The sequence below is a fragment of the Molothrus aeneus genome, chromosome 2 (genome assembly GCF_037042795.1).
Source record: "Molothrus aeneus isolate 106 chromosome 2, BPBGC_Maene_1.0, whole genome shotgun sequence".
NCBI classification, from domain to species: Eukaryota; Metazoa; Chordata; class Aves; order Passeriformes; family Icteridae; genus Molothrus; species Molothrus aeneus.
Window position 1 is genome coordinate 42718971 of NC_089647.1, and position 72089 is coordinate 42791059.

The following is a 72089-nucleotide window of genomic DNA, read 5'->3' on the forward strand; positions in this document are numbered from 1 at the left end:
AAGAAGTCAAAGAAGCCCATCAGCTGAGCCTTCCCCAGCTCTTTTTCTTTTTCTCTGAAGAAGAAATACCCAGTTATTCCAGCATCTAGTAGTTCTGGATTTTCCTTGGATAACTTGACAAGATGGAGACGTTCTTCTCGGCTGTCTCGACCTCTGAATAAAGCCCGCTCGGTTTTGTTTTCCCAGAAGGGTCCTATGAGCAGTGAGTGATAAGACAAAAGCAAACAGCAGTGAAATGTTTAGGATCCGTTCAAGGCAAATAAGGAATTTGCTTTGACAGTGGTATTACACTTGGAGACATGGTAGGAACAAGCATGGTTTCCCATAACCACTTATTAATCACAGGGTTAAACTCCCAATTCTGGTTTGAATTTTGGGATGAGAAACTCATACAAGGAAAATTGGAGAATTTCTTTTCCAGTCAACAATTTTGTATTTCAATAACTTCAACTATCTTGAAAGCTACCTAAGGGATTATAATAAAATACGTAAGGAAAATGCTAATAATTAAAGCAATTCTCCATCCATAAAGTCTGCCACAATAACCTAATTTCTTTAGTAAAATCCACTTCTGTTACCCAGCAGTTTAGGAGCTCATTGAAGAACCACTTAATGATGCCTTAAAAAAGAAAATAAATGGCTATGTTGTGTCCTCTAAATACTTAGCAAGAGTCTGAAAGATGTAATCTCTGCTTACTGCATTAATTATGCCCTTCCTCACCTTTCTGCTAAAAATTTCCCTTAAGGATCTAATAAATGCTGTAGTCTCTTACTGTCTCCTAATTGGAAAAGCAGCTGTACTAAATCAGTAAACACACAATGCCTCTAACTGATCATTTAGTTGAAATATTTAATTTAAAAACTAATAAAGAGGAACTGAGAACTAATTAAATAAAAAGAAGTAACTTTCCACTCCAGTTTTACTCCTTAGGTACTGCTTATGCCATTTGTTTGATCCCTAAGAATTCTTTAATTCCCTGAGGGGGAAGAAGACACCTGTCAGTAAAGCTGACTCCTCTTTCAAAGCCAGAAAAGCAATTCAAGAGATCTTACTTTTAGGTATTTCTTCATATAGACAATGTTTTCTAATTTGAGAGAGGCTGCAGCATAGTATCAGCTTACTTCTTTCAGGATTCAAATTAAGTTTTTGTAAATAGAACACTGGGCCACAAGACAGTCAGGAAAAGGGCTAGTGTTTGATTAGTGTTTGAGTCCTTTACTGAGGAAAAAGGCCTTTTAATTTCATTTAGTTTTCCTTTGCCAGGTCACAGTAGGCATCTTCTGGATACCTCTAATGTAAAATTCACATTTATTGCAAACTGGACTTCTTAAATTTTGGTTCTAAATTATACACCTGCTTAGTGGCAGTGTTGAGAAGTGTTTGCAATCTGTGAAGACTAAGCTGCTTGTACTCAGAGATGTCCCAGGGCACTTGTAACTGAAGACTTCAACACATTTGAATGCAACTTGCTTCTCTGATGGAAATCACAAATTTCTTTTTAAACCCTCAGTCTCTAACTGACCTGTATGTCCTTGAATGGAAAGGAGATCATTGGTGACGCCACGCAGGGTTTCCAGAGTTGAGTGGGTTACATCATATGTTGGCAGGATGATATCTCTGGAATCCACAGAGCCACACCAGGAGATGACAGGTACAGGCCCAGGTGTATCATTAACCTTCCTGTGCTCAACTGGCCAGTCTCCAACATTGAGATAAAACTCCACGTCAGGAAGACGAACCTAGATGTGTACCCAAGAAAGGATAATAACACAGAGAAGCTGTCACTCTTACATCTGTTCCTCAGTTCTCTCATGTCACGCACTCAGTGCACCTACTGGATAGTTCATAGATTTAGCTGGGCTTAATGCACGAATTCCAAGCTTTTTCCCTGCAAGGAAGTTTGAAAGGAACACCCAGAGGCCAGTAGACAGCTCCCAGTTGGGCCTTAGCCCTTGGAGCTTTCCAAGCATTTCCATTACTGCCAGGAGCAGCCCCCACACATTACTCCTAACACCCAGTGTTGTCTTGATGGAATGTCAAATCTTACTTTAGATTTTTTTTTATCTTTACTTTACATTTGAAGATACAACAACAATTGCAGTACTGCCATATTTAAATATGTTTAGCCTGGATAAGAGATGACTGAGAAGGGATCTTGTCAATGCTCACAAATGTCTTAAGGGCAGCTGTCAAGAGGATGGGGCCAGACTCTTTCCAATGGTGCTCAGCAACATGACAAGGGGGAGACAAGCATATACTTAAACACAGGAAGTGCCATCTGAATAAGAGGGAAAACTTCCTTATTGTGAGGAAGATGGGGCCATGCAACAGACTGCCCAGACAGGCTGTGGATATTCAAAACCCACCCTGGAGATGATCTTGTGCAACCAGATCTGGGTGAACCTGCTTCAGCAGGGGAGTTGGACTAGATGTTCTCCAGAGGTCCCTTCCCACCCCAACCACTCTGTGGTTCTGTGATATTGCCTTAATATGTGACATGATCCAAAGCAGTACCTTCCTGGCCAGTGACAGGAACATTTCATCGGAGAACATCTTGAAGTCTGTGTACTTCCCTAGGGAGCGCCGGTAGATGTGATTATCCAGGATAGTGTAATGGACAATAGCACCTCCTGTTTGGCTGAACTTGGCTGGGATTTCCTTGAGCATTCGCTGCAGGTCAATGGTGGGAAATGAAGTGAAGTCTTTTGTAATCTGAGGCTCTTGGGATGGACAGGACATCATGTCCTGCCAGACCTCAGGGTCTTCTACAGGACAGTCACAGTATTCATGATAAACTGGTTCTGTGGAAAACAAAGCACCCAGGGTCTGTATTCGTGATTCTACAGCACACATAATTTATACATTACAGTGGCTTGGCATTTTTATACCATGCTTTCTACAGTTTTCTTAGGAAATCATCCTTCCTATAACTTCTGGAATTTTGCAGTGTAACTGAAAAAACAGCAACATTCTTCTCTTTTCAGAAATACAAGACTTTGTGTTATCAGGGTGAAATTATTCTGCTAAATGAAAGTCCATTTCTGTGAACCTGCCAAGCACATGGGGGACTCAGAACTGTTTGAGCTGTCCACAGCTACCACAGCCCACATACTGCAGTTTGAAATATACCCTAATTCAGAACTTTGACACATTACATTATAACAAAAAATACCCTTACCTTTCAAAATATAAGGTGATTGAGCCACATGCTGATCACCATAAAGTATCTCAATTTTCAAGCCTTTTGTGACACTTCCATACATCCGATAACGCATAAGGAATGTACCATCATTTCTATCCAAAGGCCAAGGTGTGTAAATTCTGGTGACTTCTTTTGGAGAAAGTGCTTTAATTACCACTTTAAACTGTGTTCTTCCTGGCAAGAGGAAAATAAAACCAGACAAAATCACTTTAAGCTTTTAGAATTACATCTGGTAAATAAAGGTAAGGAGCAAACTCCACTGAATTAAGACCATGGAATTTAATTTATTTTTCAGTACAATTTTTTAATTATACCAAGTTGGCAAAACTAGTTTCCAGTGATGAAATATCACCCTACCAAATATTCTTAGTCGTTGCACACCTCTAAATAGAAAACCTGCAGGTGTAGATAGAAAGTTAAATATTTGATTATAAGACAGAAGGAAAAGCTAACAGTATTTTGAAGCTAAGATTAGGTTTTATTCTAAGTTTTCAAATTAGTGCTCTGAGGACCAATAATTTCCTCTAGAGTAAGAAAGACAGGAAACCAAGTTAAAGTAACAGGAGAAAAGAATACTTGCCAGCTTGTGGAAAGGCAGTTGCAGCATGCAGGAGTCACATACAAATTGTTCAGCTTTGGGCTGCTGCTGACTGTCTTGCACATTTAAAGTCCCAGCTACTGAAAAGCAGTGACAAGAGAATGATAGTAGAGATGTTCCCTGGACATCTGTCTGACCTGTGCTTAAAGATCACCAGCATTTCATCATTAATGCACTAAGATATGGAATAATTTATGGACAATATGAGTATGCATAAACATAAATCTGTTATAGTCTTTAGTTCTATCACAAGTGGTCATTGCCAACTTTATTAATTAAAAAAAAAAGAGGGGGACAAATTATTCACGAAGTGTGACAGTCTAAGCATTGTGAACCAAACAAATACAATGAATGCTACCACCAAGTCACATACAGAAATAAATGAAACTGAAAAAATCCAGAAAAAATCAAGATCTAACTAAAATCTGAATATGTCCCAACAGCACTAAATGGTTGAGATGTCAAAGTTATATTTTGCATCCACAGAAAAATACACTGATGTGGTAAGTACCAGTCTTTTAATGATTAATCATGTCTTCCTTAGATCACTGGGTCTTGAAATTGGATTCAAGTCAAATACTGTGCAAGAATATTCAGATTAAATGACTCTCCAAAAGGAATGAATATCTCTGCCTCTAAAGGTCACTGCAAGTCACAAACTTGCTTCAAAGTAGCTGACTTCAACCAAGTACCCTCTCCCTATGACTATCACCTAGTATTATTTATATGAAGAAGCATTCAAATCCAGAGTATGTCATGAGGTTCACATAGAAAACTGTTTCCTGTTGGTATCACGTCTTTGTCTCCTTGTACCCATTTTATTAAACAGCATTTTTACTGGGTATAGTGATTTCCCACTGAAGAAAAGTAAGTTTTCAGCTGTCATAAAAATAAGTGAATATTGTGAAATCAAAAGTCAAATATTACTGAATTTTAGATCCTTGTCCTCACCTACAGGAAGTAACTAAGTGGGTCTTTTCCCCTGCTGGTTATGTACGTCCTGCCCGAGACATGAGGAGCCCTTGATCTGCCCAGAGGATATGTTAGGTTTAGTTGGTGGCACTTCAGACATAGGAATCATTTGATAAGGGAAGTGACTGATAACAAAGCTCTCTAGGAAAAAGCTAACTCCAGTGAAAGTGAAGGGGAAGAAAAATGAGACTGAGTATCTCATGTAAGTACACATAATTCATTGGAGGAAACAGACTTCTTGTTTGTCATTTACAACATTGATTGTGTAATGGGGCCAAAGCCTCCATGGTATACTTAATCATGACATCTTTTTGCTGATTTTTATTTTTTATTTGGAGGAAGTTACCATGGTGCTTTCACTCATGGTTTTTTTTTTTTTTGTTTCTCACAATCCAAAGGAATTATAAAAGAAAAATGTGTCCTTGTTGAATTTGCACCAGCAGTACTTCTCTGTTGCCCTGAAAACATGTCTGGGACAGCATTTTAAGTACAAAATAATTTCCCAGTACTAAAGAGAGACTAAAATATAGACACAGTCAAAATAGGATACTTTAAGAAATGCAGATAATGACACCTGCTTTACGCATTTTTTTTTCTTGCAGCTTGCAAAAGAGGTATGCCATGCCAACAAGTGGTAAAATGGAGGGAAAGAAGGAAAAGGTAAGAAGACACAAAAAAACCTAGTTACCCTATTTCTGACATGGATGCTGAAGAGAAATTAGAAGATCTGAAAAGAAGATTTTTTTTGATTCAACTGTTTTACTGGAATTGTTGCTGGTTACTTTCACAGATGGAAATCACAAAATTGACGGACTCACTAAAGGGACACACAAATGATTAGCCTGTACTTTCAGAGAGCTGCAAGAGCATATATCCAGTAACAAACAAATACAGGTCTTGTGTGTGAGCATCACAAAAGCCCAGGGATCAAAGACCCAAATGGAGGTCCTGCAGTGCCCAGGTAAGAAGGTGAGTGAACTGAAATGTACAACTCTGTTTGGCAGCACTGGAACGAGAGCTGGAAGAAGCATGCCCTGCTCTTTGAAAGCATTTGGTGAAACCTGCAAGAATACCTGGGAGGCCTTGAAAAATATTTATTAGCACAGTATCATCTAAACAACAGATAACCTGAACAGATGATCAAAGATCATCTGAACAACAGTTAACAGCTGATTTTATCATGGTCAATAGTATAAAAAGACATGGTTAGCTGTTGTTAAACCAAGGATAAAACCCAGCAGAAAAGAAGGATAAGGCTTATCCAAGTAGCCAAAGGAAAAAAATCTATGCAGTTTACACTAAAAGAAAGTTCTGTATTTTCAGCAGGGATTTTCTTAATCTTTGAAATAATTTTCCTAGGGAAAGAATGAATTCTGCATCATTCAACATCCTCCTACAAGGCAGGTCAAACAGTTACAGCCTCTGGGCTGAAATTCCAGTGTAATGTGCAAGGGTGCATATCAATTCTGGTGAACAGACTAGATTTTCAGAAAACAATTCTGGATTTAAAATCTACTTATTATGCTATACAAGTTTTATAATGGATCCCAGTAAGTCCTGACCCACTTGACCGAAATTCTAATGCACACAAAAACCAATTTAATAGATTTGGACACATTTCACAAATGTGATGCCTTAACTGTAGCTCTGCTGCTCTGATCACAGTGTTCCTGTTTTGCAATGGGGGTGATAATGTCAATTTTTTGCTATCTCAACAGGTATATTTTGAGATGTTTTTAGTTTATGTTGGAGAGTGGTGCCTGAATGTATATTGTTAATTGTAATTCTTAATGACATTTTACAGATTTGAACATTTTAAATCATTAGAGAACAGAAGTTTATACCCAGGGTCTCTACGAATACTTTAAACAGTGCTCATGCATTGAATATAATCAACTCTACCACTAATTTTTTTAAGGATCCTTGGCACCCTCCTAAACAGTTCTTGGCATGGGACAGCAGTTAGCACAGGCCAAGGCAGCAGCTCTTCTCTGCTGGCAGCACTCATGCTCTGTCTTTGACTGGAGGCCACAGCAGGTCATGGGATGAATGGAGATCACTCCAAGCCAGACGGCATTGGGACTTGGAAACTATCCTGGGACACTGAATTTATTAACATAAATATGAACACACACAAACACATTGCGTGTTTCAAAACTAGTTTCTCAGTACCCATGTCCTCCCAGTTTATCTTGGAGGACCTACACCAGCATGAGAATCCAACTGAACTTCACACCTTTTCACCTTTAGTGACCTCTTGTTTGAACCCAGGGCTCTCCCTGTGCAGCTGCTATCAGCCTCTACCCCACTGGCAGTGAGCGTGCAGCTGCATTCTGGACTGCAATTACAAAACTGTGCTGACATCCAGCACCAAGCTGCAACAGCAGATGGAGATAGCCCAGACCTGAAATATCTGAAGTATCCACACTCCTGTCAGACTAAAGACATCCCCTGTATAATATATGGCTACTCCTTAATTCTGCAAGCAGGAGCTTTCTAACTGACAAGACATGAAGTGGCCGTGCATACTTGGTAGCTGCCCTCTCAGTACCATCTCTGTGAACAGTAAATAATACACAGTAAATTAAATAGCTTCTACCCCATGTAAATTAGCGACACAGGATTTCCTCTGGGGCTATCTCAGGGTTATCTTCTATCTATGGAATCTGTGACACCAAAGTAATTTTTATTCCAAATTTAAACTATTAATATAGAGTGTGTGGAGTTGACTTGCAGCAGCAAACAGCTGACTGCCATCATACCACTGGCCTGCAAGAACCAGCCCAATTCCCACCCTCAGGAGAAGTGTCGTGGGATGGTTTGTACTTGTGCTGAGTAAACAAAAATGAAAATTACTCCTTAACGGAACAGCAGAAGGATAACAGAGCCCAGAGGGCTCTGCTGACTGAGACACAAATTTTAAGCAACTGGTGTGTGTGCAGCATTAAAAGTAATTACGTTACCACTTCCCAGCTGTGCACTGGGAATCTACGGCCACTAACTCCAGGAAGACAGGTTCTTTCTGAGCTTACGGTTTTTTGCAGTAAATTCCAAACTGTTTAGAGCAGACTACTGGCGAGAGCAGCGGAGGCACTGGGCAGCACCAGAAGAAAGGAGGGCTCGGACCATGTGCTCTCTTGCCATCCTGGCTGTCCCGGGCGCTGCGGGACCGGGCGCGGGGGGCAGCCCGGGCACAGCCACCGCACGTAACGGGGGAGGGAGGGAAGGAAGGAAGGAAGCAAGGAGGAGGGGAAGAGGGCAAGGGCTGAGCACCTCCAGCCAGGTTCTGCAGCGAAACCGCGGCCCGGGGTAGGGTCTCCATTCCTGCCCCTGCCCGCCCCGGAGCACACGAACGGTACCTGGCGGGGAGCGGGAGAAGTTCCGTCCGGCCGCGCTGACCGCCTGGATGTAGAAGTACCGCACGGGCACGGTGAGCCCCGCTTCCAGCCCGGGGCCCCACGCCAGGCTGCGCTCGGCGCTGACGGGGTCCACGGGGTCCACCGACTCCGCCGGTTGCAGCAGCGGCCCCGCGGCGCCCAGCAGCAGCAGCGGCAGCAGCCCGCAACCCCCCATGGCCCCGCCGGCCCCCACCGCGCCCGCTCGGAGGGGTCCGGGGCCTCCTCGGGCCCTGCGCGGCGCCCGCCCGCTCCCCGCCCCGCGGGGCGGCCCGACGGCGCCGGGGCCGGGCAGAGCCTGAGGGAGGCGAGCAGAGGGCCGGGCTTTCTCCGGGCGGCTGATTCCGCCTTTCCCGGTTCTCCTCCTCCTCCGGGCTGTCCCGCGATGTCCCCAGGGAGGTCGGGGGGTAAGAGCCCAGCCCAGCCCAGCCCAGCCCGTGTGCGCCGGACCGCCGGCGGGAGCGAGCCCTGCCCGCGGGGCTCAGGCACAGGAGCGGGTTCGGAGCCGTGCAGTTCCCCGGAGCCGCGGGAAATACAGCACTGTGAGAGTGCTGGGAGAGCGGGGAGCGGGCTCGGGGCCGCTGGTCTGCGGCTGCCTGTCCCGAGGGCGCTTTGCGGGCCGCGCTGAGGAAGCAGGTGATCGGGGGTGTGTCGGCCCCCTCAAAGAACACGCTACCTGTGGTTTAGGACACAACTCAGCCGGCAGCTGAACAGCTGGCCTGGAATTTAGAGGGGAAAAAATCGTCTTTAAAGCTTATTGTTACTGCCTTGTGTCAGCTGATGTAGAGGGATTGCTGTAAAAGGAAAAAAAGCCCAAAAAAACGGACATAATTTGAAATTCCTCACTGTTTTTAGGATTTCCCATAGCAATTGCATTTAAAACAAAGGACAGAGCATGGACCCTGTTAAGATGTGCTGACACATGGTCCCTGCCACTGTGCTCAGCTCCCAGTTCCAGAGAGGAGGCTCAGACATGCACCCATGCCCAGGTGCTCCTGAGGTCTGTGGGTGAGATGCTGCTGGTGGCCCTGATCAGTGCTGTGATGCTCGGTGAGGGGGAAAAAGGGATCACAGTATCATCCTCTAGAAAATGTAACAACAAAATAATTTCATGGATTTAAAATGTTAGGTTACAAGTAAAGAGGGTAAAACTCCCATGATTTGTCTCCTAAGGCTGTTTTATCGTTTTTACCATTTGCTGCTATTAGGAAGTATTTCAAGGTATGAGTAGATGGGAGGGCTTACAAGGCTGTAGGAGAATTAAATCAAGCTTCTGGCCAAGCCTGGATTTTCACATGCAAAGCAATGAGAGCACAAATGAATTCTGCCTGGTTTTGAATAACATGAACTTCAAGTATCTGTGCATGCAGACCATGAAAAACAGGTTCCTTGAAGGGGGAATTATCAAGTCTCGTTTCCTCCTTGCTTTTGTCTTTAGTCTCTTCAATTCCCTCACTTCAGATAGCCACAGATCTCCACTGTCATACCATGTCTGATACTCCCAACAGGTGAGAGAAAACTTGTGTAGTGTTGCAGGGTACAGGGCAGGGCTGAGGTCAGGTGGGAACATCAATCTGCAGATCAGGATCAGTCCCTGTGAGGGGCATTGGGGTCAGACACCACTTTGGGATAGCTGCCTGTCCTGGGGTTGTCAGCCTGCAGATAGGGCCAGGCTCAGCAGGGAGAGTAGAGGAGAGATGGAGACCAATGACGTATGCCATCAGTGGGACAGGGACTGATGGCCCCAGGCTGGCCTGAAATGGTGTCTATGGGCAGGGAGAGCAGGAGGAGTCCTGAGGAGATGGGGGGATCAGGGCCTAATGGTGCTCTTGGGTCCCTGTCCCTGGGAAGGCGCCACCCCTGTTCTGGTATGGGCTGGGAGCAGCTGCTGGGAGCGGCTCTGAAGGAATGGCCCTGGGGATCCTGGTGGGCATGGAGGGACATGGGCCATCAATGGCAGTAACAGTGGCCAACAGCAGCCTGGGCTGGAGGAACAAGGGCAGAGCCAGAGGTCGAGGGGAGTCATTATCCACCTCCACTCCGTACTTGTTAGACCACATCTAGATCCTGCATCCAGCCTTGCGCTTCCCAGTACAAGACATCAATAAACTGGATCAAATCCAGGGGAAGCCACTGAGATGGCAGAGCTGGAGCACCAGCCCTGTGAGGAGAAACTGGGGCAGCTGGACTTGTTAAGCCTGTTAAGAGATACCTTCGATGAGGGGTTGGACCTCACAGGAGCCCCCAGGAAGATCATGATATGGTGCAGGGCAGAAGGATGAAAGACAACTGGCATGAGTTGAAATAAGTGATGGTCACCCTGTAACATCTCCATGTTATAGGCTGAGGCACAGGTTGCCCAGAGAAACTGTCCAGTCTCTATTTTCTGAGATTTTCAAGCCTGAAATGGATGAAGCCTTAAAAAGCCAGCCCTGACCTCGAAGCCAATCTGCCTTGAGCAGGAGGCTGGACCATAGACCTCCTGAGGTCACACCCACCCTGACATATCCTTTGATGAAACCATGACATTTCTGTCCCTGTTGCAGTGTGATGTATTACCTTTTCTATTACCTTTTCTCAGTATCCTGGTTCTTTACCCAGGTGTACCAATAACCCCTCCCTTCGCCTCCCTTGCCCCTGCTAAGTGCTGTCCGTCAATCTTAACATTCCAGCAAGGGCATGGTCTGATTGGCAGAGTTCAAAAGATGCCTCTCAGCCCTGGGCACATTGGGCTATCCAGGTGTCATTTTTCCCCTGAGACTTCCCCTCCCTTACCTGGTTGGTGGGACCCCTACCCCTTCCCTTCCCCTCTCCCCGGAGTTAAAAGACACAGCAACCATGTGGTTTTTTGTTCTGTTGGAGCTGTTGCTGCGTTCAGAGGCCTGTGTGCCAGGAATAAAGCTCTGGATTGAAACCCTCCAGCAGGACCCGTCTCCTTTTTCCTTCACTTCACCTAAAGCCTTTCCACCAGAGGTAAACCTGAGCTCCTGCGTGCCCGGACTTGTCCCAAGCGCCCAGCTGCAACATCCAGCCAGCCAAAGGTGTCTCTGAGGTGAGACCACCACAGCTGCTGCCCTTGGTCAAGCAGCAAGGGTCAGACAAGCCCAGGCATGTCCCATCTGGCAATATTGGGATCTAACTCCAATATGTCCCTTCTTTCAAATGTCATCAAGATGGCAGAATGCTCAAAGATCATCTAGGTACATACATGACCTACTGGGTAGACAGAGGTCTAGACAGAAAAACCACCTTAGTTCATAAACTGTGCTTCCTTCTGAAGCCAGGCTGAAGGACTGCTCAGGTACCACAAGTACTGGCTGTAGTAATTAAGGCTGAAAGACTGTGATTAGTCTCACACATTTACACGCACGTGGCAGCCAGGTTTCACTCAGGCCTAATTGCAGCTGAAGGCATCTTCACGTGGAGCTCATCACCTTGTAAAACTACTCATCAAACACTACCCTTGGCCCCTATGTGGAGTACAGGCACCTCAAGGCAAGTTGCAGGCATATGCCTCTCAAAGGGTTTAATATACCTACAGTAAAGATTCTACCATGGATGGAAAACTATTTTGTGTGCTGGAGACTCATCAGCTGGCAGGACAAGAGAAGGCAGCACATCCTGCCTGAGCCCAGCAGCTGATGTGACTGCTGGCTACAGCTGCGAGATGGACCAAGGCTGCCTGCCCTTCTCAATCCATGGCTTTGTTGGCCATCAGCACCCTGATGATGTTGGCAACCCTATTAAGATGCTGGATTTTTTTTTAAATAATCTACTGCATTCACAGCATGTGAAAAAGAAATACAGTACCAATACATTTTTTCATGTAAATGAAGAATTTATTTCAAACAAATAGTTTTAAATGTGAAAATACTGTAAATTATCAATATTTATAGAATATATTTTTGCCAAAGAAAATCTTGGAAGAGTGGAAGTGTCAAAATTTGGCTCTGCTAAACTGAATGGAGATGATTGCTATTCAAAAGGTATCTCTCCCTATGTTTTCATGCAGTTGACTGTTAGAATACTGTTGTTCAGTGTAAATTTTAGTTTACAGATCCTCAACAGGCTGCAGTCTTCCACAACTAATTTACAATCAAAAGCAGTTTTTACTTGCTTACATTAAATCAAGCCACCTGATTTCCTGTCATACACAGCATAGGAAATGAAAAAAAATTATGTCTGCAAGGTGAGCACTTAATCCAACTACTGTTGAATGGTTAGAAAATATTTACAAATAAAATTCTAAACCACATCTAGTCAAGAAAAACTGTATGACCATTTACTTCCTTTGTATACATTTCTTTTACTATTCTTTACATTATGTAGGCTAGTGTCCCAAATTTTTGGATTAATTTATTTTGCAGAAATGTACAACAACAGAAATTCCACACAGATACTCAGCTGGTTATATTGTCTTACTCTATAGAATCCTGTACACACAGAGAATAGAGACATTTACAGAAAAACATAATCTCTCCTTAGAATACCACTTTTTACAAGACTGCAATTATACAGTAGTCATCTCCTTCCAGCATTGCCTATGTCAGCAGATTCTTTTATCCTGGTGAAAAGGCATGTGGTAGAGATCAGTTCTGTCTATAAATATACAGTTTATGTTAGTCCGTCTATGTACAACAAAAGACAAATTACTCCAGCAAAAAGTAATGCTACTTATATCAGTACAGATTTGAACTACAGACCCACTTCTTTAACGAAGCTTACAGTATGAAAAAATAAGGATACCTCTTACCTACTGTAATATTTTCATCTTTTAGTTTCTTGTGGAGTAGTCAGCGATACAAGCATTGCTTGTTTTGTGTCAAATATATTATTTTAAAATACCAGTATACTGTCCTTCAAGTTAGAAAAATATAATTATGTTCTACAGAAATTTTATTGGATTAAAAAGCATATAAAAATAAGGACCATAATTTCAGACCATATATGAAATTAGAAATAAAGTAGAAGAAAATGTATAATTATTTTAAAATATATCTTCTGGCTCAGTGAGCCACTTCTGATTTTTCATAAAAAGAGAACAAAGCTTAGTTAGAAATTTTATGGCCAGGGACAAGTTTTGGCTACTGAGTAATACTACTACATTGTTGTTGTGGGTGAAGAAGGACCAATGGAACATGTTTACACCCATTCAGTTTAGAGGATAAAGAGTACTGTGGTCACAGCAGGAACAGCTGAAAAATACCAAAAGGGTATTGTAGTTTGACAAAGAGCAAAGAGCCTTTCTTACTGGTTTTATTTACTTTGCCTGTAAGAAGCCACCAGTCTGATAGGTGCAGTGGTGCCCCAGCCAAGTGCCCTCTCAGGCTGCCCTAGGTGCTGCTGCCCTGAAGGAGCCCAGTGGCTGCAGGTGCCTCATCCTGAGACCAGCCAAGCAGAGGCAGCTACAGAACTCTAGGACCTCACAAACTGTTTTGGTTATTTTCTCACTGCTAGGACAACTAAAGATTCAACCTATGAGGTTAATACAGGAAACCAACAGGATAAATCTTTTTATATTTTGAATTGTTAAAAGTGTATGTCTTTTAATCCAAGTTAACCTGTTTCTAAGACCAGAAATCTGGCCAGTCATGTCAACTGTAACCAAAGCTGTGCTGGTTATGAATCTTCCATGTCTGGAAAGCAGGTTTCCATGCTCAGCTTTCTTTCTTTTGGTCAGTTTCTCAGTGCTGTGCCCTGTGTTGAGCTCTTTCTCCTACACTAGAAGTATTTCTGCAACTCACATTGCTCACTGCTCTTGCAATGCTGGAAAGTCCTGGTGTGGAATCTGCCTCAACAGCATAGCAGAACAAATGCCACCAGGGACATTGTTGCTATGCTTCCCAGGAATGCAGAAAAAGAACATTCATGCAGAATATGCTGTAAAGATTTAAGAGGTTTCATTTTGTGAGGATATTGGTTCAGTGGGAAGGATTAACCTTATCATGCTTGCTAATGAGGAAGATTGGAGAAACAACAAATCATCAGTAAAATAACTTCTTGGTTTTCTGTTAAGTTCTGTAAGAAAAAGCAGCTCAAGCTAGAATTTATCCATTCCAGCACTGTGTAGCTGGCAGGAACCTAACTACTGCTTTCTGACTCAGAGGAAAGCCATCCCCAGACTTACAGTGCCCAAAGCTCAACAGCTGTTTACCTTCTCTTATTTGGGGAAGGGATTTTTTAACATTGTTTTTCCCTGCTAAGGGAGACAGGAAAGGTGAATCCATACATTTAATACAAAAGTCAAATGCTCAGCTAATATACCATACTAACTCCCTTGAAACTAAGGAAGCTGTACCAATTTATAGCAGCACAAGAACGGGCTCTGCGTATTTGACATGTTTTTGCCAGCCCAGAAACTACCATGCTATTGTGCCCTCTTAGTACCACCGTCCCTTCATAGCTCTGATTCTTTATCTATCTCATCTAGGTAATATTCATCATCAGTGGTGGTATCACTGTCTGAGTCTGAGTAAGCAGCTGGGTCTTCCCCGTAGGTATCAGTCAGCTCTCGGGGGGACGAGGCAGCTGATGACATTTTGCTCCCAGCAGAACTTGAGCTCAGAAGCTCAGCCCTGTTTATAGAAGAGCTCTCTGTATCTCTGAAAGCACCAGGGTTATTCAGAAGACATGGTCTCCATAATCGCCCTTCTGTGAGTGACCTCTTGATATTTTCCAGGAAAGCCAGTTGTTGCTCTTTGCCAAATATACCAAATTCCACAGACGGATACATTAAATTTCTGGTGCTGTAACATTTCTCATCGTCTGATGCCCAGTTTTCATTCTCATCACAAGACAACAGCTCTGAGTAAGATTTAAATCTCTTGCCGTGTATGCCATCTTTGGGTAGAATATTGCTTCCTGAGGCAGAGATCTCAAGGGAATCTCGAGCACAAATGCCCTCGGAGAGGTGACGCTCACGCTGACTTTTTGCACGGCTCTTGCACAACTGATAGCTATTGAGGTTAGCGTTTTCTAAGCCAGCAGGCTGAGAGGTATTTTGATGCTGACCAAGCACTGTCTGGGAAGTCAGGTTTTGCTCTGGACATGTGTCTGCCTGCAAGCAGCTATTTTCATAGGTGTTGGAGTTTTTGTCAGTTAAAAGTGGCGAGGGAGGAGCACAGGTATGACTGCTAGCTCTTCCTTTCTCTTCATCCAGTGGGTATGAGGTAGTAGCACTGGGAGAGATGGGCTGGCTTTTGCTTTCTAACCCGAGATCAAGCACTTGGGAATTCTTATTTCTTGTGGTTACTGATTTATCTGGAAATAGGGTTGTGAGTCTTGGCCTATTTTCCACTTTCGCTGCAGTTTTTTGAGGACTGATGGCTTCCTTCTGGGTATATGAACTTGTAAATGGCCCCCTTTTGCTGTTAACAAGCAAAGAGGGATCATTCTGATCTTCAGTCTTCTTATTATCAGCTGTTCTTGGTCTTGGAGTATTCTTGTCAGAGTTCAGACTGTGATTCTGATTTTCATTGTCCAACTCCAGGAATGGCTGGTGGGAATCCATTGAAATCAATGAGTCAAGGGACATGTTGACCTCTAAAGAAGTAGCACTTCCATCATTCTGTGAAAAAATGTTACTTATGTGTGGTTTGGGGGGTAGATTTTTACTTGAAAATTTACGACTTGTTTTGTAAACAGCTGCTAATTTATTTTTAATTGAAGGTCTATTTTTCCTTTTCTCTATATCTTTGACTTTGTCTCTTGTGCAGTCAGAGAGAAGCTTGTTCTCCTCTTCTGCACTCTGTGTTATGTTCTGATTTTGTGTAACCCTGGGGACTTTAATGTTCAGGTTGCCCTCAATATGCCTCTCTGATTCCTGAAAACCACTGTAAACTTTACCCATATGAGAAGTCTGTGAGTTTTGCTCTTTTTTAATTTTTGAATTCTTTACTTCATCTGTGCTAGCCACTTTGTCTAGCTGAAGAAATGGATCAGCACTGGAAGCTGTGCTTACCTCAGATGCTTTTCTTGGAGACTCTGGAAGCACTTTGCTACAAAAGTTTGAACCATTCTCTTTTCTTCTTGAACTTTCAGCCCTTAATTGCAGTCCACTAAATTTATTATTACACAGAGGGGTGGTTCGGTGTAGGACATCTACTCTCTGTTTAACTTGGGCACTATCCCTGTACATACCTACCACAGGAGTAAGTGGCACATCAGCATGCTCTGTGTTACCACTCCTTCCAAGGGAACTCTTCTCCCTGGAGCGAATGAATAAACTGTTCAGATTTTTCTTGTTCATTTTTGGGGGCTGCGAACAAGTTTCAGAGCTTCCCTTCTTTACAATATTTTTATTTGTTGAATTAGAATATAAAGGCTTCTCTAAATGTCTGGCTGGCTTGGGAGGGGTTGATAAAGTGGACATTAGTGGTGTGGCTCTTCGTAAAATTTCCTTCTTTTCTTTTACATGTATTTCTGCCTTCTGGCTGCTTGAAGCATCAGAAATGGCCTTACCTGACTTAGTCACTATTGCAGTGGATTGTGGGCCACCAAAAGAAATTTCTTTTGTCACCACATCAGAAAGTACATTTTCTGCTAATGGAAGACATGCTGAATTATCTTTCTTGTTAGGTACCACACTCACTGACTTCTCAGAGCTAGGGGATAAATGAGAATTCTCTTCTTCACTATCAATAGCAGTTCTTAAATTCTGAGGTGTGACCAGAACTGAAGATACTTGGTCGGAAGAATATGAAGGCACCTCTTTTTCTGAAGTAGTAGGGAAAAAAACATTTGCTAAACTCACATGACCTTCATTTTTCTTGTTTTGTATTCTTGGTGACTGAGCAGTTTCTTTGGGACAAGGTAAATCTGCATCCTCTGAATTATCTCTAAAGAGACTACAGAATGTTTTTGAATGCCTCCGTGGTAGTGTGTAATAAATTGAAACTAGTTCATGATACTTGACATGATCTTCATCAACACAAACTGTAAATGTGCTTGTGGTTTTATATTTCTGCAAAAAATTTCCCCCTTCCTTATAATCTGAAAACACAGAGGATTCTCTTCTACTTAGATGTTTACATCTGTCTGTCAGATCAACTGATGTACTGCTACTTACTGAATCATTACTATTTTTGGTTAAAGGAGTGTGGTAATCTTTTTTAGTTGTGGCAGCATTTAGTGATGCTGATGTTAGAAAGGAACATTTTGGATCTAAACAAGACACATCTCCTTGATTAGAATAACAGGTGTCAGCTCTATGCAGAGTTTCAGACCTTAAACAATCATATGTTGCTCTGCTTTCTCTAGGTAAAGAGATGGGCGTCTCTGACATAATACTACCAGCAATGCTAGCTGATTTTCTAGGCAAAGTGTAATAAATAACAAGGGGGTCAGAAGATTTGGAGCTGTTTCTGCCAGGGGAGCCAGTAATGCTACAGCTACTGCTATATCTTGGCGAGCTGTCTTGCTTGTGAAACCTTCTGATACAAGGTGAAGTACTCCTCATTTTTTCAGTTCCTTTTTCAAGGCAAAAATAACTTAAACTATTTTCAGAGGTATTGGGTTCTCCATCAAAGCCACGCATATAAATACTTCCAGAATTTCCATTTCGTGGGGAACTAGTAGTGAATTGTCCATTATAGTCCTTAGTAACTAAAGTGCTTGCATTTTGCAGTGTTTTCTGTGAAATCTCTTTGCTAACACTTGTCCTACTCACTTCAGCTGTTGTCCCCCCTTCTGCTTGAGATTCAGTAACAGTGCTATTTACTGAAGAGCTAGTTAGTGTTCCTAAGCATTTAGCATTGTCTTTATGAGAAAGTGCTTGGGAAGAGTTTTGTGAGAAACTAGATGAGAGCTCAGGAGGACAGGACAACATGCCTTGACAGTTTGCTAATTTTTCAGTGGATAGAGCAGAAGTAACATTCAGTAATGAGGAGTGTCTCTTTGGAGTAGCTTTGTTAAGGGCTTCTGCACTCCAACTATCCTGTTTGCTGCTCTCTCTTTGTGCTGCATAATGCAGATGATGTTCCCATTCTTTCTGACATGGAAGAAAAGGTTCCTTCCTGCTCCCATCAGCTGGCAAAATACAGGGAGGCTGACTGAACGCACTATTGGGTGGGCAATCATTTTCCTTCATTTCTACATTTCTTTTATCACCATTTGATGTATACATTTTTGCAGTATCTCCTCTGGCAGTGGCTTGGGCTTGTCTCTTTGATGTCATTGTGCTATAGAGAGATACATCTCTTTGCCACATGGCAGAAGCAGGGCTGTTAGGGGAAAAACTCCGTGCGTTGATGTAGCTTGTATCTGCTTGTTGAGGAACTGACTGTAACAGCGTGTCTTCATCTGCCTGTTTCATACCTTCAGCCTTTTCCAGGTGTGTAAAGTCTGCCTTTGTACTCCTTTGGGTAACAACAACTGAATTCCTGTTCAGTCTTGTAGGTTCTGGTTGGTTCTTTGAACTGGGAAAGACTGACTCATCCGTTCTGATACCAGATGAAGAAACAGAAGAGGTACAACTTAGCCAAGGCTGACAGCCCTCAGTGAATTCTGAAAAATTTCTGTTTGCACTTCTTGTCATCCTTTTGATACTTGTATTTTCTGGAGAGTACATGTGAAAATCATTCTGCAGGCGCTGTGAACCAAACTTGGCATTCTTTTTATGTGCCCACTGCTGGTCATTTAAATTAGCCATAAATGCTTCAAAGCTGGCATCAGGGGAAATAAACACATCATCGCTGTAACACTGAGGAATATCAGCCCAAGAAGGATAGCTGTCTTTTCTTCCATAAGAATTTTTCTGGTTTGCATACAGCTTCCCATGAGAAGAGATGTCTCTATAGAAGGATCTAGAGAGATTATTTTCTGATTTGTATACAGGATAGTTTTCCCAGTTATCAAAGGGCAATGGAGAAGGAGCTTTGTCAGGGCAACTAACTCTGCTAAAGCAATTACTGCTTGAAATGGATCTGTAGTGGTGTTTTGGGTGGTAACTTGGGTATTTCTTAGTTTCTTGTAAAGACCTGGGATATCTACCATGGTCTGTAGCATGAAATTCCATCAGTGATTGAGTTCTAAACATTGTTTCTGGAGCTTGTTCTGAAGAGTCTGGTGTGTTGTTCCATACAATGGAAGACAGAGGAATTCTCTTTGGGTTCTGTCGACCAAACCTTGGTACAAAACCATTCTTGCTCTCCCTTGCCAATGGATGCTGCAAACTAGATGCTGAGAGCTGATCAGAAGATACTGATGATGGACATCTCCGAAGGGAACACACAGAGTAACTTCTGCCAGCTGTATCCCTGTTCATACAAGCCTTGTGCCTAAACCCGCTGTTGTGCGTTACGGAAGGGGGATATAAGCTCCCCTCGGAAGACCGCCCGAAGGACACTGCGGACAGCCTCCTGCGGTGCAGACGGGGATTCCCATCCACTGCATCACCATAACTGCAATCCTCTTGAAAGGCTGTTTGGTGCCAGTTTATATATGCACTCTGTAACTTCCTTGGTCTGATGAAAATCTTGTGTTCATCTTTGGCCCTTAGTGTTCTCATTCCATCTGGGAAAAATGTGCTAGGCATGTCACTCCAGTCATTTCTCTGCTGCCCCCTGCTAACAGTCTGCCTCTTTGAAGTAGGGAATGCGCTACTACTTTGGACATTGGATGCACTGCTTGTAGAAATGATCCTGTCCAAAGGGTCTTGGGCTTGTTCCTGGGCCAGTTGGTCATCCAGATCACTTAAAACTGCACAGGGAAAAAAAAAAAGATACTTGGTTTTGTTTTCTTTAATAATCTTCTGACTGCTTATGTTAAAATGTTTCACGTGCTACATTAATAATCAGAACTGGCTTTAAAAGGAGTCAGCTTCTCAGCATTCAAAACCCTTCCCAAACCACATATTCTTCCTCCATAGGACTTTTCAGCAGTCACCCATTATGACTACAAGAAAAAAAATGTTCTCCTCCGTGACTGCTCTTTATGTAAATGTTAGTCTTTATGCTATTTAAAAGAAGAACAAAACAATTTGAAGTCTGAGTTCTCACTCACTGTATTTGTGTGTGTGTGTGTGTGTGTGTGTGTGTGTAAACTTTCCAAATATAGTCTGTAAGCAAAAAAATCCCTGAAAAGAATTCACTAGGCAAACACGGACCTTTCTGTGTGTTCACAAAGCACAGTTATGACATAACTATAAGAAAACAGAATCCTGCAAACCATCAAACAAGCATATTCAGCAGTCTGGCATGTCCACTGTTTATTTCATTCATAAAATAAGTTCTCTTCTGAATTGTATGAGCACTGAAAATGGCATTTTCTGGATAAGAAAGGGTAATTAAATAGTTAGGAAGCTGTGATTCAATCTAGCAACAAATATGTATTTACATAAGCATATATAGGCAACCTCATGAAATGGAATTAAACACTATGTAGCTCAATTAACCAAGATATTCAGTCAGAAGACTGATAGCAATGTATTAAAACTAATTTTATTGTCAAAAGCAATTATTCCTTTGCTAATTGTATTCTGCTATTTTTAAAATATTACGCATAATATACAATGGATATGATTGTTTTGTTACAGAATTTCCTAATCCACTTAAATACATAAGACTGAGTGATCAGTCACTACAGACCTGTGCTAACACTACAAAAGCATTAAGAAAGCATTGATAAATATGTATAGTTGGAATAAAATGTGATCCAAACGTACTAAAATTCTCCATTTTTCCTAAGTTTCTCTTCAGCACACAAAATAGAAGACTCCTGAGAAATCCAGCTTAGAACAAGAAAAAAGATGAGTTGTTTCTGAGTCTTCCATTGGGAGGACATGAGCCAAGCTGAAAAAGAACCTGCAACTCTTGACTGGGGGTATAAAAAGGCTCCCAGAAAACTAACTGAATGCCATAATGCCTCTTGATTCTGTGGTTTGTGGCTTTACAGTTTATAAAACCAGGCCAAATAATTCATCATGATCCAAATTATTCATGCAGGAAACGGATAGAATTCTCACGTAATCATGTCTGCAGCTAAAGGGTGCAGTGCGGGCTCCCAGCAGAAACAGCAGAGAGAACTGTGCACAGTTACATGGGATTCTTCTGAACTGTATCAGTATGAGATGAAATGCACTCTTAGAGTGATTGATCACTGACATCTCCTGAAATCAGTGTTGGAGTAGACATTCTGCTGTCAGACAAAGACAACAAAAAATAGCCACTCTGCTATAAATGAGCCATTTTTTACAGCCGTGCTTTTGCAGAAAATTCTCCCAAACCACAGTAACTTCTGGTAACAATACTATCAAACAATACCGAAATAAGGACACACTTACCACTGAAAATCTCCTTCTCTAGCTGTTCATTCCATTCCAGTGTACTTTTCTCCACTGTTTCATTTTGGTTTGTATCAAAAGATTGACCACTTGTTTCAGTTGACATTGGGGAATTACACATTTCAGCCTGTTAAAAATTGTAAAGTAACCTGGTTTCAGTTCATGTGGGTTCAAATCACATTTCACATATCACATCACAACCCGTGTCACAAATTCCAGAGGTGAGCAAGCTCTGTCACTCCATTAAATAATGTATTATTAAAATACACAACTGAGGGTTGTAAAATTGCATGCAGTTTATAGAGTTCTACACATATAATAAGGAGAATTACTCATCTTGTCCTCATCCTGTAGCATTTTTTGGATAGTTTACTTAATTTATCCTAATGCATCCTTATTGCATTGTATCTCTCAATTTAGTTTTCCACAATCACATCTTCCTTGATCAGTGTATTTTAAAATTCACCCACTGACCTCCCAACAGATATTTAATAATTTAACACTACAGTCCATTTTCTTATAGAAAGACAGCACTTGGTGATAAAAGTGGGGAAAATGTCATCCTATTCCCCATCTGTTTTTTGATTACATGTTAAACTGAGAGGTTCTATCCCACCCAATTTAGTTTCACTAAACTCACAGTCTCAGATGGTGGAAGTGCAGACAATTGTTTAACTGCTGAATTATTTTAGCTGAAACTCTTCCTTCTTTTTTCAAAAAAAAACCACCCTACTACTTTTTTTTTGTTTGCCATATTCATAATATTTTACTCATCTAGCTATAATATAGCTTTATATAATATGTTTCTATAACAGACAAGATTCCCTGATAAGATCTTTGCTCAGTCATATATTAATATAGATTTCTCTTTGTTTTTGAAATATGAGAGAAGGGAGGTGGCCAGTTTACATCCTCTGTGCCTTTGATTATACACTGTATACCTTCTTAGTCCCCTCTGTGGTTATGTCACCCAATTGAAGATGAGGAAAAACATGTCAGTAATACAGGGTAATGAAATAATTAAGATAGAAAACATAATCCTTGGAAGAAAATCTGATATTTCAACAGCATGCACTTAAATTACATCAGAAATAAATCTGTTTTATCCTTAAAATGAGCTTGTGCTTATAAAATGGAACATCCATCCATCCATCCATCCATCCATCCATCCATCCATCCATCCATCCATCCATCCATCCATTCATAAAAAAAAATGTTCCTACTTCAAAATTTACATTTACATGGTAACTCTGTGCATGGAAACGTTGCACAAGAGGTTCTAGATTACTGCCTGCCCAGGCCAGCTACTCTTTTTCATCCTTGTACAAATGAAATGAAACAAAGTAAATATACTAGATTATGATTTAGTGTGAGTTTTGATCTATTTACAGGTTGGTTACAGTTGCCAAGACATGTGAAGGTCCTGACCTAGGAAAATATCCATGCAATTATTATGAAAGAACTGAAATCTGGCAGAGCTAGATGTAGGGCCTAGCTAGGAAAGCTTTGGATTTTAACAGACATGCTCAGTCTACTACATGCAACAAGTTCACAACAAAGACATTTTACTCAGCATTTAAAACAAGAACTGTAAGAATACTATTTAAACACGTTAAAGCAACAGCCTAGAGCAAGGAGACTAGTTTTTGAAAAATCTGTATTTAAACATTGCAGACAAGAAATTGATAAACTACTTACCGTTGCCATTTCTTCCACTTTTGAGGGTGGGCTAGCAGAACTGTCATATCTGTAGGCAGAGGGATTTAAATGTTGGTTTTGAAAAGGAACTTGCTGCAATTTCATCATGTAGGAAATATCCAGCAGCTTCTCATTTTAACAGCTATTGAGAAGCATCTGAAAAAAACTTGCTCTATGAAGAATTCATCCTTACCTCCCCCCTGCCAATATCCTGCAAAAATAAAGTGCTCGGAAAATGTACCATTCAGTTTGGCCTTGTCAGCTTGCAAACTTCATAACTGCACAGCCAAGAATGAACTCAACATACTGACATCTCAGTGTCTGCAACAGAATTGCTTCAATCCAGCATTATGGTAAGATGGTATTTGTTCTTTTTCCAAACAGCTATAATTTAATAAGTACTAGTCATAGCCTAAGTTATATACTTGTTAAGTTCTGACTGGTTTGCATCTGCAGTTCTATTGTTTTTCTCTTCCATTTCACCCTACTCAGATGCAGAGCTGTGCTCTGTTCCTGCAAAGGAGGAGAGTCAGACAGCAGATTGGCTTTGTGTGAACTTTGGAACTCGCTGCTATTCATCCAAAACTGTTTTGGGTGAATTTTTATTTTTTTATTTTTATTTGAATATATGAATTTTTATTTACCAATTTTTAAGACATGGTAGAAGGCTCATCTGCTTTCCTAAGCTATTTAAGGCTGCAAGAGCTTGGCAGAGAACTGGCTCGAGCATCCGTGAGTAATGCAGTGGTTAGAACAAGCCGAGAAGCCCTGAACATAAAAAGTACTCTGTCTGATGGGGTGACTTGCAGACAAATACAAAATAAATGAGAGAAACAAGAACAGGACTAGACATCACCGAGTCTATTCAAGTCGGCAGATCCTTGTTTTACGACTAAGCAAACCCAGTCCCTTCAAAAGCCCCGAAGGAAATGTTGCTCAGCCTGTGCTGATTGCCAATTCTTCCTTGTCTCAGAAACTGTTTTTTTCCCAGGAAGTTAATTCTTGGGAGAAAATGAAGTAGAGAAAGATGGTTCTGCTCAGTCCTGTTTGTCTCAAAGTCTTTTTGAATCACCTTGTTCTTAGGCTCTTAAAGCCTCCCTGTGCTCAGGTAGACTACTTTATTGTGCTTCAACAGCAAGTATAAACCGGCTTGTTGGCAAGTTCTTTGTGGCCCAGCCTTTCCTCCTGAAGTGCTTTGTCATTTGTTTGCAATGTGCTTGCAGGCAGGGAAGAACAGTTGAAAGGTGCAATTTGTTTTTGCTTCTGTAATTGTGAACTGTAAAACCAGGATTCCTCTCTGACATGGGGTCCAACTGAAACCAAACAAGCCTGTTGACTTCAGCGGGCTTAGGATTTGGCTAGACAGTCTGAATCTGAAATTCCTAATTTTTCCTCGTAGCTCTGAATAAAAACAGCCATTAAACCGGGGGTTACCTCCCCCTTTGAATGAAGTTTACAGAACCAGAACCCAGAAATCTATGTAGCTTTTCCTTTAAACTTAAATAAAGTTGTGTTTTAATGCTTCTAAAACAAATTAAGAACGAAACTTAGGTTTCAGAGCTTTTACAATGATTTCCTGCAAATTAAGTTCAGTAAAATCCTGTGGCATAGCAAGTTACGTTAGTTTTACTTATATGCATAACAAAAATGCAAAAGCTTTGTTAGAAGCTTTCTTCTTCAGCTTTACTGTGCAAAGCCACTCTTTGGCAAAGCCTAAGAGCACAAAGTTCTCCCCACTTGATGTTGTATTAATTGCTCCTTGCAATGAACGTACATGAAGTAGACATGTTAGAAATGTCAGTTAGAAATGTCTTCTGATAGTCTAGGCAAAATTTAAATTTTCATTTGCACCTCTGGCACTATTCTAAATTCATCTGTGTCTTTATTGTCACTATTCTCTCAGAAATAACTGGTCATTGCATCCTGCTTTGTTTTTCTCCCTGCTAACTTACACTGACGAGGTTATTTTAATATTTTTCCTATGCCAATCTCTCAATTTCCCAAACTGCCTTATTAGTTTCTATGAACTGTCTTAAATTTTCCAGCATTTCAAAATTAAAGTTTTTCTTACTTTCAGAGAAATATTGCCTAATTTTAGGAAACAGTAATTCAGTTTCTTTTTTGGTTAACAACACTGAACAATGTTTACATTATTTTGCACACAATGCATATACACATATACTTGTAAATATTGTCTATTATTCATAAACAGGAAAGAAGCTAAATTGATGTTCAAGTTCAGAAATATTTGCCATCTGGAAAATACTCCTCTGTATAGAACATGAGAAAATATATTTTCTACTTTTCCACTTCCATATATATGTATCATTTTAATGACAATCAAATGTAAGATTAAAAGTAAGAGATGACTATCACAACTGGTAACAATAATAAAAATCCATGAATTAAAATCTGCCGTGAAATAGTGTTTCCACAGAGGCAAGGCACCTGTCTTCCCCAGGCTACCACCAAGCTCTCTAATGTCAGTATAATCCATTTTCTTCAAGACTATTCTTATCAGTACTAAGAAGTAACTAAAAACCAAACACATAAATCACATATGCTGAAAACACAATTAAACAGCATTTTTATCCGGGATGAATCACACTTATACATATAGAAAGAATAAAGAATGAATTCAAGAACTGACACCTTTGAACCAAAAGTGATCAAACTGCCTTCAGACTACAGTTACAAACCTTTTATTAGCATCTTCTGTATGTCCATGTGAGTGCACTCCTTCCTGCAGCATCCATAACTTATTATCAGAGTAGAACACCACCACAGCTGCCAAAACTCCCTCTCCAGAACTGAAAGGACCCTCTAACCAGCCATTAATGTTCAGCCATTGAAAAGCTTCTGCCAGTTAGGCTTACTTACAGGATTTACAGTGCTGCGTCCTACAGTGTTTCACTAGCTCTCCCAAATAACTCTACCTGGTGAGAGGCAGATTATTTCAGTGCTTTGCCTATGCATAAAGCAAACCACATGCCACGGCAACACCTAGAAGAGGGTGGGGGAAGTTTTCAACAGAGAGGCGTGACTAGAAAATGTAGCAATCAACTCAGTTACACGTCAGGATTGACTTGTTTATTTTTCAAGTTAAGCTCGGTCAGAAATCAAAGGCATCTGAGCCTGAGATATGATAGATTTTCCATGGAAAAGCCAGATAAACACACACAAGAAAAGCTGATCTAATGAGTAGGCACAGTTTGGTTTTTTTGCCTTCTTAAATTAAGAAATCATTTTGGTGCTTAGATTCTACAGCAAAGCCTCGACCTTCATGTGTGCATTGGCTACCTCACTGTGCACCAGGATAAAGCACCCTTGAAATCTGATTCTCAGTTACACAAGTGTCCCTTTATTCTTCAGGGAAGACTGTGGCCCAGTGTTTCTGTGTTCCAGGATAAGGGGCATTACCAGGTCACAAGAAAGAGGAAGGAGAAGATGACAGGTATGGAGCAGTGTTAACACTGCATATTCTTTTTCTATGTTGTGTTGTTATGTAAGAGGATTATTACCAGTGAAAATCCACAAAGCTAACCTCAAAGCCTCAACTTAAACCTCTCCTTAAATCTCCTGCTTTCATACAAACACTCCACAATAGCAAGCTGCTCTGTTACAAAACCTACGTATCAGACTAATCATAATTTCTTTAGAGGCTTGCATTCCCTGTCATTGTTTATTACAGCTGTTTTATTACATCATGCCAGCAGGGAGCCCCAGGCACAGACCAGAATACCAATGTGAGACGCACTGAGCAAAAATCAGCTTTTTGTATCAAAGATCTCGCATCTTTGTACTTGGATTTCACAGCACTGCATGATGCAGCTCTACCTGTGATTGCCAGTTCCAAGCATTACCCTAAGATGCACACAAGAATAGTAAGACTTCATGCACGTGTTGCTGGCATACAGCCACACAGGACAAAAGTTAAGAGAGATCAGGCAGCCTAACCAGCCTGACTGTAGCTTCCCCCACCCCTTTTCCTCTGAACAACAGCTTCAACCCTGGGAATGGCAAAGGAGAAGGATGCTCTTCAAACAGCAGCTCCTGAGCTGTGTATGAGACCAACTTTGGTTCAGATTCAAAAACCAAAGTAAACCAAAGCATGCCCAAGTACTGAACCCAAAGCACTGACAAAGCCCAGAAGGCAAAAGGGCCAAGAGCTGTCCGGTTTGCCTAGCTGGAGCTAAAGCTGCAGGGCTGCCTCTAAGCTGCCTCTGGGCTAGAAATGGTGGGAACTGATGCAGCAGAGCTGCCTGGGGCCGGTACTCTCTGCCATGACTTGGGAAAGCTATGCTTTCCTATTGTATCACAGCCATAGGGCACCAGATCCCCATGCACCTCACACCGTGTCCTCTTGAGAGGGAATGAAACGATGCAGCTGCTCCAAAGTCTACAGTCTTTCATATACTTTAAGTCCTGTGCAAAAAAAGGTTTAGCCAAGAGACTCGACCTACTACTTGTGACTTAGTCCTCTTTCTTCTGACATAATATAGATAATCTCTTCATTACAGGACCAAGTAAAATCACAGTCTTCCCAATGAGGTAAAAAGCAAGAGACTGAAAAAAATAATTCAACAAAATTTTCTAAAACTTTAGAACTTTGTTCTATACCACAGAACAATTCATATACTTTTTAAAAGCTGGAAATAATGTATGTTCTCATTATAGCTCACCGTGGTTGCTTCTGAGTCTGGGTTTTCCTTGATCTTCTAAAGGAGGAAAGCCAAGCAAAAGGTGATCTGAACCCCAAAAAGGAAGCTGAAGTGTTCTTTTGTGCTTGAGGATTCATGCGGGATGACATTTTTATTTCTTTATGATCTAAAAATGTGATAAAAAGTAGATTTGTTTTGAGTTCTTAATAAATGCAGTATTAAAATATACATAAATGTTTTATCTTAATAAAAAATTTCTTTTGCTTACCTTTTATGTCAGGTAAATCCAGTTTTGACATTTTTGGACAAACTATGTGACATACTGGTTTATAATGACTAACTAGAAGACAGAGAAAGATAAACAGGTCTAAAGTTTCAAAATGTATTATTTGTTTTGGGTGATGCATGTGAGCTACATGAGGCTGATTTTCACAAAGTAATCAGAACTCAATTACTTGAAAATCATACCTCTTTTAAAATACAGGCAAATCAAACATTTGAAAATTGAGGCCCTCACAATCATTACTCACTTTCTTTTTACGTTTGTAAGAAATATAATTGTGACAACCCAGAACATACAATGACGTAATTGACTGTAATGTAACTACAAAACACTAACTCAGACTAATGTATCCTCTGTATCATAGATTTCCTTACACTGGGATTCCTGTGGCCACTAGAGTACCTTTTTTTTCTGCTACAAACTGCATATCACATCTGTATTTTCAATGCAAGATATAGTGAATGATTTCTTTGGGAAGGTTATGACCTGTTTTCTTCAAACAGAACATTAACTCAGTCTGCCTGTAAAAGCAGCTGGCATTTGGTGGGAAGATGAGTATCACTTATAGAAAAGGCAAAGAAATGGCAGGATCTGCACCACACTACAGAGAACTGGAGGATATAAGGAAACAAGATGCCACTCAGGAATAAGGCTTTTTTTTTTTCCCCATTTAAAGCAACACATGCCTGACACAATACAACAGCCTGAAAATGGCTTATCCAATGACTGTAGGAGAAAGCAAGAAATTAGGGCAAAGTGTCATTTATAACAGAAATTAGGGCAAAGTGTCATTTATAACAACAGCAAGGGGCAGCATTTGGACATTGTCCAAAATGAAGTAAATAATTCATGTCACGTGATTTAAATCTTGTGTGTAATACATGGCTTCACCTTCAGTGACAATCTCTGTGTACTTCAAAATGCCTCATTCTTTACCCCTTTCAGAGCCTATTCTCTTGGTGGCATTGACTTGACAATGCAGGTAACATCAAGAGAGTCCTAATAGCACTGCCATAGCCAAGATGGTCTAGGGATGTAGACACAGCAAGGCTTGCAGGAAGAAGTAGGATCTTTTATTTAGCCAGCTTATACCGTTGGAAATATCAGACAAGCCTCTGAGGCACACAAGCCCTTCTTCAGATCTGAAATAGAAACAGGTGCTTTCAAAGTTAAATGCCAGAGAACAATTACACAGAGTTTAGTCAATGAGACCATCTCTGAAGGAGAAAAATAGTAGGTAGCTGAGGACTGGAGGGGATGTTGGGGATAAAAGGTCAGGAAAGACTGAGATCTATTTTGTGCAGGTCTGTAGTATGAGGAAAATGTTTAAGGTTTCACTTATCTTTTGAAATCCATGACTCTATTTCCAGTTGCTAAGAAGCACAAATAGGAGGAGCTCAATGAAAAACATGCAGAAGTGTGAATGGAATAAAAGCGTATATTGTGCATGAGAACTATCTGGATAGAAGATGAAAGACAGTGCAGAGTACTTTTTTATAGAGAGTATGCTTTTTATAGAGACACCATGTTTCTTGTGCATGTTCATTTTGGATGGGCATCAGAACCTGTGAAATGAGATCTCAAGAAATTGCTTCCTGGTCAGGCCAACTTTTCAGGCTTTGACTCTCACCCTTATAATAAGCACTAGCATGCCTTTAGCCCAGTGTTACCAGAAAAAGTTTTCACTAGTATAGTCAAACCTTTTTCATCCAAACTCATCTACTTATTCCAAATGTCATTTAGGTGCTTTTAGTTTTTTAAGAAAACTAGGCAAAACGAAAATTTTTTGTGCTGGTTTTGGCTGGTATAGTTAATTTTTTTCCATAGCTGCTTGCATGGGCTGTGTTCTGGATTTGTGCTGTAAGCAGTGTCAGTAACACAGCGATGTTTTAGTCACTGCTGAGCAGCACTTACACAGAGTTAAGACCTCTCCTGCCTCTCACCCCACCCTACAAGCAAGTAGCTCAGTGTGCACAAGGAGCTGGGAGGAGACACAGCTGGGACAGCTTACCCCAGCTGATCCAAGGGACATTCCAGACCATACAGCACCGTGCTCAGCGTGGCAAGCTGGCGGGGAAAGAAGGAAGGGAGGATGTTCAGAGTGATAGTGTTTGTGTTCCCAAGCAACCATTGTGCGTGCTAGAGCCCAGGTTTCCTGGGGAAAGCTGAACACCTGCCTGCCCACAAGAAGTGGTGACTTAATTCTTTGGTTTGCTTCCTCATGTGCAAGGTTTATCCTTTATCTATGAAACTGTGTTTATCTCAACTCATGAGTTCTCTCACTTTTAGCCTCTTGCTCATCCTGATGGCGGTCAAGTGAATGAGCCACTGGGTGGTGCTTAGCTGATGGCTGGGGTTAAACCACAAGAGTTCTTTGGGATACCCAATGTAAAGCTCAAAGTGTTTGAGATAATGACAGATTTCAGTGGAATGTGCTAGACTGAATTTATCACTTTTCATGCTGTTTAGCTATTAATTGACAGGCTCCAGTGCTTGCCATGGGGCTTGCTTGCCAGGCTGTAAGTTAGAGCCTAGTGCTCCTTGGTGCAATGGTTATGTGCCACGGTTATGGTGCATCTCTGAAGGGATTGTGACCAAGAGTAAGTCTATAGAAGGTACACACCTCGAAGAATCTGTGGCTGTGCATGTGGTCATGCTGGAGAACCTCAAAGTGAGTGGCCATGGATAAGCCCATGACTCCCCCACAGAGACTGCAGCCACAGGTAAAGCCATGTTGGAGTAGGTACATTTCTGAAGGCATTGTGGCCCATGGAGGAGGTCATGCTGGAAAAGGTGCACCTCAGATGGACTGGGGCTGTGGATAACTCCATGCTGCAGCAAGTATATCCCTGGAGAGACTGTGACTCTACTTGGAGCAGGTATACCCCTGAGACACCACAGTATATGAGTAAGGCTAAGCTGGAGCAGAGGCAAGGTGAAGGCAGTGGAGTGGTTAATGGGGATACACTGAAGAGTGTGGGACCTGAGTGTGATGTAAATGGCATGGAATAAGGAGTAAAGAATGTGCTGGGTTTGGCTGTGATGATTAATTATTTCTATAGTAGCTAAAATGGGGCTGTGTTCTGGATTTGTGCTGAGAACAGTCATTGGTAATTCAGGGATGTTTTCCTTACTGCTGAGCAGGGTTTACACAGAGCCAAGGCCTTTCTGCTTCTCAGCCCATCCCATCAGCGAGTGGATTGGGGGTGTACAAGGAGGCAGGAGGGGACACAGCTGGGGCCAGCATACCTGATGAATATCCCATACCATACAGCATCATACTCAGCATATAAAATCTAGGGAAAGAAGAGGGAAGGGGGGACATTCACAGTGATGGCATTTGTCTCCTCAAGTCACTGTTCCATGTGATGGAGCCCTGAAGATGCTGAACACCTGCCTGACCATGGGGAGTGGTGAATGAATGCTTGCTTTGCTTTGCTTGTGTGCATGGCTTTTGCTTTATCTATAAACTGTCATTACATCAATTCACTTTTAGCCCTCCAATTCTCACCCCCTCCCATGGTGGGGGAGTGAGTGGCTGTGTAGTGCTTTGCTGCCAGCTGGGGTTAAACCACAACCTTTTTGTACAATGCAGACATCACTGCTTTGATTGGGAAACTACCACTGTATTTACTATAATTATAGCAATTTCATTTTGATTAATAAAGACTTTTTTTTTACAGTGAGAACAATTAATCACTGGAACAGCCTCCTCAGGGCCATGGTAGAGTCCCCATCACTAGGGGATGTAGAGTCCTCCACTAGGGAGGTTTAGAGATGTGACTGCAAATGGTGCCAAATAATGTCATTCAGGTTCCCCTTCCTATGAAAAACTGACCTGGAGATCTTCTGATGTCCTTCCAACCTGGGCCATACTATGATTCTAACTATGGCATAAAAATATCAGGGATTTTCTGTTGTGAATCCCAGCTCTGCTTTTAACAGAACCTGCTCAAAGAAACATACCCATTTTGAAAATACATCTTTAGTAAAACTATGATTTGAGAAAAAGCTCAGTGCAATTTCAGAAACTCCTTAACTATTACACTTTGATATGCCATAAGACATTGGTTTGGTGACCACTATTATATAGATGAGGAGATAGACAAATGTAACTCACTGGTGTTTTTGCTCTTCCTTAGCTGATGCTCTAATGGTGGTTTTAACATTCTATTGACATCAATGTAATTCTGATATTTTCTTCTTTTTATTTCTTCAAACCATTCTCCAGTCACTCCCTGCAGCCCTTTTTCAGACTTCTTTCTCTTCAGAAGTTTGCTAAAAAGGAAAAAAAAAAAGCCATTTTAGATATAACAGGGCTATCATCAGGAACTCTCCCTGTTTTTCTTTAAAGTATTTACAGTATATCTCTACATATAATGACTTTTACAAAGGCAGTGAGACATGATACATTCATAGCAATCACATAAAAGTTTTAGTGACAGCAGCATTCTCCTGTTTAACAAATGAGATTATGGGACCAGGTTGAGTGAATGACTCATATGCTTGCATTATTCTCTTCCTTGAGGAAGTGCATCTTTTTTCCTTGCAAGAATAAGGCAATCCATACTCATCCTAAAACAAATTGAAAGTAAGATTAAGTTGATCCGATAATCAAATTAGAATAAATAACACTCTGAATAAAGCAAATTTTGAGATATTTATTCACTCATTTAAATAGAAGTAATAACAAGATTATTTTTATTTTCTAGGGGTAGATCACTGATGCCCTGACAATGAGGTGCCCACTACACATCTTCCATGCAAAGGAGAACAGTAAATTGAGAATTCAGCTAATAGATATTCATGAAACATGCTCAACAAGTTTATCACATTTTCCTCTTTCCTTGATGCATAGTGATTCTGCTTGTGTTCAATATGGAAGGAGGCATCTAATAATGAATATGAATGTTCTGCCACACTGAGGTGCAGCCTGAGCAAGCTACACGCATGTGGCTGCAACTGAAGAAGATACTTAGTAGCAAGTTTAGATTTTAGACCAAGAGGTCATAGGAATGAATTGTTTAGTTGGACAGAAAAGAACAAGGTACAATTGCAAAGGAGTGGGAATAGTGCAAGGGACATGCAAAGTTACTTGTTTTCAAATTACATTACACTAGTGTCAAAAGTATGGATGCAAATACAGCAAATCCACACCCCCAGCTGATTCTGATGGCAACAAAACAAGACGTCGTGCACAGCCTGGAGATGTAATACCAATGTTTGAGCGAGGCTTTCATGTAAATCTGCCTCCTTAATCAGTGGTAAAAATCTGTGTCCAGGAATACAGATGCTCTCAGAGAACATAAGTTGCTTCAGTTATCAATTTAAGTAAAAACTCATCTGAGACAATACTACTTCACAGAACAAACTTAAAATTAAACATCTAGTCTGGAAATGGATATATTTTTATCTGGAATTTATAGAATTCATTGTCCATACTAGCCCCTACCATGCATCTGGTGGCATCTGCTGGACAGGAAGGCTGGAGGGAGACATTTTTGGGAAATGAGTATTTCCCTTGAAGAAGATTACACAGCCACATGCACGAGTACTAGCCATTCCAAATAAACTTATTACAAAGGCAAAAATGTTACTCATCGCAGATATTACCGCACCATGGGAGTGACTAAACACCGTAAATGCATTGTGCAGCCTGGAACGCAGCCTAGCACTGATGTGAAACAGGAGGGGATGAACAACGTGCTCTCAGTAGCCAACTCCATGACCTCACTCCTGTGGTAAAGGGGATCCAAAGGGGATCCAAGATACTGGGAGGAGTAAAAGCACGGAGAGGAGGGCATGAGCTCCTTGGGGAGTAGCTGCAGCCACGGCGACTGCTCGGGATACAACCCCTGGGCAGTTCTGCTGAAGTCCCAAAGGCGGAGAGCATCTGTTAGGATCCATCCCCGCGGGGTTTTAGATCCCACCGTGCCGAATCGCTTCTCCCGCGGGAGGCGGCGCTGGGATCGCCGCTCCCGGGCAGCGGCGGGCGGGGCCCTGGCGCCCCCCGGCGGCGGCCGCCGGCAGCACCGCCCAGCGCCCGCTCCCGGCGCGTCCCGGGGCAGCGCCGCCGCCCCAGCGCCCGCGGCCGGGAAGCGACAGGGCGGACAGAGAAACAGCTGTTTGCCGCACATTTACGCATTCCACAGCAAAGGGAACTATAAAACCCCCACAATCACTCTGTAATAGACCGCACCAGACACGGCACGAACGCGCCTTGCACAGAGAAATGGAGTTAAAGTAGTGCACAAACACTGACTTCATTGCTTAAACACTGTAAAGTCTGTACTGGTACATGCTTGGCATTATATGTAGTCCTTATCTGTGAATATGCTGCTTTTGAATTGTGCTGTCATGTCCAACTCATCAAATAAATCCTTTAAACTGCCTGTGTATATTTATATTTACACACACAAAGAGGCATATATGTAACCCTATATATGTAGTTATTTGAGTAACAAATAATAGTTAATGAGTATGATACACGATACATAGTCGCAGTATTGCACGACTGTTAAGTATTTCTCCTTCGTGATGACTCCCAGCCAAACCACATCATTTCCCTACATATCTGCTCTGTCAAGTTTACTGCCCCCTCACGACACTAATGAACACTGGTTGTGAGCCAGGAGGAAAGCCCATCTCAAGAAACAATTACAGCAGGAGATGCTATCTGCACTCAGTATTGCAATGAACCTGCCTCTGAGGCAGCACTATTGTTACTTGGATAACACATTATGGGTTGAGACACTGCACCTTAGGAGTGTCAAAACACCTATTGCCCTCTAAACCAAATGTACTAATCCTGCTTCCAAGTCTGCTCCATCCATCCTTACTCCTCATTTGCCTACAGCTATTTTCTACACTTGGAGCCACTACCTTTTGAGAGGAGAAAACATCATTGTGACTGGGAAAAGTATCTATAAACTATTGTGGGATTGAAGGCAAATCCATTCCCAGGATTACTAACAGGAGACTGCTCCACAAACCAGTGCAGGCAGCAACCCTAAATGACCTCACAGGCTCATTATCTTTTCCCATCTATTATTCTATACAGCGCCTAAACCAATGAATCACTCAGGAGCAACTTCTTTGCACTGGTTTTAAAAACATCTCTTCCTTATTGGCACAAGGATGTCCCAGTATTTCTTACAGACATCTCCAGGGAAAAGTTACCCTAAATGTTTGTGTGCTCTAGACTTTCATGTGGGTTACCATAAATACTGTCCATAGATGTGCAGCCTCCCCTGCCACTTCCTGTTAGGATAATAAGGAGCTTTAATTGCTACTGTAAGAAGAAAGGCATTTTCCTTACCATCTTCACTCTGAATATAAAGAGGAATATGTGTTCAGGGTAGTAGAAACTGGGTTGCCAAATAGGACATTTGGGGACAGCACTTGTTTGCAGAGGACAGAGTATTCAATCCCAGTTTTGCTAAAAGCAGAAATTATTATTCCTATTGAATTTAGCAGAGCAGGATTTGACCCTAAAGGACTCTTACCACACACACTTCATAAGAGAACAGATAAGCAGCAACTACAAAGAATGAAAAATTGCACCAGGTAAAGAATAAACAGATCAAATTCACTCATTGGATCAAAGCTCTCAGTGTCTGAAAATACAAGACTGAAAGGATTGCAAAAAAAAATACTGTTGAAAGCATTAGACAAAAAATACAGCAGGGCAGATAACTTGCAGTAACCTAAACCAAGCTTTTCTCTTTACTCTGTTCATATTCCTTGCTTTGTCAGGAAGAAAAGGCTAGAGATCAATTAAAAATCAATGCTGAAGAATCTGTTGTTTCCCAATTTTTTTTTTTTTTTACTTCAACTTACCCCCTTCCTACCACTTTATACATTATGCTGCACTGGTGAACTGTACAACTCCATCACCTCCATGATCAGCTATTTTTCTAGAAAACTCTGTCTGTTTTCACAGCCTCAAGTAGCTCTAAAACGCTGTCCCGGGACAACCCTATGATGCTGGATTGTATCCCCATTTGTCTGTTTAGCCCAGAAATACGTTCTGCACCTCTCAAACTAGATCTGACAGCGAAGAAGGGGAGAAGGAAAAACAGTGGATTTTTTTTCACAACTGTGTTCAAAACACAGAGGTAAGCAGTGCTCTCAGAGTTCCCTGCTCTGCAGACAGATGGGGAGTTTTCCCTTGCTATTTTTGCTGGTTTTTCCTCTCGTTAGCTGAAGCCAGAAGGGTTTTTTTGGAATAGTTTGGCCATTATTTGGCCCGGGAACACCAGGACTATGATCCAGGGGTCGCCCAAGCTGCACTGCGGCCAGGACACCAGACCCGAGCCCCGGAGAGACTGAGAGAAAGCCAAGAAAGGAAACCCACAGAAAGGACTCTGAACTACAAAGGACTCTCTCTGAATCTGCCATCTCTTCAGAACAGCAAGAGGTTCCATCGTTTAATATTTTTCATTTTCTCATGTTTGTGAATACTTTGCTTGTTAAAGAAACAGACTTTTCTACTTTTCTCAAAGGCTGTTTATCACCTGAGTACATGGGGGGGAAGAGCTGCTGAATTTTGCCCTTTAGGGAACATCCTTTTGGAAGTTCCCTTCCAAATTTGTCCCAAACCAGGACAAATGCATACACAAGTATATTTTCTTACTTATAGTTCCTTTTAATTTTATGAAAACAATTTAAAGACATGCTTCCAAGTTATCATTTCATTTAAAAATAAAAGGGACATGAAGTATCATTGAGAAAGGCAAAGGCTACCACATGTGAAATAATTTGAAAAAAATTATTATCTGTCATTTCCTAGAAACGTATAATAGCAATAACAACAACATTTTGGTTTCCAAGGTGCCAGAGAAGCTCCTGTGGCAGGTTAATCCTACCAGGAAGAAAAACAATGTGTCAACACACTCTTTCCTAGCATGTCAGACACACAACAGGTCTGTTTTCTAAAGCAGTCTTTATTCTTAGTAGCTGGTATACTTTTACTCAGGTTAAAGCATGTTTTGTTTATTTTTCTTTCTTACTGTTGTCTCTTTGGCTAATAAAAATGAACCAAGTCAGCCTCATTATTACCTGTAAGACATTATGCACAAGTAGATGAATCACAGAGGAAAAAGACTCCCATGTTTTGGTTGTACATACTACAAGACAATGTAAAAAGATCTAACAGAAAATTCACTTATTTTTTATTTGATACATGTAAAATGAAGCACTTCTGCAGTAATTCTCTGAAAAGTCAAGGTCTCCTGTATTTTGATGAACAAAATGTGTTGCCAATCAATAATGGTTGAATCTAACCTGCTAGGTCGTTGTTGCTCAAATTTAATTTTCTCTTCCTCTGAAATACTAGTTTTTTAAGTGTTCATCCTTTTCATCCTTCTGTCATTTTTGTCATTATGTATTCATTTTATAATGCTCACTAACCCATTAAGTTGCCCTCAGATGTATTTATCTGAGTATGTGAGCAACAGAACTAAAGATGTGCATGGGCACCGAGCATGTGGCACAACAATGCAGAATAAAGAGTGTGGGTTCAGTGTCTGTGACTGACCAGGATCCAGACACCAATAAACGTAATGGAAGGACTTCAACTCTCCTGAAGAGGCACCAGGTCAGGCTGCGGGAGGGAGAGTCCCCTAGTGGTGACACCCCTGCGTGGAAAGCAGCAACTGGAAATGCCAAGAAATATTCACCTGAAGGCCAGGGGTGCCCAGCACTGAACTGTATGGCATACGTTTTCAATTCCACTTTAATGGTCGCATGACGTTGCCAGCTCATAATTATCCCTAAGTACCTAAATTCCAGTAATGTGCAAAACCAACAGGCAGAAGGCAGAGGAAAGTGGAAAAGTAATTAATCTTCTCTAGTTTTTCATCCCAGACTACATTTAATAGGCAGAAGTACTTAAAACACAAAGATATCACTTCTGCACATGAATTTGATATGCAGCCAGAAGTATCCTTTAAACAGCAAGTAGGGCTACAGACACAGATACTTGCAAACAGAAACATAATTTTGTCCTTAGAACACTTTTTTTGAGAAAAGGTATCAGATTTATACATTAAGGCCTGCTGTGTGTGTCAGGGATACAGTCAGAGAATATGTGAGTTTAAGGTAGAACATCTTTTCTGCCCTTACTGAAGTTCTACCTTGTCTGCTTATGGGGAAAACTCTTCCACTTCCACCTCTCCTCTTCCTCATTAAAAAGTAGAATAAATCACAAAATCTGACATTATTACACTATCTCTATTCAACAAATTTATTCATTTAAATTAAAGCTGATCACCTGCTTTGAGATAGCCTAATCCAGTGGCACTGTGTGCATTCATTACACACAATCCACAAAGACAGTGAGACTATGAGCATACATGAAACATTGGAGTCCCAATGGACATTCAATACTTCTACTCTATAAACCACGATGACTTTTGTGTCTACAATTCTTTAACTTCGGCAGCGTCTATACAGTGACCAAAAGTTACCTGTGTTTTCTCCAAAACATTAGCTTCTCATATTAAACTATGTGAAATTAATATACTGACTTACACTAGCCGCTGTTTTCCTTCATCAAGTCCAACACTCCTTTCCCCTTGCAGCTTTTGTCTGCTTTCCTGAGCAAGAGCAAAGAATGACACTTTCCTTTGAAATGGAAAACTAGGAAATGTTGTAAGGGCAAGAACAAAGGTTAATTCTCATGATGACTACATAACTCCTCTCTGTTCTGGCAGCTCAGGAATCAGAAGCTCTCAGTTAAAGCCCTGAAATGAGAAGCTCAATGGCTGCCTTCAAAAAGTTAAGTTTTCAAAACAGAGCATTGAAACCTGAGATCACGGGAGCTGAGGGTGATTAATCATGCATCTCAAGGTGTAACAATGCCTCAAGACATTACTTTTAACATTTAACTCTTTCTTCAGCAGCTACCCCGGGTTTACAGTGAAAACATAATTTCAGCTCTGCTGGAACAAACAGAAAAGTCTGTAAGTACAGATCTTTTAGCAGTTATACATACTTAGAAAATGAAAGCTTTTGGTCCTTTGGGCAGCTGGTCACTAAGAGCAAATGAGGTGGAATACCACTAGGAATGTCACAGCTGTTGGTGACTCTCCAGCTTGGGCTGACTCTCTGCAGTTCCTTTCATAATGCATGCAATACAGGGGAAAGCTCTATTCTGTGAATGTTTTATCGATTAGTTACAATGTCTCTGTAGGCTACAAATGACAGTCTAGAAAAAAAGGGTGTTACATTGCAAGCTACCTACCAATATTGTATGGTAATAACAAAACAAACCCATGATGCAACGGAAAGAAAACCCACTTATCATCTTTAAAGTGTGTCACATAGCTTCTGAATGGTAGTGATTAATGTCTCTAATGAGATTACTTCATTAATAGGAATTTCTATTAATATTAATACATGCTAATAGAGGCAATGGATATAATTCTCCACATAAAGACTGATTTATTTGCAGTCATAGACGTAGTCTCAGTCCAAAAACACGGGAATAAGTTGTGAGCTCCTGAATTTCTGTCCCAGAAATCTTACATGGAAATGTAAGATGTATACCATGTGTAGCACATGATGGGTTGGAAGGCTGAGGATCAGGTCTCTCAATAAATCTGAAGCTAATGATTAACAGAGACATATTTACTCTGCCAGGGTAGAGCTGCTAGTTGATTACAACGAACTTTTATAAATATTGATAGCATGCAAAGAGACAGTCATCTATTGCAAGTAATTTACAGCTCAGTCATGTATTGTAGTTAACTGCCTTACAAAGACATAAAATGCAGACACTATTCCTCATCTTATTGTTTGACTTTCTTTATGAAAAACCTTTCCTAATAAACAATATAAGAAAAAAACCCCAAAACCAGAAACAAAACACAGGCTAGGTGAGAATTCTGTAGGAGGGGAATCGGTTTCAAATTAAGCGCAAATCCTCATCTCTACAAGCAGGTTTGTGCATGATGGCCCATGGGTCTGGACAGAGTTCTGAAATGGAGAGGCTCCAAAAAGGCCATTTCCTTGTACAGAGCTAAGCCTGAAGCCAAGGGGTCTCAAAATGCACCTTTGCAATCTCAGATAATTGTGCAGAGTCCCACATCAAGCAGAGTTCACAGCTCTGGACAGGTCAGTGTACCTGCACACAGTTTATGTGTTACTGTAACACTACAAAAGCCTCATTTACATTGCTTTAAACTAAGGAAATAGGTCATAAGAATTAATGAAAGCTTTAGAAGTTGACACAGTGGGTGTTTTTCATCTGGAAATGTAATGCTTATATACATGTATGTAATATATACTTACACAGAGATTCTCTCCTATAGTACCTTAGACTCTCATAATTTATCACAACTCTTCCACTGGAAATGGAAATATTTTAGTATAATAATGCTTTAAAATATTATATTTACATGTGTACAATTTTGCATATATTAAAAAACACACAAATATACACATATAAATATGTATTTAAGAACACACAAGTCTCTAATGAAGAAAGAGACTGCAGAGCACCCCAGACACAGTGCTACAGCTTTTCCTGACTGCAGCTTTCTGCACTCAGACCCCTGCTGATCTAAAACTCCAAAGATATGGCCAGTAGAAGTGTTACAGTTCCTTGATTATTCCAATAACAATGTAAATTTGATGTAATTTATGTGCTATAAAGTGTAAACATACTGTACTTTTCATAATTTACTCTTGGCTATTGTGGTTTTGATGCATTTGTTCACAGTTAATATGGTACCAGTATATGGATTTATTTATTTCTGAGGTAAGACTGAGAAAAAGAAGATAATTTCAGTTAAGAGTTTAAAATTCAGACATTTAAATACAGTTTATTATAGTTAACAGTGTAAACATAATAATTTAGCTGAAGAGAAGGATTGTGAATAAATTTTCTGTGAACTTTTAGATGCACATGTCCTCAGAACAAATCCCATTTTTCTCTACCTGCTTTAATGAATTTCCTGCATTAAATACTTAAGTAGTGCATTTTTTCAGACTGTAAGCTCCAAGGAAATATGTAATTTGTCAATTTAAAACAAGTACAAGAAAGACCAAACAGAGGTCAGGCCTTAGTTTAGATAGTCCTGTGTTAAATTTCTGGAACAGAAAAGAAAATGAGGTCTCTGTGCCCAAAATTCAAAACTCCAGTGGGCCAGACACCACTTGATTTGAAAACTAGATTCAGAGAGAAAAAAGATTTAAAAGGATAATTAAATTCACTACACACAAACCACTGGCAAAACCTAAATTTAAGAGAAGCAAAAGAGACAGATAGTCACAACAATTTTCAAATGCCTTCAAAACAGTATCTGACAGAAAGCAGTGAACATCAGCTGGAGTCCTGACACACAGCCCAAGCAGCTTTGCCCCCAGCTGTTAGCCAGGCCGAGAGCCACATCTGTGGAAGGTGCAAATGCTGCATGTCTGCATGGATGTGGGAGCTGGGAGTACATCAGGGGCCAAATCCAGCAAAACTCCAGCTCCTTGGGCTTCACTGGGGAAAGAAGGTGCTGCAGCCTTTGTGATACACAGGCCTATGAGACACACGTCACCTGAGCGCACCACCAGAGCACAGCTGTGCCAGTAGGCACAGGGAGATCGCCAGACACTCTGAACGTGAATCAGATGTGCTGTGCCAAACACTTTTTTGAATTATGGGCACAACCAATTTATTATTTCTGAAATACATGCAAGGACTTGAAGGCATTGGGACACTGTGTAGAAGTTGTCGGCATGAGAAAGTCATTCTCTTCTCATCATAGAGGCACCTCAATGACTCTCTGCTAGCCTAGTAGGGAAAGCTGTCTTCCACCTAACGGTAATTTCTAATTCCAATTAATGTCAATTGTTAATTTAACTTCTGCACTTGAATTGTGGAGGAGACAGAGGGTGTTGAGAATATAGAGACATTACTGTTGGAATGTCAAACCTGGGAAGTGTGCAGACTTCCTACAAGGTGCACAAGACTGTAATTGGATCAAGACCATACAAAACCTAAAAAAATTGGACTGTTCTGCATTAGCTATTCCAGAATAACTCCCCATATTGACTGTCTACTCAATAGTTAGTGCTTGCTTGCTCTGCTGTGTCCGACCTATTTATTCTTGAAGGCTGGTCAATTTATCTATATAGACAGAGTTCAATGAACTGTCTGCCTATGACTTAACAGTAAGTCTTGGCTTAAATCTCATCAGTTTCAGCACCATCTTACTTTTGGCAGCCCTAGTGACATCAGAAAGTGAGCTCAATAATAACAATAATAATCTTTGTGATTTTCACTTTTACACTGTTTGGTCACTTGAAAATGCAAACATTAGTCTCAACAGTCTGAAAGACAAGGCAGAAAGCCTGTGTTTGAATGAGCACAGGTGAAAGTGCCCTGAGAATGTCCTTCCTGCTCCTGTGGGTTTGGCTGCCTGGGCCCTGGACCAGCCTAGGCAGAGCAGGGCTGGGTGTCCTTAGACAAAGGTGTTGTGAAGAAAACAGCCACAGGCTCAGCAGGAGTGAGCCCTCCTTCCCGGGAGCTGCCTTTCAGCGCAGGCTGTCCCGCTGGGCCATGCTCCACTTACAGCCCCAGGTGCATCCCCAGCTCCATCCGTGCATGGCCTCTGCCCTGACCCCTAGGCTGACACCCAGCTCGGCCTCCTGCCCGGCCCCTCACCCCTGGCCTGCCTGGCTATCATGGGGCCATGGCTGACCCCAGTCACTGTCACCAGGTCTGACCCTATCCTGACTGCTCAGCTTGAACATGGCCCTGCACCATGATTCCAGGCCTGCCCCGTGAGCAGCAGGCTGTGGTGAAGCAGGCCTGACCCCAGCCCTGAGCGTGACTCAGCCCCACGGCCTGGCCCGGGCCCCAGCCCCACCATGACACCACGGCCATCACTGCAGTGCCCGTCTGTGTCACCGGGGACAGGCCCTGGTGGCCAGGCCCTGCCCTGCCAGCCCTGTGGGGAGCCACCATGGACCCAGTAACCTGAAAAAAGAAGAAATACATTCAGTGCCCTGCTGACAGGCTATTCCAAACGTTATACACCTCAAAAGGCCACCACACACACCATAGGAAACCCCCTGCCCTCAAACACCAAGTGCAAATCTTTAGAGGAAAGGACTGACACTGAAATTAATTCATTATGAAAGGACAAGACCAGTGAGCTGGCAGCAAGGCTGGTCCAGACTCTGCTCTGTAGGCATAAAACTGGAGTTACATCACAGACTTTGGTCTAGTTAGTCCAGATGGACAGAGTAAAAACCAACAGAGAAAATGGCACACACAGTGCCTACTTGCCCCTGGCCATTTCTACTTCTCCTTCTCAGCCTGTGTGAAGCCCCAGTCTGCAAGTCTAGACCCCACCACAAGATAGGACTATTAAAAAACACAATGAGGAAAAAACTTGGTATGCAACTTACCAATTACATTTGGCTACAGTACCCCCACTCAAACAAGGGAAGTCTCAAAATGGGATTCTTATGATAGCAATTGTTTACCAAAGCAAGTAAAGGTTTTTAAGTCCTGGTCTTCCCTGCCATTTTTGCTTCTACTGGCACTTCTTTAGCATATTAGCCCTTCAGGGCTTCAAAGGCCTATTTTCATTAGTGTTTACAAACCACTAAACACACAGGTGGTACAGTATCAGTGGTAAGTAATAATAGTATCTCCTCCACATCAAGACACAATAGAACACTTGCGCCCTGAAACATTCCTGGGTGGAGTATCTCTTATGAAAGAATTTCTTTATTAATGCTTTGTTCAGGAGGGGAGTTCCACTGGAACAACAATATACCCAGGTAATGCTGTCCTGGTATCCTGTCTGCTCTCCCCATCCATGCAGCTCATGTACTTTGGAGCTGATTTTAAAAAATTCTTTGTAATTATGAGGAGTTGAGCCCCAAATCTATATCTCTAACACCCAAGAAGTTATTCTTAATCTCCAAGAAGGTAAAGAGGACTACTTCTGTGAATATGACAAAATAAAGCCTGCAATGGCAGACTCCTCAAACTGTAAGCAAGACAATGTAATTGAAGCACCAAGCACGAATATGCTCAAATACATACAAAACTGAGTATGTCTGCACTTCTGCAACAAATGTCTTCCCAAAAGAAGAAGGTGAAAAAATACATTTCCAACACAGGATTGTATTCCCCTGCTATTGCCAGACCTGTGAGAATAAATGGCAGTCAGGAGAATACAGTAAGGAATTACTTGCAACAAATGAACTCAGTAAATGATCTGCATGAGGCAGTAAGAACAGCTGTGTGCCTGTAACAAGTAACTATGTCCAAATGATTTAATTTAGAGACTGTCTAGAACAGTCAAAGGACAGGACTCATCTTTCCCACAACACTCAAATGTTGTTAATGGGTCAGCAAGAGTGGAGCACTGAGTGGTGCTGACTGTACCTCCCAATTAATTTCATATGCTTTTCATCTTCAAATTTGAGGGTAAATTAAAATAAACCTTTGTTTTGCTCCTGTCTATTCTCATAGTCATCTGTAAAATAAATCTCCTAACCCCCCCCCACCCCCAAAAGCATAAACCAACCTGGAAAAGAGCAAAACAAATTAAACCAAATGGAATGAGTGCTCTCCTCTCCCACAAACTCCATTTCCCTTTCCTCTTTTTTTCAGTTTCTATTCAGAGACAGTGACTGAGGTGCCAGATATGTTCTAGAGCTGGCAATTATTTTTTTACCATTCTTCCTACTGAAAAAAAGAGAACAAATCCTTAAATAATACATGCATACTTAGTTCTCAAAACATGATCTAGAAAGTAAATTGCTGCTAGGGCAGGTAGGTTCATTTCCCTATTCTGTGGCTCAGTCTCTCAGTTATTTTCAGTATCTCTTTTGTAAGTGAAGATAACAGTATTTCCCTTTTTCTCAAGGATTAATGAACAAAACCAGCCCAAGACTATTGCATGCAATTGTAATAGGAGCATTACATAAAACAGCCAAGTCTCCTAAATACAATTATTAAAGGATACAGAGCTTTTGTGCCCTTTTACATGCATTTTCTATTTATCCATAACTCTTCTACTCTGTCTTCCAACTGTTCACTTTTCGGACAACCCGCAACTGTACCAGCTACCTGTTCCCATGCCCCATCCCCCTACCTGCTGCCTCTTTTAAGTAGCTGGTTCCATGTCTCCTGGCTCTTCTCATCTCAGCTGCTTTCTCTGGGCCTTGATGCAGTTCCAGGGGTGGAGGTGCATCTCAACACCCAGTGTTCAGACTATGAGACATCAGAGATGCAAACTTGACTGGAATGACACCTGCTTGGGCACTGTCTGCCTCTCTATGCTCTGCAGAGGGAGGAGCTGCCTTAAAAGGCAGGAGATAAAAGGCATTAGCTCCACCTCTGTATCCCATAGCTTCATGCCCTAATGCTGCTGAGACTTCCTACAGGGACTGCCAGTTCCTCTGCTACCTGCCAGGCTCTGCTGTCCTGAAGAGATGGAAGGCAGTCAGCCTCTCTTCATCCTGCCCATTTGCTTCATCAATAAAGGACAGGAAAGAGAAGCACCTTCAGGTTTGTTTGGCCTTTGGGACCTGGAGGTCCATGTGCAAGTATTAGTTGGCAGTTCTTTTTTTTCATTTCTGTCCCCAGTAGCTGCAGAACAAAGCTTAAGAAGATGAACTGGGTGCACTCTGAAGTCTTGAAACCATTAGTCAAATATGTGATTTTCAGGCCTATTTCATTACATACAGAAAGTTGATCTGTGATATTAATACCTGTGCAAGTATTCATTGCACTCTTACAGAAACTGAATTTTTGGAGAGCCATCTGAACAGGATACTGCACTGCGAACATGCTGTATTCCTCCCTGCCTTCTCCTGGGCATCTAATTGTAACTGAAGTATTTGTGACAAGGAACCTCCTTCCACAAGCTTCTGTAAAATCATCAGTTTCACTAACCAGGCTTATTAAGTAGCATTTAATGACTTGAGTTGGACTTCTGCCTTAATACTGCAAATACTATAATGGAACAACGCATGTATATTTATATAAAACCACGAAATTCCATCTCTCTTCTGCACTAGCATGTAAATGAAATTTTCTTTGAATTGGTATTATGAATGAAACTGGATTGGATGAGCAAAGAAATCTGAAGGGAAGTGTTATCCAAGTTCAAAATGAGTAAGGTTTTTTTTCCTTTTAAATTATTATATACGTGATTAATAAGTTTCTGAAATATTTTCGGTGTATATAGCAGTGCGCAGCCATATGAGTTATACCAAAGCTGACTGTTGCTGCTTCTCTGAAATTGTTTCAAGGAGAAGGAGGCAGGTAGGTCTGGTTTGTGGTGGCTGTTCAAAGGCACAGCTGAGAGGAGCCACGAGAGGGCACTGGAAGGAGAGAACCGCCCAAAAAATGCACTCCTGGGAACCAGCAGGCCGGGACACAGCAAGAGCTCTGCTCCCTGCTCATAGCAAGAATAAATTAAGGTCCAACAGGACATACCATTCATACTGGCCTGGGACACCTCTCAGGGACACCTGAGAGGTGTCCCAGGCCAGGCTTAGAGGTCTGAAAGCTTCCAAGGGAGCCAAGAAAGGGCCAACGGTTCCCAAAGAATGTTCTGGGGCATCAGAAGCAACAGGAGGGGAAGCACCAAGCAGAGCTGAGAGCTACACAAATGTGCACAGTTGACAACCTAACTCACACGTTCCTGCTCTACACAAAGGCTACAAAGAGAAAGGGAGATGAGAGGCTGTGTAAAACAAACTGTTCCCCAGAAAATCTCCCCATTAAACACTTCATTTCACAAAGGCATGGGCTGACTGGATGAAGAGAGATCCAGTTCTACCCAGTGCAGGTGAGCAACAAGGAAATAAATGTACTTGTCAGGAAATAATTGCAAGCTCAATACATTTGATGAAGTCACAATAAACTACAGAGAATGTCAGAATTAATATTTTGATTTTATTTCTTATTTCATCTTTCAAAATTAATTGGTGCTAACATTTTTCAGTAGAACAAATGTAGCTTGTTCCTGCTTTTTGGACTCTAGATCCCACTTTATAAGTGGGAATGAATTTCAATTTTTCATTGATCTTTTAAGAGACTGGCAGACAGCTATGTGCTTGCTTGTATGACACCAAACAGTGTGGACAAGATCAGCACAGTCATTGGAACCTGACTTTGGTCTGCCAGCAAATGCTTCATTCCCTCTGTCAGTCCAGTCTAGATTGGTCTATACAGGAACCTGCTGTATTGTAAATACAGATGGTCACTGAAAACACTTTACCAATTTGTTACTGACCACTGGTTGTTACTGATTTGCTCCCTGGCCCTGCCCAGCTCCAACTAGCTCTTTCCAAAACCATGCCCAAGAGCAGTTTGAAGGGCAACTCACTTCATTAATTTTGTGCAAAAAGAGTAGTCCTAATGAAATTGTTCCTTGCATTCCACAGTGTCTCCTATATGCCTTGTTTGATTGACAGCATCAATCAAATAGCTTCAAAATCACACTTTGAAAATATCCCAGGAGTGGGCTGCCACAGTTCTCAGGCATTCTTTAAAAACTTTTATACTGAAAAAATGTCTATGAAGTTAATTATCAAAATAATAGTAATAAGAATGGCAAGGAGGCAGGCATATGGGACAAAGGGGAACAAATGCAATTTTGTTTAGAGCCTCTGAAGCTCACTGTGGTCATATAGGAACTGCAAGATTTGGCCCTCCAGGGTGATCACTGTTATTACTTTGATTATAGTAGCACAGGGCAACACCACACAGACTGGAACCTGTCTGCTCCTGATGAGAGTCTTCTGGCCCGAAGAGCTTACAGTCTAAATAGGACCAGGTAGACAAGTGGAGTGAGAAAGAAAGTACTTTTATTAGGTCCAGGAGAGATTAGGAAACTTGCCCAAGGACACATACCTTTGACAGATCCAGGGTTTAACCTAGATTTTCAGTATGGCACCTTGGTCATAAATACTTCACCTACCTTCTGCTCAACTAGTGAATGCCTCTTCAGCTGAGACTTAAACAGACTACATCTCAGTAAAGCATCACCAGAAACATCCTGTTATACCATGTTTATTTTGACAGCTTTCACATAAATAACATTTTTTATTGACAAAGTCCTAAGTGCACAGACAAAGAAAAAATACAAATTTGGGGGTAGGTGAAAGCCTCAAGCTCAAAAGCAGGCTATTGCTTCACAAGGCTCTCTATGGCACTGGAAGTTTCAATGCATTTGCTTCAGCTTTAGTCCCAAAAACTCGAGTTTTAAACTTACAGCCCTCCAGCTATGTAATTCCCTATATCCAGCAAAATATTTTTCCTTTTTGGGAGGGTAATAATAATAAGACACATGGAGCAGAAATTAATCAGAAAAAGAAAAGTAATACCAAGTTATGGAAGGAAAAAATTGCCAAACAACTCAGTCCAGGTGCACATGCCACAGAAAACCAAGACAAGTTTCAGATGTAAGTCATTGTTGACACATAATATTTAACCATGCTCATCATAAAATCCACTTTACTGAAATCAAAAATACACAGTACAAATATCCACTTGAAGCAAATGTTACTCATTAACATTCCCTCTATATCTCACATGAAAGCATTACCTATGAAAAGTGCCCACTTGCAAATCTGAGAGGACACTGCCTCTTACTTCACAATGTGCCAAAATTCATACCTCCGGGAAGAAATTATAACCTTTAATAATAAACGGCTCATTTTCCAGCATAATTTCTATTAATTCCTCGACCTTTGCTTTCACTATCAACACAAATAGCTTTGATGATTGCACAAAGGAGAAAAACGAGCTAGAAACAAGGTCGAGGTGTCCTATATCTTGATAAGGCAGAGAGAATTCAATTAAGTCACTTTCAAGAGTCTTGTGCACTAACTTTCAGGCAGGTGAGCGCCTGCCTTTGTTTCCAAAAGCTGCCAGGATCGACTCAAAAGCCGCAGAGTTGCTACGTTTCCCTGCAAGGTCCAGCACAACTTCCCCGTCGCCGTGGTCTCCCGGTACCGGTGTTTAGCCCACACCCCATGCCAGCGGCACGGTGAAGCACAGAAGCGGCCTCCTCCTCCTCCCCGGGGAAGGAGAGGTGCCACGGGGAGCCGCAGCCGTGACTCAGAGCCGTCTCTGTCACAGCACGCATTTCCCAAACGTCCCGATGCTCCAGGTGCCCGGCCGGACGGCTCCGGCGGCAGCCAGCGCTGGCGGGAGCCACTGGCGCTCCCCGCTGCCCCGGCAGCACCGGGGGAGCTCAGCCCTCCCTGCCGCGCAGCCCCGCAGCCCCACGCCGCCTTGGCCGGCGCAGACCCTTCCCCGAGGGACGCACCCCCGCCATCCCCTTTCCCGCTCCCCACCTCCTTTCCCGCTCTCCCCGTCGGGATGAGCGTCTCCCCGCACCGCCGGGCTGGGGCCGTGCGCCCTCCGCAAACCCCGTTCCGCGCCCTCCACCTCCGCACGGGCGCGATGGGCACGGCGGGACGGGGCTGAAAGCCGGTACCTGACTCTGTCCTTCTCTGCCCGCCGGAGCTCCGCGTCCCTCTGCAGCACCTGGAAAATCGCCCTGGCTTCCTCCTCGTTCAGAAAGCTGAGATCTGGCCCCTGGGGCGCTGCGGTCATGGCTTGGCTTATCGGCGGGCGGGCGGGCGGAGGCGGGCGGGCAGCGCTGAGCCCCGCGGAGCGTGCAGCCGCACCAGCATGGCCGAGCGCCGGGCGGACCGGCACGCCGGCACCGCGGGACACGCGTGTCCCTGAACGGCGACAGCCGGCGCGGCGAGCGCTCGGGACCGCCCTGGCCCGGGCTGGGCAACTCCCTCCGCAGCGATCGCAGCGCAGCCCGGCGGGGCGGGGCGGGGCGGGGCAGGGAGGAGCGGGGAGGCGGCACCGCCGTCGGGGCCGAAGCCCGAGGCGGAACCGGAGTGGGCGTTGGTGTTGGAGTGGCCGCTCGCCCCGTGCTCGTGTCCCCCGGTTCAGTCGGGTGATGGATGCGCTGAGCGCTCGGCGCGGTGTTCGCGGTGGCACTGCCCCGGGAGCGCACGCCCGCACGGCGGGGCCGCTGCGGTTCCCCCCTGGCGCTGACGGCACCGTTCCCGCCGGGCAAGCCCCGCCACGTCTCTGCCCGGTTCCCCGCGGCACCCGAGTGCGGCCCCGGTGCTCCGCCTGGGCGCCGCTCGGCCCCCGGCAGCTCCTCCGTGGCGCACTGCAGGAGGACATGGCCGTAGTTTTGCGGGGTAGATGCAAAGCGGCAAGTTTTCCACGAGCGAACAACGGGACAGTGTTTCCTATTTACTCTCCTGTAAGGCTTTCCTGAAGAAACAATAGGGAACTATTCTTGTTCTTGATCTGGGAGTTATAATCGCATCTCGGAAGTAATTTCATCCTGACTCCATTCTAACAGCTCTAATGCACCTCAGCTCTGTGTTGGTAAGAGCACCATGAATTGCTGCATCTCTCCTACGTATGTGTCTGACTAGTTCACTGTATTAGTTGAAAACTTTGTAAAATGTCCTTTGAAATTTTTCCGTCGGAGAAGAGCTTCATTCAGGGCTGAACTGCAAATGGAGAAGGAAAATTATGGTCAATTATTTCAGGCTGAGAAAGTTGGAGCTCTTCAGCCTGGAAGAGAAGATTTGTTGTGCCGACCTTGTAACAGCTTTTCAACACATAAAGGGGGCCTACAGGGAAGCCAGAGAGGGGAGACTCTTCATTAGGAACTCTAGTGGTAGGACAAAGAGTAATCGGTACAAACTGAAAGAAGTGAAATTTAGGTTAGATATTAGGAAGAAATTTTTTTACTGTGAAGTGAGACACTGGAACAGGTTGTGCAGAGTGGTCGTGGATGCCCCGGTCCTGGCAGTGTTCAAGGCCAGGTTGGACAAGGCCTTGAGCAACTTTTTTTAGTGGGAGGTCCTGCCTATGGCTGGAGTGGGGGGGGGGGGGTGAGACTAAACAATCCTTAAGACCCCTCCCAAACCCCTAATATTCTCTGATTCCATGAAAGAAAAGACAATTTTTATTATGGCAAAGCAAGTCAGTGGAAAAAGGCAGGGCAGCATGCAGCAAGAGCTGGGCTGTGATGCATGCAGCCACTGTCCCACCCTGCAGCAGGCTGACGTGGGGCTGCGGGAGAATGTTGCTCCACTAGGGAGCTGAGTGGTGCAAGTGGAAATAAGGGCCTTAGAGCACAGCGGGAATAACAGGTTGCAGGAGGTTCCTTGTTTTGAAAGAGCTTCTGGCATCATTTGTCTGACCCAAAGAGAAACTTACCTGATTCCTGGTAACCAAACAACAAAACCAAGGCTGTGAGACAATTGATGAAAATGTAAAAAAGCATATTATGAAGAATTATGATGTGGAGAGGGTGTGTCTCCAACAGAGAAAACACAATGAATTTTTAATAGTGTATGGGAGACACTTCTGGATAAAGTCCAAGCATTTCTATGTTGTTTCTAAAGGTGCAAGAGCCACAGCCATCCCTGGTGCAGTAGGGGAACTTCCCTCTAAGAATAAATGTCCTGTCCTTCCCGTTCTGTTGCATTGAGCATAACAGAGTGACTGTTTCACCAGCAGAAGCTGAGTGCATGGAGTTCTCCTGGGGACTCTCCCAGGCAGCGAATTAGACATCACTTTCCCTTTCTGACTGGCACCTGCAGGGTGGGAAGCAGTTGCTCACTGTGCTTCTGCATCATGCATCATGCTTCTGCTTCTGCATGATTCAGAGCTGGGGCAGAACATGGTAACATTTTTTTCTGTACATCCATTGCAATGAAACTCATCAATGCCCACACTTGCCTTAAAAACAATATTGCATCTTATTGGTGAGTTGTGGTCTTTTAACTCCTTATGCAACTTACAAGTTGTCATTGCTCATTGCAGGAGATTGGAGTAGACGACCTTTAAACCAAACTGTTCTGTGATTCTATGGTGAAAAATAAATACATACATACAGAATAAATAGGAAGGCTGTGCATTTTCTTACGGTTTTGCAAAGGAAGTTATATATTACTGTTCTTACAAATAAAGGATGGCGTTTCCCCACAAATTTGGTGACTATCTATAATTGTATCTATCCTGCATGTAAGTCAAGAATGGACTAGTATTTATTAGTTTCTGTCATTCTTTTCCTTAATTTCTACAAATAGAACTAATTGGTGCATTTTTCTTCCCATCATTAATAATGGGAAAAACATAATTCCCATTATTTGTTGGCATTTTTTTAGTGCAGAGGGAAATGGGGACAAGATGTTCATTTAATGTATAAGCAATGTATAGTCTGTCAGGTAATAAGAAAGAATTTTTTGTGTGTGTACAAAGCAATGGAATTGTTTAGAAGAGTGACAAGTACATACACTAATGGCTTTACAGGGATGCTGTAAGACTTCAGAATGATAATTATTTCAATGGTTTCTATTCAGAAATATTCTATTCTATTCTGTTTAGAGATGTGGGCATAGCCATTTGTATAATATTAAGACCTTCATTTTACACAGCATCTTTGGTATGTTACATAACCATTACAAAGTGTGTGTTGGACCAGGAATAGAAACAGCTCCTATCTATGGAGTCTTTTACCAGAAATTTATTTTCTGGTAAAATAACTACTTTTTGATGAAAAAAAACACTTTTCCAAATGTCTTTTCATTACTCCAACTCTCTTACAATTTATTTCTTTTCGATATATGGATCATGATGACAAGAAAACACTGCCTGTATTCCAGTATTTAGAGTCCCTAGCACCTTATGTGCTTTAATTTCTGCTCGATAAACCTAAGATAAGAGACATGCTTTAAATTTTTTCCATGTTTTTCAGTTAACAGCTGTTCCAGGAAGATACAGAAGTGTTTCTTGTGAATAAGTAGTGTTTTCCGGTTTAAAAACCTGAAACAGAGGGCCAAAATAGCATGAGAGGCTGCAGACATGAGACATCGTTAGTAATGTTAATTGCCAATGCCACTAAAGCGGATGCTGACACACATACTTTAATTATAGGGCAAATTCTTCAAAAATTGTGTTTCGCAAATACTGCTGTACTAATGGGGGTTGCTAACTTCACTTATTCTCAGTGGAGGAATTAAAAGTGTTGGGTTCTGGAAAGCCAGAAGGATTGATTCTAAAAGTTGGTCTGTACCTAGGGAATTGAGAGGAATGTGCAGAAGGGTGGGTTAAATCTTGGAGCAATTGGCCTTGAGGCTCGTAACAGCCTTGAGGCTTGAAAGAACTGTAAGGTCTTGTCTGTTCCTGTTGCACTAATTACTGTGTAAATTGTCAGCCAGATTAGTGAAGGCTTTTTTAATTAACTCCCTGAGTTAAGTGAGAATGGCTTTGTGACAAGGCAAAGAATAAATATGAAGCATCTTCCATTTAAAATATACTAGATCTGCTTATTGCTTTTGAAATAAATATTTCTGACACTAGGCTAGGTGAAAAATGCTCAGATCATACTACTCGTACGGACAAAAGCAGTGCCTCTCCTCTGTTTAACAAGCCCATTGTTTATACCTCCATTTATTCTAATAGTCATTGCTTATTGATGTGGGTTAGCATCTGGAGATCCATCTGAGTTTCAGGGGACATGGAGGCTTGCAGTGTATGGCTCCCACTGCCACAAGTCAGGACCTCCACTGAGTAGTGGGTGTCCTCCAGAATCTTTCACTGGGCCCTCAACTCCCCCTTCAAAAGAGCTTTGGCCTCTCTTTTAGGAATTTTGGCTGTGAAGTGGTGCACTTTGAAGATTGCCTGGACACCAACATCCAACTGCTATTTGTGTTTTTGTAGCTGTTTGTGTGCTACACAGCCTCTTGTGAGGCAAGGAGGGAGCCAAGACCAGGCTGAGCAGGCTGTGGGGTGCAGATCATCACTGACCACCCTGTAAATGCCATGGGCAACAGTTCTGCTCCCACAGGGACAGCCAGTCTTCAAGGTACACTGTGTTCCCAAGTCACATCTTGCAGCCTGTGTGGCTGCAGACTGCTCCTTTTCACAATCTCCTCAAGCACTTCCTCTTGCTGAGTCTGTCATTCACCTGCTTCTTTTTCCCTCCCCATCCCTGGAGTGTGGGCTGCTCCCTTCCCCCACTTTTAGACTCTGTTCTGCCCACACAGCACATTTCCTCACCTTACAAGTACTGCTTGCTGCTGCTGCCTCTTGCTCTAAGGCCTTCCTGCCCCATCCATTGCCAATATGGACTCCTCAATTTGTTTCCTGTGTAGGGTTGTTTCTGCTGAAATAGACTTCTTGATCCCTTAGAATGACTTAAGGACATCAAAATATGATCTGGTTTTTGCCTACCAGAAGAAAGGTAAGAGCAATGTCCCAAAAGCATATTAGCATTGCATAGCAGCAAGGAAAGGTGGTCATGAGAGAAATCTCTGAAATGGTCAGACTCTGCAGTCTGACCCTGGCACTTCATGACACTACCCTCTGTGTATTTGGTGCTGCTTTGGAAAATGAATCCATGAGACCCCTTTGTTTTGCTTTCTCCTTATGACTGACCATCCTTCTTCCTCCCTTATTTTTAGGATTCAGTTAATCACTAATTTCATTTGTAATACTCACTTTCTCTGGATGGGAGAGAAGAGAATATTGTGAGTAGGATCCCCCTCAGAGGGCAAGGCAGATTTGGCTTGTAGGGTGTTGCTGCAGAGAGCTGCAGCCCAGAGAGGCATACAAAACAGATTGTTACCTTTACAGCTCTGGAGTATGGGAGGGTGAACTTGTTTGGTTGAAATTATGCAGGGTTTCTGCTTTTTTAGAGGTCTGATGTCTTGACTGTCAGAGCCATAGGTTGGCTAGTACTGCATGTAACATCTGCTCTCTTGGCAGAAACTAGGCAACCTTTTCTTCCTCTTTAACTAATATGTGCATAAACATAATCACCAGAGGCCAATACCTGGGACATGGCAGAATTATACATTTAATATATTTAGGTCATATGCCAGTGCATGCAACCTATTAAGACAGGCTTGAGTAAAGGTACAAAGAACCAGGCGTGACTAAACCATAAGGAAAAGATGTCATCAGAAGCAAGAAGGCAACCTTTAAAACACGGTAGTCATATCCAAATGAGGAAAATAGAACAATTCATAAATCCTGGCTGATAACATATTTTAAAAAAGGGGAAAAAAATATGGGAGGAACAACTTGCTGAAGATCTCTAAATGAGGACTAAACCCTTCTTCAGCACATCAAGAAACTCATCAGAGAGTCTGTAAGCCAGGTCAATGAATGCTATATAAAAGAAGCACTAAGGAAGACTCAGTATGACTTCTAAAAACAAAACTCCTACTTGACAGTGATCTTTTTGAAGGATGGCAGCAAATATTTGGACAAAGCCAAGTTGATGTAATCTGCTTGTACTTTTAAAGACATTTCATAGCACTATCATCAGCAGCTTCCAAGGCAACTTAGTATTATGAGATTAAATAAAAAGTCATTTTATGGGTCAATAACAGGTTACAACTTAGGAAATAGAGGGTAAGAAGACAGGTTACTTATTATAGTGGAAAGTCAGTGGTAAAAACTGGTCACAACCACTGGTAACCATTGATTTTCCCAAAGCTCTGTGCACACTCTTAGGTGACCTGGAAAAGAAATGAGCAGTGAGGTGAGCAAGATTGCTGGTGTGGTGGTAAAATTTGTGATATGAAGACATTCAGGATAGTAAGGACAAAGGCATACTGTGAGGGACCACAAGAGGCCTTTGTAAGACAGAATGACTAGGAAATATAGTGGAAAAAAAAATCCTGGCTTCACCAGGATTCATAAAAGCAGCTTTCACCAGTAAGCAGTGGACTGCAAGCTGACTATTACCATTTGGATTCAAGGTCTTTATGATATGCATAACTTGTGAAAACATCAGAAAAGGAACCCAAATATTGTGACTTATTAGAAAAGGAAAAAATTCCATAGTTTTCTTACAGCTTATAATGAATATGGAATTCTGTATGGAACATAGATTATATTACATATTCCTATACCATATGAATATAGATTTCTGCATATATATTCTGATTATAAATTCATATATATTCCATATAAATGAGGGAATTAGAATATGGAGTTCTGTATATTCTACATTTCTATAGAAAAGATGGAAAGGAATTAACTTTGGTGTTTCTTCAAGTATAAGAATGAGGGACCATCATTCTGAATTCCAGATCCATGGCTGTAATCAGGAGTATGTGTTGAATGTGGCTGTGGAAGGCTCCTTGTCTTAGAAAAAAAGTTCATGAGGATTCCTCTTCTTTTACACCTAGCTGTTCTGCTAATGTGATCATGACCAGCTGCCATGAGATGCCATGACCAGCCACGAGATTTTGTTGGAGTGGCAGTCCTCAAATAGTTTTTGGATATTTACTACTAGAAGATGTAACCTTAGGAGCCAACAGATCCCCTTTTGATGCCAAACTGTTCTTCATCATCAGAGTCTTAAAAATTTTGCAGTTTACCAGCAGCTGAAAGAGGGGTATCAGAGTTGAAGCAGAGTGGTGTCAAGATATGGATAGATGAGGCTGCTCTGTATGATGGGACAACTTTATAGGATTGGGAATGGACCAATTCAAATGAGCTGTGCATTTTTGCATCCAAACTGCTTTCAGGAATTAAATTCAAACTCAAAATTTCTCTAGTTGTACCTTAATTTCTTATCAAGCCAGTTTTCATGCTTATGCTAGATTCAGGTTCATGTGAACCAGCACATGAGAAACATAGGCAAGGCATGCAAACTCAAGTGAAATCTCATGTGACAGTGAAGACATACTCAAATATCCTAGTGCTTCCCTCTGCATGTGCAGATAAAAGTTAGCCCAAATCTGTCTGCTGCATCTGGCCTGGTTTTGGCTGGGATAGATAGATAATTTTCTTCTTAGTACCTGGTATCTTGTTGCGCTTTGGATTTAGTATGATAAGACATTGATGTCTTTAGGTTTCTAAGTAGTGTTTCTGTCAAGTAAAAGACTTTCCAGCTTCTCATGCCCTGCCAGCAAGAAGGCTGGAGGGGCACAAGAAGTTGGGAAGAGACAGAACCAGGGCAGCTGACCCTAAAGACCAAAAGGATATTCAGTACCACATGCCATCATGCTGTATATAAATTATGGCAAAAGCTGGTCAGGGGCTGCTCTTGGGAAATGGCTGGGCATCACTCAGTAAGTGGAGAGCAGCTGTATTGTGTACCACTTGTTTTCTATATTCTACTTCCTATTATTATGGTAATTAACACTACGATGATTTACTTCCTCTTCTGTTTCATTAAACTGTTTTTATCTCAACCCACAAGTTCTCACTTTTACTCTTCTGATTCTGTGCCTCTGGGACTCAACTTCCTTGCTGGATGGGGTTAAAGCAGGACAGCATCATGTCATCTATAGTTCCTGAATGATGAAATGGAATGCATCCTCATAGCAGGTGGGGAAAAGATGGCATGCTGGAGGATCAGGGGGATCTCAACAGGCTAGAGAAATAGCCTGACAGAAACTTGAAGTTCAAAAAGGGAAATTAAAAAAACTAATCAAGCAAACAAAAAAGCCATTTAAAAAAGGCAAGTAAAGCCTCATCTAAAGCTCTATGACACAATGCCGCTGTACAATCTGACAGGCTAGAACAGAGTCTTTTGGGAAAGAAACTGGGGGGTCATGGTGAACAACCCAAACATGAGCCAGCAATGTGCCCTTGCAGCAACAAAGCCTAACTGCATGCTGGCCTGCTTTATTAAGGGTGAAGCTAGCAGGCCAGGGAAAGTGACTTCCTTGTGAACTCAAGAGGCTGTGTCTGGAGCATTGTGTCCAGTTTTGGACTCCCAAATACAAGAAACATTAGCACACAGGGACAAGTCCAGTAGAGAAGCATAAGACTGACCAGAGGACTGTAGCCTGTGACACTTGAGTAGAGGTGAGGTAAATGGGTATGTGTAGTCTGAAGAAAAAGTTAAAAAAATTTACTTGTGTACAACTTTTTAGTGGATGGTTACAGATCTCCTTGGGGGTGCAACAAAAAAGGACAAGTAATAATAGACATAAATTCCCTGAAAAAGTTCTAAATCACCATTATTAAAAAAAAAAAACAAACCACATCTTGGATTTATTTGGGTTGAAAGGGACTTTTAAAGATCATTTGGTTCGTCTCTCCCAGCCATGGGCAGGGATGTTATTATTCACTAACTCAAGTTGCTCAAAACTTCACATTGCCTGACCTTGAAAACTTCCTGTGATGGAATCATGGCTGATCCAAGTTGTCTAAGAAAGTTGCAGATGTATAAAACTGGGGAAGGCACTGAGCATCTAACATCAGAGTTAGCCCTGCTTTGAGAGGGGGTTCAACCTGACAAGATCCCAGAGTGCATGTAGATTACTTTATACTTCTGTGATTGCAAGAAGTTTATAGCATATATGTCACATTTAACTCCTCAAAACAAAAATTATCAGAGACAGAAAATGCTTCTGTGTACTGACTGCAAGATGTAAATGTAATCCATTGTGAGGAAGTTTGTTTCATAATATAGATCAGGTCATCTCTTACTAGAGACTAATAATCAGATTATCAGAGAGAGTCACCAGCAGCAACCCTGATTAGTATCCATAGAATTTAATGATTGCCATCACTGGGTGGAGAAGAAAGGTAATAAATTTTACAAAAAATATTACTTCAATTTTAATTTAATTAAGACAATTAAATGAAACACAATTAAAAAGTCTCAAAATCTATAAAATAAAGTTGCATAAGAAAAAATCTTAATGATATCTTTAGTCAAATTATTTTTGAGCTAAAATCATATCATGCTCTGTTTAAACCCTGAAACAAGTACAATTATTAATGCCCCAGAGAAAACTCCAGCTTTATTTACATGCTCTGTCTCAGAGAACAAGGTACAGCAAGTATGATACAGCTAAATCAGAATGCCTCTGTGAATATGCCAGGGGAAATTAATATAAATTATGGCATGAAAATGCCTTTCATTCCAGCAAAGCAGCAGATTATCTTGAACTTAATTATATCACAGATAATTCTGTGTCATTTTTAGCACTTAACTCCAAGAGTGCTTTTATTGCAAGAGAATCACAAGAATTAGGCCAAATCCTTACTTTACCTTCCCTCCTGTGTTTGCATAAACACCCTTAACAGTGGAGGGGAAGGAGTAGCTCATTCACGTCCTTCTTTTAACTATCAGTTACTTTTGATGTTGGTCAGCTACAAATACAGCAGATCAGAAGAATAAAGAGCATTATTGAGTAAAAAATATTTTACCTTTGCTTTGTATAGCAATCAAGTGTCATCTGAAAGATCAGGTAAAATATACACTTCTGCTTCAGTACCACTACCTAACTTATCCTCATCTACACACATTGATGATGAGTCTAAATACCTTCATCTGCCAAAGAAAGTAATAATTTTCCTAAATATAAACACTTGTGCTGCAGACAGCTCCCTTTAAATGAATTAGCCTAATTACTTTTATTTTCAATGAAGAACACCAAATGGTTATAGTACACAATTTATCTCGTTCCAAAGTAGACATTTAAATAGGTCAGATGAATCATGCCTTAAGAGAGGCTGTTTCTCTCTATTGAGTATAAAGGGAGTCTGGCATGACTAGCTCCAAATTGTAAACTGTATGCATCTAAAGTTAGGTGAGAGGAATCTCATCCCACCTGTTTGTGCACTTAATAAAAGAAGAATACCAATACAGTATAAAATTGAACAAACTGTCCCCAGGCTTTGAAAGAAGTTGTTTTAATCTTGAAGCAATCTGGCTCTTAATTTAGGGTTTGATTTAACTCCCACTGAAGTCCATAGCTGTATGTTTTAAGGGGAATTTAATGAGTCTTGTCAATTACTGCTGTTCACTCTCTAATCAAGTATACTTAATTAAATTCAAGGAGAAATGGATACTCAATGCTTAATGAGAAACAATATTCTATAAATACAGGATTTTTTTGTAAATTAGTTTTTTCTCCCTCCATCTTAAAAATTAAATATGTAAGCCGTATAGATAAACCCTTGGTGATAACTGTCTTTAACAATTCTAATTCAAGTTACATCAGGAAATACATATGTTTTTACCTTCCACAGGATTATTAGCTCTTTAATTAATACTTGGAATGTATTAAATAAAGTCCAGCAGGATGTTATCGCTCTGTTTAAGTGACACCTCTGAAACTTGTTTCACACTGTCACTTTTGAAGAGCTCCTCAGTGCTGCACCCCAGGTAAGAGTAGGCTTATTGTACTATTTATACACAGAGTGCAATGGAGTTGCACTGGAGTTCGAAAATCTGATAGAAACTTTTGGAGTTCGAAAATCTGATAGAAACTTTTGGGCTCTACTATCAGAGATGGAAATGAATGGCTATCCAAATGAAACCATTGAAAATTTACTGTGTGGCCAGGGTGTGGTTCTAGTCCTGGTCTTCATGTGGGGAACTGAGGAAACAGTGGGCGTGCATTACATGACTGTGACCATGGCATGTAACACAGGGCCTTTGCTGGGAGAGATGAAGCCAGAAGATTTGCATTCTCTTTCCTCCTTGATGAATTCCTGCGAAATACCTAACTGGCTTCACAGCTCATTGATTTAATGTGCAAGTGGTATGGAGGTCTTGAAGGAGGAGAGAGAGAGAACTCTGTGAAAGGAAGGAGCTAGCACCTGAGTGATATTTACAAACCCTGTAGTTAAACACTACACATCTATTCTCTAATTCAGTTTCCATTTCTACCTGTAAATCTGCTTCAGAGTAACACATGTTTGAGAAGACAGAACGTTACCAGGAGCTGCATGAGGGAGAGGAGGCTGCCTTGCTTTGGCTCTTTGCTGAGAATTGTGTGTTTCAAGCTCCCCAGAAAACCCTTTTTGGCAACCCTAATGCAAAGGCAAAAGAGGTCAGCTTGGAAGGATTTAAAACATATTAAAAATGAAGTAGCAACTCTGCATATTAATAACAGGATTAAATTAAATAAATGGATCAGTACAGAGGGGCTGAAAGCAAAAGACTCTCTCCAGTGCACCTGGCAGTTAATGAAGAGGATTTAAGTAGGTGGGGAAATAGAAGCAACTTCAATACGTTAGAAACACTGATGCGAAATTGAATGTTTTTTCTTTTATTTAGCCTACCCCATTCTTGTGGTATGAGATTTTCTGCTAAACAAGCAGCTCTCCTATAAATGAGCTCTTCTGTTCCATTTCTAGCTTCAATCCACACAACAACCTTTATTGTGGCACCTGATCCAGCCACTGATGAATAGTTGATCTGTGTAAGCCTGTAAGGGAGAGCTGTGTGTTCTGCAGAGCTTTTTAGTGGGGAGCACTGGAGATGATAGCTTGTAATGTTAGCAGGGAACTTCAGCCTCTTTGGTACTCTCCTTCTGGGTAAATCTGTGCTTCAATTGTTCTAATTGTGTCAACATGTATTTAAAAACATTTGGTGCAGACTAAGTAAAACCCTGGGTCCTGAAGGGATGCAGGATGAAGAAGTTTTTCCTGTTCCAATTGAAGTAACGACATTGATAGTTTTCTTGCAATTTAACACTTTTTTAATGAACCATACAGACTTGGTATTTCATACTGAAAAGAATGTGAAGTTTCTGTGAATTAAAAAGTGACTGTGCTATGAAATCCATTACTAATTTTTTCATGAGGAATAATGAAAAACTGAGAAATTGTATCAATACTCCACAGGGAAGGCATTAGAGGCTACACACACACACATAAATTATGGTTACATTCAAGTATATAATCAAGTTATGTTTGCATAACTGCAGCATTTTCTGGTATTTTTTGGTACAGTGACCAGTGGCATGCTGAAAAATTTATATATGTTCTCATTTTCCTGTAATACCATCCATAAATTTTGCCTTATACTGGTCTATTTCATCAGATGACACAAGTTTTATAACACTATAAAGATAGGATGAGTCTGGCTACTTTAATTACTAGCCCAAAAATGCTAGTAAAAGTAATTTTGATGGCACAAGAGATGTCAAGGCAACTGAATCAGTTTTAACTTCTCATTTTATTTACAAGCTTACGAAATCTACATAGAAGCTTCTTTCTTAAGAGCAAAAGAAAAATACAGAACCAAGATGGCACAGCCTTTAGTAATGGCTTGGCTTTAAAGGCAAAGGGATTTATGAGATGTACACGTTAAGTAAACAATCACATTTATGTACTTGTCTGGGTTTGATGGAAATATTGCCACAGGTTTGGCATGGCAACAGACATTACCAAATCAGTGGAATTGTGCAATAATGATTTTGTGCCATATATAGAATGGAAATTCTATCTGCTCTCATGGGCTAATTTTGCAATGACTTGCCTACCCTGCAGGCTCTTGTATACCAGACCCATTGCAGTATAGAGATCCTTATATAGTGGTGCTAATCTTCTATTGGTTAATGATTCTCAGTCATTCTCTTCTCTTGAGCTGTGGGCTTTGGGAGTCAGTGGGCCCTGAGCCATGGTCAGTCTCCCACTACCAGAATTACCTTTCCCCAGCTGAGGCTGATTCAGCAGAGTTGCTGAGTTGGATTTATTTTTTTCCTTATCTTGTCCATTCTGCCAAATTTCCTGGTGGCCCACAGATTCTGCATTCTTTGAGTTCACTCTCAGTGGTACACGCTCCTTCCTATGTTTTAGTAATGTTCCCCTGGATCTGAGATCATTGAAGCTTGTCAAGCCCTAAACCTTAACAATGCAGTGCTACCAACAACTAACTTGTCCTTCTAACACCCAGACATCCCTTAGAGCTTGTTAGCTGCTATCTGTTTCATGGATTCAATTTCCTTTCTTTTTATTAGGCCTGAAATGACACAAAGATCAAACATCAAAGAACATACCTTCTTAAGAAAATTTTATATATGCCACATTTTGCAACACTGGGACACCTAATAGCATGTTTTGGGGATCAGTTGCTGCCCCAGAAGGTAGAAAAAGGCACTTATAGAATTGACTACTGTAATCTGGCAGAATGGACTATCTGAGTGCCGTAGCACATTGAAAAGTGTTGCATCACCTGGGTGACACACACCTGGACAAATAAATAATATGGAGGCAGTTAGGAGCTGCCTATCACCCTTAACTTCTATCCCATGTATGGACAGCCTCTGGTAATAGTATCTAGTATTTTGTGTGATCTTAAATGTCATGATCTTGTTAGGAGCTGGATATGCTGTCCAGGGGATGGGGATGAGAAGACTGGTAATGTAAAAGCAGACAGTTCCTAAGGAGGAGCTAAGTCCTTTTACCCAGAACAGCAAAAAATTCTCCTCTCTCCTTAATTTCCTTGGCACTGTGATGCTTGGTAGAAGATGCTCAAAAAGGAGGAAGAAATAATTATTTGCCTTTGCAATTAACCCTTGCCATGTGCAATTAAGTCAGAGCACCAGAAATGCTTTTTCATTCAAACACCTCCTCATTCAAGGTGAGAGGCAAAACCAGTTCTTCATCCATGTCCTGTTGGGGACACGTGTACCTGTTTTCCATCAGCCCCAATGGCAAAGAACAGATCTATATTCATACAGGACAACAAAAAGACTTTGTCAGCCAAGGCAAAAGTAGTCTGTGTGCTGTAGTGGCTGACCTTGAGCCTAGACTTAGTCTGTTGCTCACTTCTCCCAAGTGAAATGGGAGAGAGACTTGGATGTGCAAAAGCTGAAAATTTGGATTGAGATAAAGAGTTTCATAGATGAAGAAAAATTATTTGCGGAAGCAAAGCAGAATAAAGAATTAATTCACTACTTCCCATCGGCAGAAGGTGTCCAGCTACTTCCCGGGAAGCAGGACCTCACCACATGTAACAGTTACTTGTAATGACAAATGCTTTAACCACAAACATCCCTCTTTCTCATTGATTTCATAGTAGATCACAATGTTATATGGCATGGAAAATCCCTTCAGTCAAACTGAGTCATGTGTCCTGGTTGTGTCCCCTCCCATCTTCCTGTGTACCCCCAGATTATTTGCTGGTGGGGCAGAATAGAGGGGGAAAAAAAAGCCACCCTGGGGCTTTACAAACACTAAGCAGCAACATCCAAACTGATGTGTTTCTAACACCTTCTCATCTCAAACAGCTAACACAGTAGGCTATGAAGAAAGTTAACTCCATCCCAGCCAGACCCATTGCAAGGGATGATCATGTTCTGCTCCTGCAAAAGATGCTGTTGTGAGAGGAGAGGAGCCCCTGTGCCAGCAGACATACCTATGGAGGAGCCTGATATGTCTGGGTATCACTGTAAACCTACAAATCAATTAAAAATCCATGACTTGTGGGTGTCTGACTGATGCAGCCCATGTTGTCTCCTTGTTTCAAGCAGAGCGAGTAATGAATGTGAATCTGTGTATCTGTTTTATTTGCATTCAAAATTCAACATATCAAGCACTAAACCTTGATGGAGCCAAGCTGTGTTCCACTGCTGGGAAATGCATGGAGGAAGCTGGCAGGGAAGCACAGGGCCAAGGGTGTGTGGAGGAGCCCAGTCCAGGCAGGGCCAACAGAGAGTGTTGTGGCCAGGACCAGGAGTGGCTCCACAGCAGGGGTGTAGAGAGAGGTGCGGCCCCAGGCATGGCTCCAGAGGTGAGGCAGGCAAGAACACATGAGGTCCAGGGTGGGGTGGAAGAGCAGCATGTGTGCTGGCAAAATGCCCAGGTCCTGGCTCCATGCCCAGAAAATGACAAAAGAAGGAACCAGGAAAGGACCTACCAAATGACCTTCTTGCCTGGGAAACCTAATTATGGCTCCAGCGTGGGCTGTGGTGACACCTTGCTGGTGTAGGGTGAGGGTGGAAGCAACAGTGAGGGCTGAGGGTGGAAAAAAACAGGCTATGAGGAAGGCAGATGTGTGGAGAGATTGAGTAAGAGATTAGGAAGACGCCAACTAAGTGTAATTTGATGTTAAAGCAAAATTTTAAATTGGTACTTGCAGCATCCAGACCCAATAGTCACCAGAATCAGTGAGTAGGAGGGAGAGTCAGAGAAACTGATGAAAAGGATGAGACAGCTGCAGATATCACTCGCACAGAGAGGCAATGCCTAATGTGACAAAGCCTACTAGTTGACCCAGCAACATACTTGGAGTAACTTTGAGCTGGGAAAATACTTTTGACTGGGTCATTGATTTGTGTCATGAAGGTAAAGTATTGACCCACTTGTGTGAGGCTTCAGCTCCACTCTAGCGGATGATCAGACCAGAGTGACTCTTAGAACAGGGAGTGGATTTGGTTGCATGAGAATCACACAGTGTAGGTGTACAAAAGCAACCAGGAGATTAGAAAGAGCATTAGAGACCTCTGGAAGTGTGACCTGAAGGAGAACCCAAAAGAAGGAGCAAGTCTTTGTCACTGCCTTACAGCCCACTTCAAATCTTTTACTGGATTTTTAATTCATATTACTTAATGACATATAATTCTCTGTCATTGCTCTCTTAGAATGACATACTTCTCATTTAACAAAAAATAGTAAACATCAAATTGTTTTCATGCCTATATTCCACTACCAAAATACACCAATAAAATCTATACTTGTAATTCAACATGTATCAAAAATTTTGAACTCAGACCTATCTGGAAAAAGAGGTTAGGCTTCTGAGTATGGAGGTTACCCTCCTGCTATTGTGTATTATTATTGTATTTAAGAAACAGGACTCTGGGTAGATGATTTGCACAGCCAGGGCAATGCAGAGATAAAGCAGGTGTTTTCCTTCCAGTGAAAATGATCCAACAAAATAATCCTGAATACTCTCTAACTGCCTGAGTCAAGGGTAAAAGCAGTTGATGTATACTGAGATATTTGCAAGTTGGCTGAGTAGCTTGTTAAATGAAGATCTACTTAACCATATGCTTACTCTCAATAATTTGTTAGTAACTTGATGAAAGTAGATCTTGTTCCAGTGCAAAGTGACTGTTAATTGCAAGCATTGTTAATAACAATAGCAGTGTATTGTACTCATGTGGTGATAACCCAAACTACTGTTCAAAGTACAAGGCAATAGAGCCATTGAGGATTTTTCTTATCTTCTGTCTAGTCCTCAGTCCCCTGAATATTACTGTTTCACGCACTCCTCCTAACTGATAAAGAGATAAACCCCGTATTTCCAGTGAAACTGCATATGCTTACTGAGTTTCTACAGGATTTGAATCTTGTTATGCAGTGTTCTTCGAGTCAAATTGCTAGTGAATTTTTTTCCATAATGTTTATGTGTATCTGTAGGAAGAGTTTGTTTCTCTGTCACCATTACACATAGAAACCTTTGCAGAATACTAATGAAATAAATTTATCTCACTAAACAGGACGTCAAAGCAGGTATCCATTTAAACATTTGTGAATGATGACACTTCAACAGATGTAGACCTTCTATATATCAATCTACATATCCTAGTATGTAGCTGTACTATGGATATTATAAGTGGCAAATGAGATAAAAAACTACTGTGGTATCTTAGAAAACACAGAGCAACTTTATTGCTCTAATCTGAAGCTCTTGGAATACCAAAATGACAAATTACTAAATAAGTGCATAAATAATTGTAAAATTATTTAAAAGCAAACCAGCATATGCCACTGCCTTTGAAGGATCCATTACCTAAGAAAGAAAAAAGTGGCTTTGTTTATTTTGAAACTCAGGAGAAGAATGTATCTATTACCAGTTCTCATCTCTTTGTAAAATGATCTGGTTAAATGAACAGGATAATAAAACATGAACTTATGTTCAGATAATGGTCTCCTGCTTCTGAAGAAAATAATGAAGTAAACCTAAGAAATTTATTTTGATGTCAATCTAAACCATTTTTGGAGCAAAATTTACACTTTGTCAAGGTTAATCCTAGACCTCAGAATGCACAAGGAGATCAAGCTTCAAGCTGGGGCAGCTTCTCTCTCTTTAACAGGAAGAAGTTAACCCAACACAGGAATGTCAAATGAGACTATTGAGATAGTTCAAAAATAATATACTGTGAATGCTACTTGCACATTTAAGCTGCTAGAGGCAACAGAAATGGTCATAAATACAGTGGAGACTTTTAAAAATCTGCAGCTTATAGTAAACTTAGCTTTTCACAAGAGTTTTAATACTCTGAGTACAGCTGCTTCCTGGCAGACGTGCGGAAGAGTCTCTGTGAACCCATGCTCTTCCAACACTCCCTTGCAGTGTGATGCCCAGCTGCCAAAAATCAGGGAAATGCACTGAATCCCATCATTTTGTGTGCAAGCTGGGTTTGAGACCAGGTACTGCAAGGAACTATTTACCTGAACTCCTTGGATACATGTTTTGTACAGTAGAGATAGCCTGTAATTCCTTTTAAAGATGCAATTTGCTATGTTTATCACAGGATTAACTGGGAGGAACTGCTGACTCCCTCCAAGGCAGGGAGGCCATGTAGAGAGACCTCAACAAATGAGAGGGCTGGGCAATCACCAACCAGATGAAGTTCAAGAAGGGAAAGTTCTGGATTCTGCACCTGGGATGGGGCAACCCTGGATGTACGGGCAGACTGGGGAATGAGAGGCTGGAGAGCAGTGCCACACAAAGGGACCTGGGGCTCCTGGTCTGTGGCAAGTTGATCCAGCAGTGAACCAGCAGTGCCCTGGCAGCCAGGAGGGCCAACCCTGTCCTGGGGACATCAGGCACAGCATGGCCAGCTGGGCAAGGGAGGGGATTGTCCTGCTCTGCTCTGCTCTGGGGCAGCCTCACCTCCAGTGCTGGGGGCAGTTCTGGGTGCCATGATATAAAAAAGACATTAAACTATGTGAGTGTCCAAAGGAGGGCAACAAGGATGGGAAAAGGCTTTGAGGGAAAGCCATATGAGGAGTGGCTGAGGTCACTGGATGCCTTCAGCTTGGAGGGGCTTGGAGTCATTGGGGTCTGCAGTTTCCTCATGAGGGGAAGAGAAGGGGCAGGCACTGATTTCTTCTCTGTTGTGACCAGTGACAGAACCTGAGGGAATGGCCTCAGGTTGTGTCAGGGGAGGTTTGGGTTCAATATTGGAAAAAGGTTCTTCACCCAGAGGGTGGTTGGGCACTGGAACAGGCTCCCCAGGGAGTGGTCACAGCACCAGCCTGACAGAGTTCAAGAAGTGTTTGGACAGCACTCTGAGACACATGGTGTGACTCCCGGTAATAGTGCTGTGCAGGGCCAGAGTTGGACTCAATGCTTTGGGTCCCTTCCAACTCAGCTTATGCTGTGATTGTGAGATTCTGTGATTTACAAAGGGTTTTCTGGCTGTCTAGGAAGAGTATGTTTTTCAGTGGCTTATTTTTCACTACATTTTTCAAAATTCAAATTGATGTTCATGTCCTTCATGAATTACAATGTATCTCCAAGGTCTTTATTTTGCAAAGCATATTTTTCCAATCCATACTGTCTAAGAACTAACACTGATTGTTTTCATCCTCTAGAAGGATTTTGCGGGACCTTAGAAAATGCATTTACCTGCATATTCCAACATATAGCAGTTGCCTTGCCTGCCTCAGAATCTTGAAGACTCAGAGCAGCTTTTAAAAATCCATCTGTAACACCAAACTGCTTTTCCTGCTGCATTTGTTGCCAAATGAACCCCTCCCTGAAGCTGCAGTAATTGGATTTATTGCAGAAAGGCATCCAGAAACAGGAAGTTTCTCTTTAATATTACTGCAAGGAATGGGGTGGAGTGATTTGAATGAAGATGCAAAATAGCTGTTATCAGGAGTGAAGATCAAAGAGAAGGTGATGAATGGGCAGTTTCAGTTGTTATTGCTTTTGAGAGGCGACTGAAGGGAAAACAAAGCAAAACACACACATAAATTGTTGCCAGTAAGTTAAAGGTATTGGTCTGGATTCTTTGTACACCAAGTTCACTCGCTCTGCAGTCCTTAAAACAATTCAACAATAAGGAAAATAAACCTTTTTATTCTTTTCTGTAAGAACATAAATAGTAACTCAAATGCCTCTTCCTTTTCCCTAAACTTAAACTGAAAACCCTCACTGTGTATCCTGGCTTTTCTCCTCTGATCTCTTATTTCTTTTCAAGGATGTCTCTTGCTATCTTCGTATCTCATTCAATATCATAATATGCCATATTATGCTGATATATATTACGCCAGTTTTTGTGGCCCAACAGGCAGTAAGCACAGATTTACAATGAAATAGAATAACAATAATAAATGGTAAGAAAAAACAGAAGCTTTTTGTGAATCCAAATTTGAGTCCATATTGTTTTCTTCTGAACCTGTCCATACTACCCCAAGCAGAGGGGCAATGCCAGGTGAAAGAGAACATTCTTGCCAGGACATACTTCTGTGACCACTCAATGTGATTAGATGTGCTCATTACAGTTTTATTAATCCCTAAAAGGAGCTACCTTCTTCCCATGTCTGGAGCATTGCAATCAGAATAAATCCTAAGCCTCGTGTACATCTACAGCAAAACTATGAGCGCTAGATTTCAAATTTTTGCAGTATTTGCATTGCTATATTTAAAAGGAAGCAGGCTAAGCCACTGAGATGTTGTCTGCTTCATTTACTCTTTCTGTGCAGTCAAAGTGCTACTGTTTCCCTGATGTCACAAGGCTGGATGCTTTGAACACTCCAAACCAACTGATAGAGGCTGATGGAATGAATGCATGCAATTTTCCTCTGTCTCAGATGTGGAAAGCCAGAATATGGTGTACTCCCTTTGAAATTTTCTGAGTGACACAGCAGTATAAATTCCTCACAGACTGTTTACAGTCTGGGGCAGAAAGTTGAGCAGTGTTACCATTAAATCTCTACATGCAGCCATCCAGCTGGACAACACTCACACACACGACAGAGCACTGGGGCTTTTGTTGCTTTTGCTTTCAGTCACTATTTGTACTTCACAGGATAGCTTCTAGTTAGACAGATAAAAATGCCTAAATAAGAATCTTATGATAGAAACAGTTTCATTATAACACCCAAATTTTATGAGCAGTAAAAAATCAACTAGGCAGCCATCATTGGTACATATACGGTTGGACAGTTTTCCTCGTGTATAATTTAATGTTTAATTACTTTGAATTTTAATTGTTGTTTTATTATCTAGCTAGTTCTTCTACAGTCTTCACAGAAAATCCTTTGACACAATAGAACATACTGTGGAACAGTGAGCCAGGAGTGCAGAGTGAAAGTGAGGCAGGTGAGGACAGTGTCCTCCTCCCTGACAAGGCACAATCCCCCAGTGCCTGAGCAGGGCAAGCAGACCTGGTCCTGTGGCGGTCACCGAGCTCAGCCACATGCCAGTGACCACCAGACACACAAGTCTGTGGTGATCCAAGGTCCAAGACCAAGCCATGTCCCGTCTGGAAGCCATGAATCCAAGCTCTGCGGTAGGAAGTTTTTTCTGCCAAACCCCATTGAGTGGCAGAGCCTGTTAGCTTAGACTGGGTGGCTGTGACTGTCAAGCTCCTGAATGTGGCAGGAGCCAATACTTTGTAGAACTGTGTAGAGCTTTTATGGATCCTGTGTTTGTTTTTATGAGTTGTTGAACCGGTCTAATTTAAGTCTGAAACAGAGATGCTAATATCATTAAAGAATACCGAACATTTTCTGAACTGGATCCAAAAAGTAGCCACTGAAAGATCTGTTAGATTTGTTTTCGGCTTTAAGTTTGTGAATCAACCACATTTGCTGAAACCTGTTTCCTGAGTGTCATTATTGATGGTGATTTAAAGGATTGCTAAATGAAGTGAAACTGGAACACTAAACTGCTAAGAAGCTCAGTGAAGCTTTTTATGCCCGTGTCTTCACACACCTTTTATCAAATCTTTACATTTGGTGAACATTAAACTCTTTGGGGAGGGATACGGGGCAGTCAGCTCTAGCTTGGAGGCACTTTAATTTCCTGTCTACATGTCATGTTCCCATTATAGTGAGTGGAAATCCAGTCAATTCAGCTAATGGACTCTGCAGGGGGATTCGGGGGTCTCTTTCAAAATGAGTCAAATAGCTGTACAGTTTCCAGTGGGACTGAGGATAAGCATTCAATACTCTAGGATACAGAAGCAAAAGGCTGGCACATATAGTGTGGGGTATATGGGAGATCTGTGTCCTTCTGGAGAAGCAGCTGGGGCTCAGGCAGGGTGCCTTACAGCACCTCAGGTGGCAACTAAGCAATTGAACCAAGCCCCTCCATTTAGATGCCTATATATACATATATCTGTGATCTGGAGCTGAATCCCACACCTGAGGTTTGATTGTTCAGAAATTTTAAATCATTATGTTTGTTTGCCAAACAAAAGTAGCCAAAATCTCCCATGAAAAATGTTATTTTTCTTAACATAGTTTCTGGTTTTGCTTTTTACCATGTTCTTACAACCAGAGGAAGTACAGAAATGTTATTGTAAGATTTAGAAATCCAGCTATTTAGGCACATGTCTTTACTCCATCATCATGAACTGGCCTTTGGTAGAGAACTGTAGACAAATCCACACAACTTCATCATCACATCCTGAAAGAAACCCTTCTAACCTTTCCTTGCATTTGTAATTGTGAAGATGAGGAGATTTAGCACAGCAGCTTTTCTGTCTCTAGTTTTTAGAATGCTGTGATCACTCTGAAGTTTGGAGGTCATGTGGCTACTCATGCTATAGCGACAGTTTCCTTTTCACCTGAGCCTTGTCAGCACCTTCTACTTGAGAAACTGAATGCAACTGAAATAATAAAGCATGAAGATAAATTTATTTTTTTATGAGACTTTGCAGTTATTTCAGGGATGAATTTGGTTTGACAACTTTACAGGTCATGCAGCTGTTGCCCATGCAGGTCCACACAGGACTCCTACAAGTACAGGGATTGTCAGCAGGAATGGCTGAATGGTAGGGACATGGGCATGGGTCCAGTCTCACCTCTGGCAGCATAAGTAGGCACTACCAGGGTAGTTTATCTTCAGTTTCCTTTGCCTTCCCACATTGCCTCTCTGTCACTGACTTCCAGTCTATATCTCGTCTCAAATTTGTCTCATGACCCATTACTATAAAATATCAGTCTAATGAGTCTAAACTTTTGAAACTAATTTAACTTCTACAGTCAGAAACGTGCAGATAGATAAGGCGGGCTG

At 41.7% G+C, this 72089-nt stretch overlaps 2 protein-coding genes across 4 annotated transcripts in view; both read right to left on the reverse strand.

The window, feature by feature from the left end:
- The window catches only part of POGLUT3 (protein O-glucosyltransferase 3), a 13196-nt gene extending 4850 nt beyond the window's left edge, over window positions 1-8346 (reverse strand). Inside the window, exons 1-6 of one of the 3 annotated variants that reach the window (XM_066570861.1) lie at window positions 8133-8246; window positions 3784-3881; window positions 3180-3377; window positions 2516-2802; window positions 1524-1740; window positions 1-193 (exon numbers count right to left, since the gene is read on the reverse strand). The exon at window positions 1-193 is cut by the window's left edge and continues 4 nt beyond it. In XM_066570861.1, the coding sequence (XP_066426958.1) occupies window positions 1-193; window positions 1524-1740; window positions 2516-2802; window positions 3180-3276 (794 nt within the window). In that variant the 5' untranslated portion in view covers window positions 3277-3377; window positions 3784-3881; window positions 8133-8246. Of the gene's footprint in view, window positions 194-1523; window positions 1741-2515; window positions 2803-3179; window positions 3378-3783; window positions 3882-8132 lie in introns of all 3 variants that reach the window. The other 2 variants (XM_066570862.1, XM_066570856.1) reach the window with 2 other exon arrangements.
- A 6217-nt stretch (window positions 8347-14563) lies between these two features.
- On the reverse strand, window positions 14564-49681 carry EXPH5 (exophilin 5). Its single transcript, XM_066570864.1, has 7 exons — window positions 49563-49681; window positions 32210-32367; window positions 28075-28146; window positions 27828-27972; window positions 23146-23194; window positions 21448-21574; window positions 14564-19865 (listed from the first exon to the last, which is right to left on the reverse strand). Exons 1-7 carry the CDS (start codon window positions 49679-49681, stop codon window positions 14566-14568), a joined length of 5970 nt encoding a protein of 1989 aa, XP_066426961.1. The 3' UTR covers window positions 14564-14565.
- Between the last annotated feature and the right edge of the window lie 22408 nt (window positions 49682-72089).

What these genes read in the sequence shown, in the direction of transcription:
- EXPH5 (XM_066570864.1), bottom strand. Translation starts at nt 49,681, where the DNA reads ATGACCGCAGCGCCCCAGGGGCCAGATCTCAGCTTTCTGAACGAGGAG. An exon ending in GCAGAGAAGGACAGAGTCAG is followed by an intron (nt 32,368 to 49,562) that starts GTACCGGCTTTC and finishes TTTCCTTTTTAG; the next exon opens with CAAACTTCTGAAGAGAAAGA. An exon ending in AAGTGGAAGAAATGGCAACG is followed by an intron (nt 21,575 to 23,145) that starts GTAAGTAGTTTA and finishes AATTTTTAACAG; the next exon opens with GCTGAAATGTGTAATTCCCC.